Source organism: Pinus tabuliformis, chromosome 4_2, assembly GCF_031772625.1.
Source record: "Pinus tabuliformis cultivar Carrire ecotype Pingquan chromosome 4_2, CPIR1, whole genome shotgun sequence".
NCBI lineage: Eukaryota > Viridiplantae > Streptophyta > Pinopsida > Pinales > Pinaceae > Pinus > Pinus tabuliformis.
In genome coordinates this window covers 560994226-561066314 of record NC_142304.1, presented here as the reverse complement: position 1 = coordinate 561066314, position 72089 = coordinate 560994226, and the positions used below count along the sequence as shown (strand labels likewise).

At 38.6% G+C, this 72089-nt stretch overlaps 1 protein-coding gene and 1 long non-coding RNA gene across 3 annotated transcripts in view; one reads left to right on the top strand and one right to left on the bottom strand.

Moving 5' to 3' along the window:
- Window positions 1-422, top strand: part of LOC149170502 (uncharacterized) — a 1081-nt gene extending 659 nt beyond the window's left edge. Inside the window, exon 2 of one of the 2 annotated variants that reach the window (XM_089427308.1) lies at window positions 45-422. In XM_089427308.1, coding sequence (XP_089283434.1) covers window positions 45-89 — 45 coding nt within the window. In that variant the 3' untranslated portion in view covers window positions 90-422. The other variant, XM_089427307.1, reaches the window with a different exon arrangement.
- A 27379-nt stretch (window positions 423-27801) lies between these two features.
- On the bottom strand, window positions 27802-28493 carry LOC149170501 (uncharacterized). The gene is made up of 3 exons (XR_016259488.1): window positions 28378-28493; window positions 28218-28284; window positions 27802-28076 (listed from the first exon to the last, which is right to left on the bottom strand). It is a non-coding gene; the product is annotated as an uncharacterized LOC149170501 (long non-coding RNA).
- Window positions 28494-72089: the final 43596 nt, after the last annotated feature.

Below are 72089 nucleotides of genomic sequence, written 5' to 3'. Positions count from 1 at the left end.
TGAGAAGACAGATTCCAACAATTTGAAATTTTCAAATCTTTCAGGAATCAGGGCCAGTTTGTCAGAATTGGCTGGCAAATTGGCCTTAGAGAAATAGGCACCACAAACAACAGCTTTGGCGTGGAAATTCAGAAGGAAATTGGAATCTGATTATTGACTTTGCTTGGAGCTAGGCTATCCAGATGCTTGAGTGGATTGAACTTGCTCAGTTCTTGTGCAGCATTTGTATCATGTTAGATTGCTGCTTCCCTCATCACTTCACTGCAAGCTGTTCCTACAGGGTTTTGGGCAAAGTTCCAAGACACATCAAGGTGGGATACAGATACACAGGGAGGTACAAAAGGCGAATGGATACAGAACAAAGAACAAGGGCAAATCCATGGAGAGTCTGTGTGATGATAGATTCTATCGGAGAAGATACATAGAAAGATATGATGAAACGTCTTGGACACTCAAGAATGGTGTCTTGGATTCACATCAAGTAAAATGAGTATGGAGCCTCCATTCAAGCAAGCATTCTAATTCAGGGGAAATTCTTTAAATTGATTTTTTTTTTTTTTTTTCTTCTTCACTAGAAAATACCCATCTAAACTTGAGTTTTGATCATTATGTGCACAGGTTCATATATAACACGGGTTTAATGATGTATTTTTCAGTCCCCCAGTCAGTACATGCTGTAGAATTGTTAGATACTCGCACACACATAGAGTTATCAATAATTTTTACAATAACGGTTCGAAGTTCAGCTCGGTTCTAGATCTGAGACGAGATCAAAACTGTTGTTACACAGTTTGATGCATCCTAATCAAAATCTGCAACCACCGCCCATGTAGTTCAATACAAACTGTCCACGTTGCATTTTTTTTTTTCGGAACAGTTAGTCAACACGATCTCATCGCGTGGTTTCCGGAACACTTTAAAGCGATTTCGTGCTTTGATTTATTCTTGCATTGAAGGTTGTTCGACAGCTCAGCTTCCATTGTAATAATTAAGATTTGGCTTGGGTACTTCACCGCCATGGGAGAACGTTGAGGGCCAAGTGTTTAATGCTCAAACAGAACTAAAAGTCTTAGTTTTCATTAGGTGGCGCCGAATTATCCAGGTCAGAGAAATCCATTGAAACCATAACACAGAAGTCCAATTGTATGCCAACCTCAGGAATGGCACAAATGGCAAGGTATGAGTTCAAGTGTTTGATGCCATAAGTGTCAGAGCGTCGATTTCCAAACAAACACGCAGATCACCTTCAGCGAATATCAAAGCGGGGTTTTAAACAAAGAACAAATGTTATCGGTTTCGTATCCAAATTTCATAGTAAGTGGTTCAAGATTCATGTTAATATATGGACTGCGAAAGATATTTTTCAAGACATATGTGCCCAGGTGCCAGTTTACAAGCAATATCGAACGTCAGTTGTGCATTTGAAAGCCAAATGACATGTACGCATTTTTCTAAAGAGGTGTAGATTTACTACAATGCCCAGTGTTTGTAAATAATTATCAAATGCCTAATTATTGTGACCTTTGCAGCGATATCTACAGAGATCTTCCCACAAATGTTCTCTCATATGAGATGGTTCTACATCGGGAAGAAATTGTGACAGAAACGCACAAGATGTCAATTACGTTAAAGGGCATTTATGACAGATAAAGAGATGAAGGAAAACGCATAGTTTGCCAATCCCAACATCTCGACGCAGTGGATCCTGTCGTTATAGGAAAAACTAGGGCAGAGTCGTATTATTCTACCGACAAGGATCAGATAAAGAAATGGGGATTTTGATTCATGGAGACGGAATTTTTTCCGGACAAGGGTTGGTTTACGAGATTGGCTTGGAGCCTTTCGGTCAGGCTTCAAGTCGCCAGATCAAATATCTAGACTTCGTAATACAGGAGTCAAACTAGAGATATTAAAGCGTGTTGGAAAAAACCATAACCACTCTTTCAGAGACATTTAAGAGCTTTCAGGGCTTTAAGAAGCGGAATTTGGTTCCCGATAGTGTGACCTATGCAATACTTATCGATGGTTATTGCAAGGTGGGTGATATGGAAAATGCTTTGAGAGTAAAAGATGATATGGTGGGTACTGGCTTGAAACTGAATGTTGTTACTTGCAATACTTTGATTAATGGATTATGCAAGTCTGGAAGGGTGAAAGAGGCAAACAGGCTTTTCTTGGACATGGCAGATCGAGGGCTTGCGCCGGATAAAGTGACTTACAGTATTTTTGTAGATGCATATTGCAGGGAACGGAACATGGATGAAGCTTACCAGTTTTGTAATATGATGTTGCAGAATGACATTCAACCTGGTGTTGTTACCTATAACTCCCTAATAAATGGGCTTTGCAGACTAGAAAACATGGAAGAGGCGGAGAAGCTCTTGCATGAAATGAAGGAATTCGGTGTTACTCCCAATGTGGTAACGTATGGCACACTGATGGATGGATACTTCAAGACAGGGAAGATTGAGGAAGCCTTTAAGTTGTGGAATGATATGTCGGCAGGTGATTTAATGCCCAATCGAGTTTGTTACAATTCAGTAATCAACGGTTTGTGTAAACTGGGTAAGATGGAAGAGGCAGATAGGATTTTGACTGAGATGGCAGAGAAGGGTTGCATTCCTGATGATATCTCTTACGGGACTCTTATTGACGGATATTGCAGAAAAGGAAATATTGAACAAGCTTTTAGATTGAAAAAAGAAATGGTCAGAAAAGGTTTTTCACTGAGGGTCGAAACTTACAACACACTGATGAAAGGGTTGTGCAAGTCGGGAAAGAGTGCTGCAGAAAAAAAAAACTTTTGGTTGACATGGTTGAGAGGGCTTTAATCCCAGATGATGTTACATACAACACTCTAATTGATGGTTACTGCTAACATAATCTCAGGTTATGGTAGCCTTGAAAGGTTACCATACACAATTTCAAGGTAGAGTGTAGTAGATATTTAACAACTAGCCATGCATGCATGGGCCCATATGTCTCAAGGGTTCAACTTGGCTCTAATACCAAGTGTAAGGACCTAGATTGAGACTATATACATTTTTTTATTTATTTTTAACAACAAATACAACCAGAAAAGAGACGCATTGACATTTCAAATTTATTTAGCACACACATTCCTGCCACTCATTTCAGGAAAACATATCATAACATATACATACTGTTAACTAAGATCAATAGTAATGAAATACATATGTACCATTCAGCAGAAGGCAAGACTCCGCTTGCTCTGCTATTACTGGTATTCCCTTGTAGCTGGTCACCTCTGCGAGTGAATGATGACACACTTGATACAAATGCGAAGACCCACCGGTTAACCTCCCAGCCTACTCCTTGGATACTCTTCTTCCCCGCGGACACCCGAGCTGCAATGGGGTTGTACAATGGAGGAAAGAACTAGCTGGTAGAGGAGAGCACACCTTTTCTCCAGAGTCCCCTCTCTAAAATCCTCTACCTCACCAAACTCACTATAGCTTCGTAATCACTGCTCTGACATCATCTCATCCATCCAACCATAGGGTTCCCACAAAAAGTCCCTTCTCCCATGGCTTGCCCCTTCTTTTATAGGAGTCCTCATAGGTGACACTTGTCATGTCATGCATAATTAATTATTTTCTTTATAATTCAATAGCTTTATTATTCACCCACCCATGTGTCATTCTCACATCAAGGGTCTTCCAAATTATTTACTTAAATTTTTATTTAAAACCAATATTTTCCTCACCTCAACAAGATTCCTATTTCTTCTCCTAGTTGTCTCTTTATTCCCCCTTTTTATTCCTTAATTTGTGTTCATTACTTAAAGTCAATTAATGAGTCAAGATTTGATCCCCTATTTACTCCCTAATTTAACTCAGGTTATCTCTTAGATGGATATTCTTATGTTGTTTGTTGCCACATGGAGGTTCTTTACATTTCTCTAAATTTAATTTATTATTCTTATTTTAATTCACCTTCCTCTTTTCTTAATTAGGTTTAATTAGTTTAGGATTAATCTTTATCCTTACAATTATGTCCCTCTTTCCCCTTTTTACCTAATTAAACCACATAATCTTCTTAGTATTTTCCAACATGGAAAGGGTAGAGTTTTTAAGGTACTCTATTTTATTTCTTCCTATGATCCTCCTTATTCCAAGTTTTATTTTTGATTTAATTACCTTGGTTTCTAATCATCATTTACCCTTGATGTAACTTTACCTAGTTTTCATTCCTTACTTATATTTATTTATTATTATTTATTTTTACTGATTCCAAGGGTGCCAAGCTTGGTTGTGCCCTTCAAGAACTTCCCTAGAAGTTCCAAGGGTGCCACACCTAATAGTTTAATTGTGATGCCAAGGGTGCCAAGTTTGGTTGTGCCCTTCAAGAACTTCCCTAGAAGTTCCAAGGGTGCCACACCTAATAGTTTAATTGTGATGCCAAGGGTGCCAAGTTGGTCGTGCCCTTCAAGAATTTCCCCTGAAGTTCCAAGGGTGCCACACCACTTGCCCTTCAAGCATCCAGTGACTACGAGGGGAAAGTATAGTGCAACGTCATAGACCACTATCATCTCTTATGTTGCCTACTATAGTGAGACTAATGGTGCTGGGGATCAAGGAATCCGCCTTGATGCGCGCCCCCCAGTAATATCCTCATGAGCGACGCAACTTTGGGACCTGCCCTCATGGCATCGTGATCTTCAAGGTGAAGGTGTTCCAACCCTTCCAGCCCAAGTCATGGCGGGAGTGCTAGTGGGTGAGATCAGGGACTCTGTCCCACCCCTCCCATGTAGTTCCATCCACCTATACAACCCCATCACCCATATGTGGGTCATTCGGCCAAGCAACTAATCTGTGCCTGCAACCATTAACATATCCTCAAAGTATAGTTAAACATATATGGTAGATTTCAAGATCTACTTAGACTTTAAAAGATAAAATAATATGAATTTTCATCAAACTAGGTGTCATGGACATGTCATATGCGAGTGCCTCTGATGGTTTCCTACCATACTCAATAATCATCAGTAACAAGGTTTCTCAATGTTAGTCATTATCATAGTAGCATCATTAACAATTCCTGGTCATTCACATCATTGTCCATTGTAAGTCTGAACTAAAGGAAGTAGGTAACATAGGGGACACATCCCTCATGGCTATCGTCAATAATCATCAATGGAAACATACATATTCATTAAGCTATCGACATCGTAGCATCGTAGAAATATACCTATCCATCAAATTTATCATCATTATGCTTTTAGTAGAGTGCATACTTATTCTTTACTACCCTCATCATAAATTCAAATAGAGACCAACTTAAATATTTAATGTTGCAATCATCAGAATACTAATAGATAAGATACATAACCATTCTTGCTATCATAATATCAATGGAAAGAATTCATAAACATCACAACCATGAATATCTCCATCGCTAATAATAGTGTCATGTGTCCAGATCCTCAATCTGAGGTCCTCAAAGAATAACGTGCCTAAGATAATGTCATATTAAGGTTAGGAAACTAGAGTGGGCACTACAATGAGTCTAAGGAGTCACAATATAACCCAGCCGACTTAACAATAATAATATAAAGGCACAAAAATAACAATAGAGGGATTCTACGGGGCACACTAATAACAATATGGGGACAATAGGGGCACAACAATATTAATAAGGGCTACAACTACAATAGTAATGGGGTAATCACTAGTATTATAGGGACCTAACATGCCCCTCTCCTTCAAAAAAGTGTTGTCCTCAATGCTTGAGTAGTTCTGGATGCTTTAGTATAAAATTCTCATCCTCCAATGTCAAATCTTCTGTAGATAAGTTCTTCCACTTGATGAGATACGCTGAAATTGATCGATTTCGTAGCTGTTGAGTTCTTGTTTCTGGGACTGCTTCCGTTTCCAATATAATTTTTCCTTCCTCATCAAGTTAGGGCAATATTGTTTGAACTGGGAGCTTGTCGCCTATAACCTTCTTTAAACATGAAACATGGAGAACTGGGTTCACTCGAGAAGCTGCACGAAGCTCCAATTTGTATTCCGTAGTACCAATATTTTGCAACACCTTGTATGGACCATAATACTTTGGTGATAATTTATTATCCTTTTTATCTTGCTTGAGGGACATTTGTTTAAATGGTTGTAGCTGTAGGAATACCCAATCACCTACATCAAAACTTCTTTCACTGCGATGTTGATATGCATGTTGTTTCATTCTATTCAGTGCCAACACGAGGTTATCCTTTAAGAGTTGGAGGACTTGTTGTTGATGCTTGATGTGATGTTCCAGTACTTGAACCTTGGAATTTTCTCTTAAATATGATGTGATGGATGGTGGCTGATATCCATAAAGTGCCATAAATGGGGTCATTTTTGTTGTTGTATGGAAGGAAGTGTTATACCACCATTCAACCAGAGGAAACCATTTGACCCATTTTGTCTATTTATCAGATACAAGGAAACAAAGATATCCTTCCAAACATTTGTTTACTATCTCAGTTTGTCCATCAGATTGAGGATGATAAGATGAGCTATGAGATAATTGAGTACCGAGACAAGAAAATAATTCTTTCCAAAAATTTCCTGTGAAAATGGGATCTCTGTCACCTAGAATAATCTTTGGGTTTCCATGTAGCTTTTGAATTGTTTCCATAAATGCAGTAGAAACTGTACTAGATTTAAATGGATGTGATAATGCACAAAAGTGTGCATACTTTGTAAGTTTGTCAACTACCACCATGATGACACTCCTTCCCTTAGACTTGGGTAAACTTGTCATAAAATCCATTGAAACCTCCTCCCAACGTTGGCTTGGAATGGATAAAGGTTGTAATAGACCCGAGGTCTTAATTGTTTCAACTTTATTTTGTTGGAAAACCAAACATTCCGCCACAAACTTTTGAATATTTGATTTAAGGCCATCAAAAAAAAATTCCTTCTGAACCCTGTGGTAAGTTTTTAAAAATCTTGAGTGCCCTCCTAAGGGAGAAGTGTGTAATTCCATAAGAATCTTTTGTTTGAGTTGGGAATTCTTACAGACGTATAAGCGATCTTTGTACCATAACGTATCATTTTTCCAGCTAAATTTATCAGATGTACTGGAATCTTGTTGTAACTTTTGAATAAGTGCCCACACTTCTTCATCATTCTTCCATTCCTCCCTTGCTTCATTTATCAAATCTGGTTGGATAATAGAAATGGCGCACAACAATGCTTCCACATCTTCATCCTTTCTTGAGAGTGCATCTGCCACCACATCTTTCTTCCCTCTTTTGTAGATGATTTCAAAGTCATAACCCAACATCTTTGTGGCCCACTTTTGTTGCTCTTCAGAGGATAATCTTTGTTCTAAAAAGTATTTAAGGCTATCATGATCCATTTTTATCTTGAAGTGTCTTCACATTAGGTAGGGTCGCCATTTCTTAAGTGCGTTTAGTATTGCCAACATTTCCTTCTAATAAATAGCTTTGTGTAGAAAAATTCCCTTGATTGGACGACTTTCAAAAGCAATGGGTGTTTCATCTTGCATAAAAATAGCACCAATTCCATTTCATGAAGCATCACATTCCACAATAAAGGTTTCTGTAAATTCCGGTGTAGCTAAGACCGGTGCTTGGCACATTGCCTCTTTAAGATGTTCAAAGGCCTTTGTTGCTTCTGGAGTCCATGAAAATGAATCTTTCTTCAATAATGTTGTTAGAGGTGCTGCTATTCTCCCATAATTCTTAACAAACTTGTGATAATACCCTGTCAACCCGAGAAATCCTTGCACATGCTTTATGGATGTGGGGATTTTCCATTTCTTATTGGCTTTAATTTTGCTAGGATCTATGTTAACTCCTTCATGAGATACAATATGACCTGGATATTCGACCTCTAGTACTCCAAGGAAACATCTGGATCATTTTGCATATAATTGTTTCTCCTCCAATAGTTGTAGCACCCTGTCAACATGTTCAACATGATGCTTCCAAGACTTCCTGTAGATTAGTATATCATAAAAAAATACTAACACAAATTTTCTAAGGAAGGGTTTGAAAATGGAATTCATCAAACCTTGAATTGTAGAAGGTGCATTGGTAAGGCCAAAAGGCATGACCAAAAATTCATAATGACCCTCATGAGTTGTAAATGGTAATTTCCGAATGTCTTCAGTCTTCATTCTGAATTGATGATATCCTAAATGAAGATCCAACTTGGTGAAGTAAATTGACCCATGCAATTCATCCAGTAATTCATCAATGACAGGAATGGGAAAGTTATCTTTAATAGTGAGCTTGTTGAGCTCCCTATAATCTGGACACATGCACCATGATCCATCCTTCTTGTGCACCAATACTACTAGAGCAGAGAAAGAACTTTGACTAGGTTGAATTATACCAGCCTCTAACATTTTTGCAACCATACATTCAATTTCACTCTTTTGGGAATAGGGATATCTGTACAGCCTGATGTTTGGAGGAACACTTCTTGGAAACAGATGAATAGCATGATCATGATCACGAATAGGTTGGAGACCTTTGGGAGTCTCAAATACCTTGGAATGATTGTCCAATACTTTTTGGAGATCTTGAGAAATAGATGATTTCGATGTGGAAACATTTAGCAAACATAATTGTGCAATTACTCCTCTTTTTTCCTTTTCTAGAAGATTTGTCATACCGTTAGAGCTGATTATCTTTCCCAGTTTCCCTACAATACCCCTTAATTAAACTTTCTTTCCTTCTGTAGAAATTTTCATGAAAAGTTCTTGAAAATTAAGGGGTATTGCAGGGAAACCGGGAAAGATGATTTGGATGTGGAAACATCTAGCAAACATAATTGTGCAATTACACCTCTTTTTTCCTTTCTTAGAAGCTTTGTCATACCATTAGCGCTAATTACCTTTCCCGGTTTCCCTGCAATACCCCTTAATTCAACTTTCTTTCCTTCCGTAGAAAATTTCATGAAAAGTTCTTGAAAATTAAAATCTATTGTAGCCATTGGACTCTTAGTACAACATCATCACCTCACATTTGAATGAAAAGCATTGGGATAGTTAATACATATTCTCCCATGGATATCTTGATATTATGGCACTTTCTAGAGCAATTTATTGTTCCTCCATTTGCAACCATCACTTGACACTATGGTGCTCGATATAGGAAGCAATTCAATTCTTTTGCTACCTTACAATGAATAAAATTGTGGGTACTTCCTGAATCAATCAACACTATTACCTTTTTCTTCTTGATTTGTCCTTCTATCTTGATTTTTTGAGAAGTGGTAATCCCATCCAATGCATTACAAGATATGGTCAGATTCATTTCTTCTTTATCTAGGTTTTTTTCCTGGAGTATATCCTCTTCTTTTGACCTTTCTTGCTCCTTTTGTTCTTCCTTTTCACAATCTATGTAGAATAATTTCTTCTCATCACACTTATGACCTTTAGTGTATTTGCTATCACAACTGTAACAAAGCCCTTTTTCTATTTTTTATTCCAATTGTTTTGGTGTCAACCTTATAGGTTGTGGAAGACTAGGGGCAACAACACTTCCATCTTTATAGTTGTGAGTGGTATGCTTCCTCGTTGCCATAATTTTTCTATCCATTTTTCTTGCTAACCTAAATTCCTTCTCTAATGAATCAAGTTCCCAAAGGTGAACATCATGTTGGATATTATCCTTTAAATTCCCTATGAACACATCAATCCTATGCTCCTCTCGAATATTTTTTACCCTTGTGTTCAATTTTTGGAACTCCTCAATGTGCTCCATTATTGAACCCTTTTGTTTGAGACTTATCAATTGGCTAAAAAAAGTGTTGCTTTTTGTATCCTCATAATGTGTTGTCAATTCTTCTGTAAAAACTGCCCAAGTGATAATTTGTTTACAAGAGCAAAGCCATTGATACCATACAAACTGATTTGGTTCCAAATATAAAGTTTCAAGATGTACCTTTTGTGTATTTTTCACATTATTGAGATTGGAAAATTGCTCAATTTGTAATGTCCATGTTGCGGGATCATTGCCATCAAAATTCCTCATATCGATTTTTGGAATATGGTGGGTCCTCGATCCAACATTAGAGTCTATGAAATCATGATTAACATTTCTTTTGTTCACATCATGAGTTTTCTTTACTATCCTTTCACCATTAGTAAGTATTTCTTGTAGAAAATTTGTCAAATCTGTCTTCAAATCTGCCATGTCTGTCTTCAAATTTGTCTTCAAATCTATCTTCAAATCATCCACCTTAGCTTCCAAACCATTCAACTTAGCTTCCGTGCCCTTTATCTTAGATTCCATGCCATTTATGCTAGCTTCTGTTAGCTTTTGTGAGAGTAAAATTTGTTGCACTTGGTCTTGTAATTTTGATATATCATGTAGCATTTCTTCCTCTTCTTCATGAGTCATGCTAGAGCTTTCAGGTTGCTTACTAGGTGTTTGCATTTTCTTTCCTCGGGGCATCAGTTACCGATAATAATGTTCTACTATGCCCTTTGAATTCCTTCAAAATAATTTTTCAAACCAAACTTAAGCAAAAATTTAAAAAAATATGCACGCCTTTTTTCACTTTGTAGGAGCTCGATATTTCCTTTGATCTATGTATCTAATTTTGAAACATCCAGTCCTGAAATTGTGGCCTATAGTATCCCTATGTGTCCTCTTTCCAATGCCACCAGTCTGATCCAAATTGGATTCTCCAAGGAAGAGTTATGCCAAATCTCCCACAATGACCTGATTATAGACTAGTTCAGTAGAGAAAAATTGTACGACATGCCACGTGTTCCTGTTTCGACCTTTGGCTCTAAAAAATATATACAAGAAACTATATTCTATCCTCTTTCGGTACCTTCTTACGAAATTTCAATCTGATGCTCAGAGAGAAATTTATGACAATTTTCCCCAGGTCACCTATTTGGAATGTAATTCACGGGTCTACAAAAAGACCAAATTCCTCAGATCATATCTCTGCAAATATAGCGTGAAAAGCTCTGAAATTCTAACCCAAGGTTTAGTGTGATTTCGTCTCAAATGGGTTTTCTTTTTGCTTCTAAAACATCACAGAAAAAAGTTATAGCGAAAATGCCACGATGACCTATTTGGAGTAGCGAAACCCTAGAATCAAAAGATCTGATACCAAATGTTATGGAACCAGCTCACAAAAATATGGAAAAGATAGTTGAACGCCTTAGAATTTAGCATCTTCGAGAGGGAAACCTCCTTTACATTACACAAATGAACAATTCTTTGATGATTCAAATGACAAAACCTCTTTTCTATATATAGGAGTCTAAGGAGGCACAATATAACCCAACCGACCTAACAATCATAATATAAGGGAACAAAAATAACAATAGAGGGATTCTATGGGGAACAGTAATAATAATATGGGGACAATAGGGACACAAAAATATTAATAAGGTGTACAACTAGAATAGTAATGGGGAATCACTAGTATTATAGGGACTTAACAGTCACAACTATATAAGAATGATGTAATCCAATTTAAGATCTGACAGTTTAGCCTGTTCACTAGTAACCTAGGAGCACAGCCCATTCTAGTTCCCTTAGCCCTGTTTCCAATCCATTACCAGAGCAAGAAACAGTTCTAAAGCTAGTTATATATCTAGTAGAAAATCTAGTCCCCAAGCCCGCGCAATAGGCGGTTGATCCCATTAACCTAGATTCAACTCCATATCCATATGAAATTACACTTGCTGATTATTCCTATTAGTTATCAGAGCCATCAAGAAACTTTACAAATCTCACACGGAACGTGCACAGATCTAGACGACGACACATTCCCAGCTCTATTCGGTCACTTGACTGACCTAGTTTTTTCTGGTTCATAGTTATTTTCTACAAGCATAGGTAGATTTTCAACACCCAATCGCATAAAAATGAGCTGAACAACTGCCCGTCCGGACTTTACCACCCAACGAACTGAATAAAACCTACAAACCCCAAGCAAGCGAACAACCCAAAGCTAGCGAATAGATCACGGACATTAGATGCAATCTACATTCCGATCTCGATGCTGATTCATTAACTTCCTACCCCAACCTCGTCAGTAAATTGCACCTCTCGCATCAACAATGGAGAAACAAATCCGATCGAAATGAAGAAGAAAATCCAGAATGTTATGCCGATACCGATCCCATCCACAAATCTTGGTACCACTCTCCCAAACTTACCTAGCTTCATAAATGTCAATTAGTGCCATCAAGCCAGTTGGAAGGGTAAGGGAAAAGGGAACAAAGGTAGAACCAATTGACCCAATTGATAAAGCAGTCGACTCAGTAGATCCTATAGACCCACCCATAGCCATAAAGAAATCCAAGCGAGAAAGCTCACCATCTAAGTAACCAACTAGCTTAAGCTAGGAGCCAATAACATTTCTTCTACTAATCCCAACATCATAGGTTAATTATTACTTGCCTGTAGGGGGTATAATTTATAATAACTAAGGTAGGTTACGGTCACTGAGAATTTGACGAAGAAAACCATTAGCAGTTGGGTATTTTTATAAATCCAACTAGATGCATATAAGGGCATTGAACCTGATAACCCAGACACATATTGGGTCATTTTATAAAGCCAACCAAAAGCACCTTGATAGGGCGTGGAGCATTTGACTAGAGAAACCAGACACAATAGTGGGTGTTTGAATTTAGTTTTGGATTGGGGAAGAAACGATTTCACCTTTGCTTCTTCTTAAACCATCTCTGCCTCTCCTAACTCTCCACTTGCTGGTGGTGTCCCCATCCCTGATGCTCCCTTCCCCCCTCCTTCTATTCTCTTCTACTATCTATGTGACACATGATAATAAATGGATGGTTAACAAGGAATTTAGCATGGGTATAAGGTATCTATGATCCCTTGTATCTATTATTTATAATGTCGAGTAGCAATCCCTTCCTCACTATTCGGTAATCTATTACTAGTTGTTACGTTTGCTCTCAATTGAGAAACTCTTTGCTCAATATCTCTTTCTTTCGTTGTCATTCTTCCTGCTATCTTCCATTACTAGCATTACTAGATGGTTGACTATTCCTATCCATCGAGCCCTAGGCAATATGGTTGAATGAGTGAAAGAAACACATAATATTATATATAATTAAGAGACACTATCTTCCCTTTGTACGGTTCCTGATCACGAGCTTGTTGTTTGAAAGCCAACACTAGTAGTAGGTCATCCAAAGTAGAAGCAAGGGTAGGCGAGCTTTCTCGATAGCTTGAGAAATGGTGGTAGGGTTAACCAGTATTGGTTAATGAGAGGTAGGTTTTATTTCTTGGAAGGTTAGTTAGCTCGTGATGGTTTAGGTTCAGTAACAACATCTCAGCCCTATTACGTTGGTTCACAACTTATCATCCCAACAACTAGCGATAGAAGGAGTCATCAGGTCCTTTCTTCTTTCCATCCTTCCTCTCCCTTAATTGAGAGCCCTGCCAGGGCATCCTCTCTCTTATGGTCATTAGGCCTTGCAACACCTAAAAAACATCAAAAATTTCTTTATTGTCCTTGATTCATAGAGAAAAGTACCTCCTTCCAAAAATCTCAATAAATGTGGCCATGAAATTTGCTCAGATGCAAGATGAATCCATCCTCACAACACAAACCTTTGAGTTTATTTATGCGCAATATAGGTATGGGACGAGTAATGAAATGGTTTGGGAAAGACTCCCTCCATCATCCTAGGGTGAGGGGTAAAGTGAAGAGTAAGGTAGTCTAATCCCATTCTGATACTTGCTTCTAAGAGAATGTTTAATAGATGCCCCACATACCTACTAAGATTCATAAAGTTGGGAAGCACTCCATCCCTCCCATTTCCTAGTCTTTCGGCATTAAACAAAGTCAAGGGTAAGGTTATTTGATCTATCTAGTGCTTATAAGCTAAGGGATCATATCATCCATCCCTCCTCCTTCCTCTCCTCCTTAGGTTGTATGGGAACCACTTTAGTAAAGGTAAAGCAAGGGTAAATAGATAATAGCAAGAGTGTCTTCCTTAGATATTTCCAAAGACAAGTAAGTGTGAATAATCTCCTGGAAATCGCTGAAGCTCGTCCGACTCTCTTATGGAAAATAATCACATCATGCAGTAGTTCAACAATATAAGCGGAAGTTCTGGATATCTGCCTAAGGGTTCTTTTTTGCTGTAATGAGTCCAATTCGGTCGACAGTTCAAGATATGTAACTAGGGAAATCCTCTCGACTAATGGACCATCCATCCCATTTGGTGCTTCTATGATAAGTGAGTAGCAGTAGTAAGTACCCACTGCATTCAATTAAATCCTCAAGTGGTCCAGGACTAACATGCCTAGCTCTATTCTCAAAGTGGTTTCTGTTTGTTGAGTGATCTACAAGATAAACTTACCACTAGGTTCCTTACCTATTGGACCTAACCTATTGACCTTATGTTGGTGGTCTGACTCATTCAAGAAATATGACTACTATATTATATAGCAACTACAAGTATTATATATGTTATAGCCATATGTATCTTCTGGAATAATAATATTTGGTGGTTTAGAAATTGCACAGGCTATAGTAAGTAGACACCATACTAAGCTATTTCTTTCATATTTATTAAGCTTTTTCATAGTCACCATCGAATCCACTCCAAGCAACTCTACAAAGTCTGTTCCGAAGGCTAAGAGATTTGTAGTTTTTGATAAACACCCCAAGTTGGACCTTCCACGGTTTGCGTTTGGCCCCTAACCAACCGATTTTGGTAGATAGCAGTCAGTCTAATATATAGATGAAATAGCTTACGAAGATATCATTGAAGCATGTTGGCCATCATCTATAGTTTAGCAATGAGATGGATCAAATCTACTATTCGTTCACCGCTTCAATTGTTTTGGCCATATATATACCCTATTCTAGATTTGAACCTATATATTTTCACTAATGTACATCCTTTTTTCTTTTGTTTTCATTAAATATTTATGGCCAAAGCACTACTTTATTAGTACTTTTATTTATTTGCTTTTGTCAATTTATATTTTATATTTTATTAACTATACAATTCTTAATATTAAAATCTAGTTGACTTACCCAAACAAAATGACATATTTCCAATTCATACTATAAAATCCAGTCTTTGTGCCCAAATATAATGAAATACATTCAATTAATAATACTAAAATTTAGTCAATTTAGCTAGGATGATATTAAAGAAAATAGCTAATAATACAAAATGAAATACATCCATTTCATAAATTGGATAAAGATGATATTGAAAAAAATGATGGTAATATAAAATAAAATACATCCATTTCATAATGGAATTAAAATATATTTCAACAATTAATTTTATTTTAAATCAAATTTTATAAGATTCTGAAATACTAAAATCCAATAAAATTAATTAAAAATAATCTTAAAATAAGTCCATTTCATAATGAAATTAAAATATAAATTAAATTTTATAATATCACTAAAATTAAAATATATTTCAAGAATTAATTTTATATTTTAAATTAAATATCATAATGTCACTAAAATTTAAAATTTTTAAGTACTAAAATCCAATAGAATTGATTGAGAATGATATTAAAATATACCCATTTCATAATGAAATTCAAATATATTTTAAGAATTAATTTTATTTTTTAAATCAAATTTTATAATGAAATTTAAGATTCTGAAATACTAAAATTCAAGAGAATTAATTAAGAAAGATGCTAAAAAATTTAAGATTCTGAAATACTAAAATCCAAAGAAAATTAATTAAGAAAGATGCTAAAATACATCCATTTCATAATGGAATTCAAATATATTTCAAAGAATTAATTTTATTTTTTTAAATCAAATTTTATAATATCCCTGAAATTTAAGATTCTGAAATACTAAAATCCGATAGGATTGATTAAGAATGATATTAAAAAAAATGAATCAATGAGGTGTGTTGTTATAGCCATGATTGTGTGGTGTGTTGTTTCAAATGTAAATTTCATTAATAATGGAATAAGAGTATGAACATGTGGTACGTTTTAATGTAAATTTTAATTATAATGAAATAAGAGTTGGGTTATTATGACTATATAATATGGCTCGTTGTAATAATTCATTATAGCCGAATAAGAGTCATAGTTATTTAGGTTAGTGTGATTAATATTTATATATTTTAAATTATAGTTATTAAATTCAATTTGATAAAAAAAATGTTTATTTAAAATTTAATACATAAAAAAATTTGATAATATATTTCTTAATATGATTAACATATTATTTATTTTTTCTTTTCAAAAAATTGAATTAAATAATTTTTATATTAAAGTTTGAAAAAGAAATTTTTAGATTTTTTTCTTACACTTATTTCCAATCTTCACTTTACATGTTTATATAAGATGATCTAAAAATAATGAAGGACAAAAAGCATCAAATTTATTGGTATTACAAAGTGAGAAAAATGTAAATACAATCTAATAACATAAATAACAAAACTTGAAATTTGAAGTTCAATATTAAAAGTAAGTTTAATGTGATATCCGTATTCCGAGAAATGTATACCTCAATCACTTTTTCTATGAGATGCAATATATTTAACAATGTGTGTGTCCAGATTATCCTTTGTAATAAACCCCTGATTGGATTCCACACCATTGATCATGTATTTTGCAGTGGATTTAATAGCTATAATAATTGCTATCATCAAAAGGAATTAGAAAAGTGAAATTATAAGTTTTCACTTTTTTATTTTTTAAAATATTAAGCTTATACTTCCGTACAATATTTTAATAAAAAAATTATATTTTTTAATAAGTAAGTTATTATTAGTTAGCTACAAACTTTTAATATAGAGTTTCTATAATCTAGGAGGATGAACATTGGCTCAAAAATTTGATGATCTGATTAATCAAGAATGCATTCTCAATAGAAACTATTACTTTTTATTCCTATATTTTAATAATAAACTTCTCCCAAATTTTAATATAATATTTTCTTAAAAAACCACTACTTTTCATTTTTCTTAATATAAAACTCATATTGAACCAATCATTCTACTTGTTTAATAAGGAAATTCTCCAAATTCTTAATATAAAATCTCTAAAAAAGCTATTGCTTTTCAATTTTTTTAATATAAAATTCATAATTAACCAAAGAAACCATATAGTATGACGATCAAAGTATTTTTCCAAGCATAAAATCTTAACAAATTTTCTAATTTTTTTTCCCAGTACCATCGAACTTAGTAACTATGTTTTAAAAACAAATCTAATCTATCTCATAAAATATGTGCTATGCCCGATATCTATTTCTTCTTCATAAATAAGCATACTAATGAGGTTATTACTTTTGTTGTCATCATATCAAAATAGCTCTCCTTACATATCTCTTACTATAGACAAACTTATAACTATTTTATAGTCATCATTATCTAACTTGTTCAGACTATCATCTAATAGATATTTGTGTATTTCAAATAGAAACCTAACCTATCTAATAAAACAATGTTGTCTTATTAGTCAACTTGTGTTATGCCCCCAATCTATCTCTTCATAAATAGACAAACTGATGAGGTTATCAAACTAGCTCTTGCGAAAACACTTACCTATCCTTTAATATTAGTTTTAGTAAATTTATTTTAAGCAAAGTAATCTTGAGTATGGTTATTTTTTGTTTTTGTTTGTTATTCACATAGGTCCTTGACATTGTAAAATTCTTCAAAATAACTCCCATCAAAGAGGTTATGTGTATTTAAATTTTTATTTTTAATAAATTTATTTCAAACAAAAATAATCTTGAATATGATTATCTTTTCATTTTGTTTTTTTAGGCTTTTTGAGATTCTTTTTTAATAATAAAAAAAAAAAACACTTTCTTTTCATTAATAAAAAAAATATATATTCATTTTAGATCCCATACATTCTATTGATCTTTCCTATCTGTATTTATCCTACCCTTTTATGTGCCAAAAGTATGAATATTGTTGCATACACTTTCTCTTGTTCAGTTGCAAAAACAAAAATTCTATCTATTCTCAGTATCAAAATGGAATTCTATTCCTGATCTTTATGTTCTTTCTTTTCAACATAGATTGAACCCTACATTTATGGCATATGACCATCAAATACCTAGTATCAAAATGGAATTCTATTCCCTATCTTTATGTTCTTTCCTTTCAACATAGAGTGAACCCTGCATTTACAACATATACCCATCAAAAAATTAATTGCTTTCCTTATATGGAATTGATGCACCCAACATTCATGTTTGTGCTACACATAAGCAAAAAATTGATATTTCCCCCTTTAGAGAGTCTGATCAGTCTGTCCTGCTCTGTCCTCCTCTTTGTCGGTTATTCCCATGAATCCTTGACATTGTAAAATTCTTCAAAATTAAAACTATTTACAATCTTACTGTCATATCCCCAGATTATTGTAAATACTTTTTATTTACTTCAGTTAAAAGAAGGACATTATGAAAGGATGATGGTTATTATATGTTGTCTGAATTAATTAATTTATATTATTTTATTTCATTGAGGAAAAGGAATTGCAGAATAATCTCTGAGCAATAGGGATGATATGTATTTCTGAGGAGTTCATATATATATATATATATATATATATATATATATATTTTAAAAGAAGAAAAGAAACAGTTGCAGAGACCCTAACCGTTTTTCCCTCCGTAACTGTGGAATGGGTTCCAGGAAGGGGGGGGGGGGGGGGGGGGAGAGACTGTGCGATGGAGGACAGACAAAAAAATGGAAAAGGGTAGCTTACCACGTTTCGTGAGGACAAGATGGTAAGAGCGCAGAGCGCTACAACTAGCAAAGAGAGTTGTCTTTGAGTAAGCTAGGGGGGAGACGGGTCTCGAAAGATAGTCTCATGGTCGGGTGGTGGACTAGCTATAGTGAAGTGGGTTGACCATATCAAGGGAGCAAGAGGCAGGCGTGTATCTTCGGAGGACAACACAGGTATGAAGTTCTGCCTTTATTCCAAGAGAGAGAGTATATTTAATTTCTATAGGAGAAGAGTGTTTGGATAGGGTATGAAAGTAACATAATAGAGTAATGAGAAATTCCCAGTTACTTAAAAGGAAATTAATATTGGTAAAAGAGGACTATTAGTAAAGCAAACTCATAACCTGCAGCATGACCCTCTTTATGAAACCAGATCAAACCTCAGACTCGAGATTTGTCAGCTCGGGAGGTTTGATTGTTGAATGACTTTGGTAGAGGTAATAAATTAGTTGTTGTAAAGAAATTTATCTTGATCGATAATCAGGAACTATAAAACCCAAATTCTAAACCAGTTATTCCCTGAGGCCAATAGACAACTGTGTAAAGAGATTCAAGAAACATTCTTGCAACCGAAATAAGGGTCACTTAAAGAAATGAAAACCTGGACAAACCTGAAATAGGTCATGGAGTCATGCTGGTTTATTCCAGTAGTATAACGGTATAGGGGAAAATCAAAATTGTTTTCATAGATATAAGTAACAAATGGGACAACTCCAAGTCATGTCACGAGGGTGTCTTATCTTTAAAAAAAAAAAAAAAAAAAAAAAAAAACGGAACACCTCTATTTAAAAAAGTCGAAGCTTGAAGCCCCTTCAGTTCCCGGGTATGTACCGGTAAACAATGTGTTTATGGGGAGTTGTTTGTAGCTATATTTAAAAATTGAATCCGCCCTTAGCCGAGACCAATAACGGAAGAGTCTAGGGAGCTAGCAAATGGAGCACGGAAAACTGCGAATAGGTGGGAGTACACGTTAATGTCTCCACGTTGCTCTGGCATACCTAGTTCAAACCTCGTGGCTTCAGAAGAGTGGAGGAAAGGCTGCAGAATCTGAGTGAAGGGTTTGGTTCGGGTCAGTGCAGGAGGAGAGAAAGACATATTCACACATAAACTGAATTACACCAAGAACATTAATCCTCATAAAACTATGCGTACATCCATTGCATAGAAAGAAAGAAAAACTTGAAACAAGCTGTGCAAAAAATGTAATTTCATTAATAATGAGAGTTAAAGCCCCTGCAGAGGGTAGCCATGGAGCGGAATTTCCCTATTAGGCTAAAACTTCGGGACTAGACTATAATAGAAAAATTGCCATAATTTTAAAAGCCTTGTAGAGCTAAGTATAACGTGTATGCGTAGAAAATAAAACTTATATACATAGGGACGGACAAAAGCTGTAGCCGGTCCCAATTTCAGAAATAAATGTACATAGTATTGTTACAAGACAATTGGAGCTTGGCAGGGCAAAACACCCTCCAACTCGCTTGTTCATTAGATAGAAATAACAGGTCTCAGAAATTTCCAGACATAGTAAATAACCCTAGAAGCAGCAAGTAAAGCTGTGAATGGAGAGTTTCCATACCTGGAAACATTCGTGCTGGTAAGAAGGGGGGGGCGGGGGGGGGGCTACTCCCTAGCCATGACATGGACACCGAATGATGGAAGGCGCCCATGCTTGCGAAATTTCAACATAAAAACATAAATTATTCCAGAGCCAAATAAGCTCTTGACAGCCACATACATTCAAAAGAACAAAAGAACATAAATCTAGTTTCTTCCTTGAGGCACTCACCGACTAGGGTCGCCATTATATGCATAGCTATGTCTCGAGGCTATCAGTTGTCCCTATAGTCTGCTCTCTGTGAATGCAAAACCAACTTTAAGTTAGTGAGGGTTTTGTTTGAGAAATGAAACCCACGATGCGCAAGAATTAATGGGGAAAAAGACCTTACCTCTATGCATTGATACCTGTGGGTGTAGCTGACCCATACACCAACATTTGGGCGAAATCTGTAAGCTGGAGAATGGAATTCGACCACACAACTGGAGCCGGATGAAACCTCCGAGTGACAGTATCAATGAAACCAAAGGACCCAAATCCGAAACTCTCGGCAGTATATCTAGGTAGCCTGCGATAAACACCTTGCTCCTTCACCATTGGATTGATTGAAGCAAATCTCCACCGTTGAGGCAGCGGGAAATACCATGTAAGTAGTAGAATAGACTAGTCTGCCAGCCATGTACAGCACGGCACCAGACATAAATTAATCCGCTGGAAATTGCGGATAAGGCAATCACGTGATCGGGACAAAAAATCATAGAAAGACTCGTTAACTTAATGCCGCATGTTAATTGGCATGGGTCTCCACGTGAACCAAGAAATATCAACACTTCAACTCTTGAGTCTAGGCCGTGTGGAATGCAACCGTAGTAGAAACTGAAATACATTTAGAGCAAAAATTACATATTGGTAAATGTGAAAAATAAAAATAAAAAATTATCCAGAGTGGAGGTCTGGGGACAATTGGAATCAATCAGACCATTAAAGAAATATAAATAAATAAATAAATAAACTAGTAACCAATTGCATTTACAACTGATTTCATTCTTAATAGGTGTATAAGCAACAAATAATGTGATAATCCTTGTACTATTACTATTTGTGGTAAGCACAGGAATAACGAAAGACTGACAACAGCATGAGAAGAATAGATAGTGTGTCTCGCAGGTTTGGGGTAGGTCAGGGGGCTGTAACGGGTTCTGGAGACAACCCAGAGTTACGGGTTTAGCTGGGTGAGGAAACTCACAATACCAATATAGTGATTCTAGAAACTATGCAAGATTAATGATGGAACAGGAGAGAATCCTCAAAAGATTATCTGACAAGCAGTACCAACAGCCACTGAATCCCAGTGTTGAGGAGTAGAGAATGTCAGGCGAACATAATTCTCATGCAGAGCCCGAAGAATTAGAGGGAAGGGAGGAAGAACGTTTGGATAATGCTTCAGAACAACAAACATCTGAAAGGCAGCGGATAGAGCTCCAAGGAGAATTTCGTAAAATCAAGTCGCCGCACTTTGATGGTGAACAGGAGGAAGCAGCGGAGGCCTGATTAATCAATATGAACAAATATTTCCAGCTTTATGACTATGACCACAACCTCAAGCCGCGGTTGGCCATCTTCGAACTACAGGGAAAGGCCACCCTGTGATGGGAGGAGGTAAAAATGGTAAAGGGTGTAAGCGAACATAACATCACCTGGGAGAAACTTCAAAGATATTTTAAAGAAAGGTACCTAGCTGAGGGCTTCTATAATGAGAAGGCAAGAGAATTCCATGATCTGCGGTTGGGGCAGCAGACTATGGATGAATTTATCACTCGCTTTACCTCCCTACTCCATTACATGCCCTATATATGGGAAGAAAAAGCTAAGGTACAGAGGTTTATTAGTAGCCTACCGATGAGCATGAGGGAAAGAATAGAATCTGACAACCCAAAGACGATGGACGAGGCCATCCGCAAGGCCCGAATTTGCTATTAGTAGAGCAAGAAGAAAGGAGATGTCCTGGGTAAGAGGTGGGTCGAGAAGAAAGGCAACAAATCGGCTAGAAGTATTAAAGGTAATCGTGGTGGAGGCAGCAAAGGACTCATTAAGGGGCAGATTAATAGAAATTCACGGAAAAATTTGCTCCGATTACAGACCCCCAGTGAGCCCAAAACCAACGACCGAACCGGGAAATTGGACAATGAAGATATAGCAAGGCCTCCTGTGCAATGTTGGGGCTATGGTGGGCCACATTATGTGAAAAACTACCCCCAACAAAAAGGAGCTGAACAGGTCTCTCACGTTTATGAAGCCTCTATAGTTGGGGATGTAGGGCGAGCTCTGCCAAAGATTAATGCTGCTTTGGAAGATCGCCAAGTGGAGTACAAGCCGACCATGGTAGAATTCAAAGGTAAACTTTTTGACCTTGTGTAACTATTTTGATTGATCCTGGTGCTATGTTAAGCTATATTAGTCCTAGAATTGTGGAAAATTATAAGTTACAGCCCATTAAGTTTAAAACCCCCTGGCTAGTTCAGTTGGCAACAGGGCCAAAAAGGCGGGTAATGTCTAAGGTTAAAAGCTGCCCAATAGAAATAGCAGGAAAACCCATGACAACAGATGTAAATGTGCTCCCTCTTGGCTCGTACGATATACTGATTGGTATGGACTGGCAAGAGAAACACTGGTCCATAATTAATTGTAATACCAATACTATCATTTATAAGGATGAGCTGGGAATATAGGAAGTACAGGGAATTAAGCGGCCAGTACAGATTCAGCCCATAATTGCCTCACAACTAGCAAAATGCATCAGGAAGGGGTGCCAAATTTATGCCATCCAAGTTAGGTACACCAACTCGAAAGACAAAACAGCTACATTAGAGAATATTCCTATGATACAGGAATTTTCCGATGTATTTCTGGAAGAGATACCTGGATTGCCACCCAAAAGGGACATATATTTTACCATAGAATTGGTACCAGGGGTAGCCCCAGTTTCTCGAGCACCTTACATAATGAGTGTACCAGAATTAACAGAGCTGAAGATGCAATTGCAGGAGCTGCTGGACAAAAAATACATTCACCCAGTGTGTCCCCTTGGGGAGCCCCAGTATTTTTTGTGAATAAAAAGGACGGGACTCTCCGTATGTGTATGGATTATCACCAATTAAACAAATTGACAATCAAGAAAAAGTACCCTCTGCCCCGAATCGATGAGCTGTTTGACCAGGTGAAGGGAACATCAGTTTTCTCAAAGATTGATTTGCGATCCGGGCATCACCAAATCCAAATTAGAAGAAGACATATCTAAGACAACGTTTAGAACACAGTATGGTCATTATGAGTTTGTGGTGTTACCCTTCGGGTTGACCAACGCTCCTGCCACCTTTATATGTTTGATGAATAGTGTGTTTCATCGGTATTTAGACAAGTTTGTGCTGATCTTTATTGACGATATATTGATTTACTCTCAGACTAAAGAGGAGCATCAAAAGCACCTCAGGATAGTATTGCAAACCCTCCGAGAACACCAATTATAAGCCAAGTTTAATAAATGTGAATTCTTTAAGGAACAGATACAATATCTGGGCCACATCATTACTAACGACGGGATTGTCGTGGATCCTGAAAAGTTTAGGACCATCATGGAGTGACCAGTACCCAAAGATGTGGCGGATATCCGATCTTTCATGGGGCTAGCAGGTTATTATCGATAGTTTGTAGTGGGCTTTTCAAGAGTAGCTTATCCAATCACATCCCTGCAGAAAAAAAGGGAAAACTTTCAGGTGGAATCCTGAATGTCAAAGAAGTTTTGAGCAACTTAAATACCTACTCACCACGGCGCCTGTTCTAAGTATAGCCGACCTCAGTAAGGAGTATGTGGTGTGTACGGACACAAGTAAGGAAGGTGTAGGAGGTGTGCTGATGCAGGAAGGAAAGGTGATAGCATATGAATCAAGGAAGTTAAAAGAGCATGAGCATAAATATTCTGCTTATGATCTAGAGTTGGCTGCGGTGATTCATGCCCTGAAGATGTGGCGCCATTATCTCATGGGAAAAAAATTTCCTGTTATTAACAGACCACCACAGCTTGACCAACTATTTCAATCAGCCCATGCTAAATGCAAGACAAGCACGGTGGGTGGACTTTCTAAATAGTTTCGATTTTGAGATCAAACATTTAAAGGGGAAGAAGAATCGGGTGGATGACGCATTGAGTCGGAAGCTGCAATGCTTATATGAGATTTCTTACAGTGAGGCGAAAAGCCCCTTCGAGGAGATGATTCAAAGGGCAGCCGAACAAGATGTTGTTTATCAGCAAATAAAACAGTAAGTACAGCTACCGAACAGCAAAGAAAAACAACTGGACTATGCCTTAGATGCTGTTGGCAAGTTGTACTATAAAGGTAGGCTATACGTACCCAATCAAAACAGCATTAGGATCCTGATATTGGATGAGTATCATAAAAGTCATTATGCCAGACACCCAGGATATCAAAATATGGTCACCGCACTCCGGAAGGGATATTATTTGCTGGGAATGAAGAAAGATGTGGCTGGATACTTAGCCCGATGTTTAGAATGTCAACAAATTAAAGCAGAACAGCAACATCTTGTGGGGTTGCTTCAACTAATACCCTTTCCAGAATGGAAATGGGAAACCATCACTATGGATTTTATAATAGGTTTTCCAAAAACAAAGAAGAACAATGACTCCATCATAGTTGTGGTGGACACTTTATACCAATACAATCTACGTATAGAGCTGTGCAGATCACTCATGTGTTCATGCAAAATATATTTAAGCTGCATGGGTTACCCAAGACCATAATTTCAGATTGTGATGTAAAATTTACATCGGTCTTTTGGAGGACACTGTTTGAAGAATTGGGAACTCAGCTAAACTTCAGCACGGCTTACCACCCTCAAACCGACGGGAAAACTGAACGGGTAAATCAAGTGGTGGAAGATATGTTGAGGGCCTTTGTGATGCAACAACCAAACAAGTGGGAAGATTATCTTCATTTGGCTGAGTTCGCATACAATAATGGCAATCACACATCATTGCTGATGAGCCCTTTCGAAGCATTGTATGGGCGAAACTGTCGTGCCCCCTCAAGCTGGAGTGGACCGAAAGACAGATTAATATTAGGCCCCGAAATGCTTGAGAAAATGGAGGGACTGGTGAAAAAGGTGCGCTCTAGTTTGAAGGTAGGTTAGGATAGGCAAAATAGCTTCGCTGACCGGAAAATGAGGTTTAAGGAGTATCAGGTCAGCAATCACATTTATGTGAGAATTCGAGCAAGGAAAACCACACTACAGTGGAACGGGTTCTCTAAGTTAGCACCTAGATACTATGGACCCTTTCAAATCTTAGCAAAAATTGGACCCTGGCGTATCAGCTTGCCCTGCCTAGTCACATACGAGTCCACAATGTCTTTCATATCTCTGTATTGAAAAGATATGTTTATGATCCTAAACATGTTATTAATTGGCAGGAGGTACAGGTGAGAGTTGTCTCCTAAATATCCATCTAAATGCTTTCGCTTAAAAGGAAAACTAACTTAGGGTGTTTCATGTTGCAGGTAGAACTAGAACGAGAAATTTCGGTCGAACCACTGAGAATCCTCGACCGGAGAGAAGTCACGCTATGGAAGAGAGATAGTACCGAAGTTAAGGTACAATGGCGGCACTTTAGGCCTGATGAGGCCACTTGGGAGGATGAAGAATTCATGAAACAGACTTATCGAGGGTTGTTTGTAACTGAAGGACATTGGGACGATGTCTAATCTCAGGGGGGCAGATGTCATATCCCGAAATTATTGTAAATACTTTTTATTTACTTCAGTTAAAAGAAGGACATTATGAAAGGATGATGGTTATTATATGTTGTCTGAATTAATTTATTAATATTATTTTATTTTATTGCGGAAATGGAATTGCGGAATAATCTCCCAGCAATAGGGATGATATGTATTACTGAGGAGTTCATATATATTTAAAAAAAAAAAAAAAAATTTGCAGAGACCCTAATCATTTTTCCCTCCCTAACTGTGGAATGGGTTCTAAGAGGGGAGGGGGCAAAAAAGAAAAAGAGACTGTGCTGTAGAGGACAGACAGAAAAACGGAAAAGGGTAGCTTACCACGTTTGGTGAGGACCAGATGGTAAGAGCGTAGAGCGCTGCAACTAGCAAAGATAGCTGTCTTTGAGTAAGCTAGGGGGGAGACAGGTCTCGAAAGACAGTCTCATGGTCGGGTGGTGGACTAGCTACAGTGAAGCAGGTTGACCATATCAAGGGAGCAAGAGGTGGGCATGTATCTTCGGAGGACAATACAGGTATGAAGTTCTGCCTTTATTCCAAGAGAGAGAGAGTATTTAATTTCTATAGGAGAAGAGTGTTTGGATAGGGTATGAAAGTAACATAGTAGAGTAATGAGAAATTCCAAGTTACTTAAAAGAAAATTAACATTGGTAACAAAGGACTATTAGTAAAGCAAACTCATAACCTGCAGCGTGACCCTTTTTATGAAACTAGATCAAACCTCAGACTCAAGATTTTTCAGTCCGGGAGGTTTGACTATTGAACGACTGTGGTAGAGGTAAAAAATTAGTTGTTGTAAATAAATTTATCTTGATCGATAATCAGGAACTATAAAACCCAAATTTTAGAACAGTTATTCCCTTAGGCCAACAAACAACTGTGTAAAGAGATTCAAGAAAACATTCTTGCAACCGAAATAAGGGTCACTTAAAGAAATGAAAACCTGGACAAACGTGAAACAGGGCACGGAGCCGTGCTGGTTTATTCTGGCAGTATCAGGGTATAGGGGCAAAATCAAAATTTGTTGTCATAGATATAAGTAACAAATGGTACAACCCTAAGTCAAGTCACGAGGGTGTCTTATCTCTAAAAAAACAAAAAAAAAAAACGTAACAACTCTGTTTAAAGAAGTCAAAACTTGAAGCCCTTGCGGTTCCCGGGATTTTACCGGTAAATACTGTGTTTATGGGGAGCTGTTTGTAGTTGTATTTAAAAACTGAGTCTGCCCTTAGCCGAGACTAGTAAAGGAAGACTCTAGGGAGCTACCAAATGGAGCACGGAAAGTTGTGGATAGGTGGGAGTACACGTTAATGTCTCCACCTTGCTCTGGCATACCGAGTTCAAACCTCGTGGCTTCATAAGAGTGGAGGAAAGGCTTCGGAATCTGAGTGAAGGGTTTGGTTCGGGTCAGTGCAGGAGGAGAGAAAGACAGATTCACACATAAACTGAATTACACCAAGAACATTAATCCTCATAAAACTGTGCATACATACATTGCATAGAAAGAAAGCAAAACTTGAAACAAGCTGTGCGAAAACTATAATTTCATTAATAATGAGAATTAAAGACCCTGCATAGGGTAGCCGTGGACCAGAATTTCCCTGTCAGGCTAAAACTTCGGGACGAGACTATAATAGAAAAATTGCCATAATTTTAAAAGCCCTGTAGAGCTAAGTATAACGCGTATGCGTAGAAAATAAACCTTATATACATAGGGATGGACAGAAGCTATAGCCGGTCCCAATTTCAGAAAATAAATGTACATAGTATTGTTACAAGACAACTGGAGCTTAGCAAGGCAGAACACCCTCCAACTCCCTTGTTCATTAGATAGAAAGAACAGGTCTTAGAAATTTCTAGATAGAGTAAATAACCCCGGAAGCAGCAAGTAAAGCTGTGACTGGAGAGTTTCCATACCTAGAAACATTCGCGCTGGCAAGAAGGGGGGGGGCTACTCCGTAGCCACGACTTGGATGCTGAATGATGGAAGGCACCCATGCGTGCGAAATTGCAACATAAAAACATAAATTATTCCAGAGCCAGATAAGCTCTCAATAGCCGCATACATTCAAAAGAACAAAAGAACATAAATCTAGTTTCTTCCTTGAGGCACTCACCGGCTAGGGTCGCCATTATATGCATAGCTCCGTCTCGAGGCTATTAGCTGTCCCTATAGTCTGCTCCCTGTGAATGCAAAACCAACCTTAAGTTAGTGAGGGTTTTGTTTGAGAAATTAAACCCGGGATGTGCAAGAATTAATGGGGAAAAAGACCTTACCTCTGTGCATTGTTACCTGGGGGTGTAGCTGACCCATACACCAACATGTGGGTGAAATCTGTAAGTTGGAGAATGGAATTCGAGCGCACAGGTGGAGCCTGGATGAAACCTCCGAGTGATAGTATCAATGAAACCAAAGGACCCAAATCCGAAACCCTTGGCAGTATAGCTGGGCAGCCCGCAATAAACACTTTGCTCCTTCACTGTTGTATTGATTAAAGCAAATATCCACCGTTGAGGTAGTGGGAAATACCATGCAAGCGGTAGAATAGACCAGTCCGACGGTACAACATAGCACCAGACAGAAATTAATCCACTGGAAATTGTGGATAAGGCAATCACGTGATTAGGACATAAATTCATAGAAAGACTCATTAACTTAATGCCGCGTGTTAATTGGCATGGGTCTCCACGTGAACCAAGAAATATCAACACTTCAACTCTTGAGTCTAGGCCGCGTGGAATGCAACCGTAGTAGAAACCCAAATACATTTAGAGGAAAAATTACATATTGGTAAATGTGAGAAATAAAAAAAAAAAAATTCCAGTGTGAAGGTCTGACACCTACTCAAAGTATGAGGCTTAAGTATCATGTGATGTACCATCAGTGGGTTGGCCGAGTGTAGTTGTAACATTCCCCATTATCTATAAATGGGTTTTCTGTTGGGTACCTTATGAAATGGCTATGCACCGTAGAATACTATGGTAACAGTTTATAAATAATAAATACCAAGATGAAGAAATGAGTATTACACCAATCATATCTTTTTCGTCAAATGATAGTTTAATCTCTCGGCTAATTGGACTTGTGATTTCAATTCTCTTGTGTGGATTGCTATTGACAGACGTCAACGTATTGATGATTACACATTCAAGTGACATATTTCATTTGACATAACGACACTTTTTAACATCTCGGAATCAATCATCTTCAAACCACCTTTCTACATTGATTTTGAAGTGAAATTTCAAAGATGCATATAATTCTGTCGCACAGTATCAATCATCTTCAAACCACCTTCCTCCCTCAATTTTTAAGTGATATTTCAAAGATGCATGGTATCAATTTATGCTAACCTAAGTCATCGTTTGGTAGAGTTCCACATTCCTTTTTCCAGCTGTAGAGTGGATGATGGATTTTTCAATTATTAAAATAAAAAATTAAATATTTAGATTAGGTTCTTTGCCCATGTGGATAATTGTATTATATATTAGGTCATTATATATAAATATAATTGTAATATTGAGCAATGAATTTTAGATATTTATTTATTAATTTCTTATTTTAAATTATTTTTTTTTAAATAAAATCCATAAAAATAACTTATAATCTTAATTTATTGTCTAAGAGAATAGACAAAGTTAATTACACATTTAAATGAGATATTTGATTTTGTATAACGACACTTTTTAACATCTTCGAATCAATCATCTTCAAACAATTTCCTCCCTTGATTTAAAAGTGAAATTTCAAGGATGCATATAATTCTATAGCACGGTAGCAATCATCTCCAAACCACCTTCCTCCGTCGATTTTGAAGTGAAATTTCAAGGATGCATATAATTCTATCGAATGGTATCAATTTAGGCTAACCTTAGTCATAGTTTGGTGGAGTTTCACATTTTTTTCTGCCAATGTAAGTGGATGGTGGATTTTTCAATATTTTTTACTTTCTTTTTTCAAATATTTGGATGGTTTTTTTTTGTATATTAATGTGGATAATTGCATTACATATTTTATGTCATAATTTATAGTTATGATTGAAATATTTATTAATTATTTTTAGATATTTGTTTATTGATTTTTTATTCTTAAAGTAAACCATCCAAAAAATAAAAATCCTTGAAAATAGCTCATAATCAAGCAAATAACATATTCGCCATTAGTTGGTTCTAAACTTGGACTAAATCCTATCAATGTGATTAATCCGAAAGACTTATATCAACATATTCACCATTAGTTGTTTCCCACCATAATTTAAAAAGTAAAAATGGATCAAGTAAGTAAAAAATGGATAGGAATAAGGTGTGAATAAATATATATTTTACCTAGCACTGATGCAAGAGTAAAAATGTATAGACTTACTATTGGTTACTACTGCTTACTATTGGTTACTACCCATAAAAATTTATACAAGTCCTTATGTGAGAGAATATAATTAATTATCCACTTAACTTCTCTATTTATTAGTTCCTGCAATAGTATATGAAAGCACATCACTTTGGAATGTTGTATTAATAAGCCATGTTATTGGACCATGATATTGTAACAAATACCATTTACAAGTTAAGAATTTTCTTTGTAATGTAGTGGTAAATCTCAATAATTAGTAATGTTACACATTTTTAGAATGTATATATGTTTAACTCATTAATAATATTAAATTTAAATTTAAATTTAGTTATTTTTCATATCTATATCTATATATATATATATATATATATTGGAAATATGAAATGTAATATAAGACAAGTGTTTTCATATTTATGATGGATTGGATCCTACCAACATTTACCAACAATTTAATTGATTTAGTTGTGCTAGGTATTTTGAAATCACTAGGTATAACAAACACATCTTTTCTAATTAATCTGAAATGGTCACTTGCACATAGGTATTGTTAGGGCCCCGAGTTGTCGCACCAAGGCCAATGTGCACCCATGATGAGCACGCCCACATGGAGGAGGGGTGCCAAGGTCCACATAGGGGTAGTGTGCAAGAATTGAGGGGTGCATGCCCTGGGACCTCCTCCACAAGCCAGAGCACTAGGAACTGCACTAAGCGAGAAATAGTGGGCACGTCACGATGGGCATGCTTCCCCAACAACATGACATAGTGGAGGGAACGTGAGGGAGAGAACGTACTTAGCATAACAACTGTCTAACTCAGTGGACCCATGCCCACTGGGATGCGTACACCAAGGAGGGACACCCGGGCATGATGGGAAAGGCAAGGAAGTACGACCGCCATAGCTGAGACATAACAAATGGGGGCATCATGGGCGAGTGAGCTATGAGTGCGATATAAAGTGTGTGTCATGGTAATGATGAATGGTGGTAGTGTGAGATGAACGACAGAAGAAGCACCCACGCAAGGGCACACCCACCTAGTTAATGGGTGCCCACATGCCCATAGGTAGGTCGGTTAAGGGGTGCACTTGCACAAGGAGTGAAGTTAGCTCAAATGTGAAAGTTCATTGGTCCACTTAAACTAAAAGGATAGAGTGACTATAAGTAGAGGAGATCGACACTTGGAGAAGGAAGCAAGCAAGTTCACACAAGAAAAAAGATATCATAGATAAGATTGCAAAAAGGCTAAAGTCTGTGATATTATAGAAATGCAAGTTGTCCGATATCACAGAGTTGTAAGGCACACATTACAAAATATGGAAGCACAACGAAGGCACGTTGCAGAAGGAGGAGAGATCGCCAAGCCAGATGGTTTCTGGGAAGGACCAAGGGTTGGTTTTTTGGACTTTTTTGGGGTGTAAACCTTTGGGTTTTTGCTAGAGAAGGTGGCAATCTTGGGTTGGGCATGGCCTAGTTGCGAAACTTGGCACTTTTGGCTAGTGCGCTGGGTTGGCCCAACGACTGCCACTTCTTTGTAAATCTTGGGCAATGCATGGGTTTGGCCATGGATAATACTTTGTACTTATTTTGTAAATTATTTGAAGTTAATAAAAAGAAGAAAAGGGGAAATGTGTTTTTGGAGCTACCCCCTCCCATCACATACTCTTGTACATTGTTGGTTTTACGATATCATAGATTGTTAATGAAGTTTTATTCTGCTTCTTGTATTGAAGTTACAACATCACATAATTTTATAACCGTTTAATGAAGTAATTAAATAAAGAAGATTGGAATTAGAAAATTGACGAAGTGTTTAATTATGCATAGTCTAGGTTAGAGTAGTTGTATAACTACAACAAAATATCACTGTTGCCGCAACTCGCCCATGATGATCTTAAGGCATCACAACAGTGGGCTGTGAGATATGGTATGGGATCCTACTTTATGAAAGTGACACTTGATAGAAGTTGAAGGAAATAATGGTGTGGTAACAACTATTGGAATGGCTAATGAATCAACCTTGTTGGATGAATTGCAAGATGCTCCACAAGGGTGTGAATAAAGATTGATAGAGTTGCAAGAAGAGTTTTGTGTGAAAGATAAGGCCCTTCATGCATTGGTTAGAGAAGGGATATTTGACCTGAACATAAGTGAATTCTTGTGACTTGTGGAAAAAGTGGATTATTTCTACGAAGGAATGAAGGAGTTGAAAAAAGAACATGGCATGTTTTGTAAGAAGATAGCCAAGGGTGAAGTGTTGGAAACCGTGAAATGAAATCTTGGTTAAAATTTTGAGGAAGAGTTTTTGATCGAACAAGTCCTAGTTATTAACCATGTTGTGGAAGAAGTTGTGATGCATGAAGAAGAAAGTGTTGCAGACGTGCTGACGAAAGAGGAGGAACGTGGCGCGATGGAGCTTGCCTAGAGTGGACCAGATATGTGCACAATGCAGCCATTGAAGGAAGGAGGCACTCACTTGGAGAGATCTCATAAAGAAGTAAGTATTCTAGTAACTTATGTTTCATTGAAAACTTTGGAAGATGGGTGATATGCATAGATGGGCGAAGGAAACATGCATTTACCAACACAATGTTAAACCTTTCTTTCGAAGGATGGGATGAGTCCTTATGTAGTTACGTAACAAGGGACGTTGTTTGTTACAGGACTTGTCTAGGCAGTATTCGACCTTAGGGTAGAAGGTGTGAATGATAAAGACAAGTGGAACATGATGAAATTATGCAATGAGTGAGTCATGTTAAGCCGAACGGAGATTTGACTAAGTGTTCGACATGGCTCATGGAAAGATGAAAGAAAGGGCACACCAAATTGGAAGGTGATATAAAACATTTCTGGGTGGAATTCATCATTGGAGTCTCGTTGGGCTAAGGAGAAGTCTTTGGGGAACCTTTAGTGGCGGAAAAAACAACGATGGAAGGAACTTGCGATATCGATACGAGGGTAGGGGGAACGAGGGTGCCAACTTGACTGAAGGCAAAGATGCAATGGCTAACACCGCGTTGGTTTTGTTGAAGTGGATGAGTTGGAGGCTAAAGTCACGTGAATTCACTAGAAGAGAAGGGCATGAAAGACTTCATGTAGGGGCATCAAACAAGGTGATAACAGGGGATTTCACATACGGACATCAAAGAAAGGTGCCAAGAAAGGATGTTGTGCATAATGGACTTGTCGATGCCACATGAAGATGTTTTTTAGATGCACTGATGGGAATGTTGGGGAAATTCGAATAATAATGCCACGGTCGTTCTGAATACACGAGAGACCTATGAGATCATTCATGTGATGAAGGAGGTAGAAAAAACTTGCGATGGGACTTGTAACCAAGGTAAGTGTATCTATCGAAGTGTTGGATGGAAATGGTTCAAAGAAGCCTATGATGACTTGGGAGAAGTTACAGCTAATGAAGACTTCATATGCTGGTGGTATTGGAGTATTTAGTTAATTGAGGCGCCAAGGTTATTATGGAACTTGAAATTATGTGGTATGGGATACACACCTTCGGCACAATATGGGATGTGCTCATGATGAGTGACTCAATGGATAGAAGAAATATGCCTTGGATTTGGATGGTGGTTGTAGTGATGAAGGTGCCTTAGTGGGAGAACTTGGGCATGGGTTGAGTCTAATGAGACTTAGCCATTTTGATGGACATGGAGGCTGTTGGTCTATGACCATTAGCAAAAAATGGACCAAACGATCAAGAAAGTACAAAGTTTCACCTTTGAAAATGTTGATGAGCAACATATCGCATATGAGATTAAGTTTTCTTCATGGACCTATATATGGCATAATGAGAATTGGTTGGGGTTCTGATGTGGAAAGAAGGGAAGAGTTCCTGATGAAAGAAAAAGATGTGACAAAGTGCTTAAGAATTGATTGACGAAGAGATGAGGAAGTGCATTCTCATGGATTTGAACGTGATGGTTGGACTGATCACCAAACTAGTTCGAGACATGGGGGACATCAATGTGCTGAGATGTGTTTGAGTTGCATTATAGTATGGTAGCAATAGTTCACATGGTGATGATATGTGGTGGATTGGCATGATATGAGTTGTGACCAAACCATGCAGTCCAGTTTGAGGTAGTAGCCTTCTGTGAGTTGGAGTAGCGTGGAGGATTGCAATAAGTTATGGCTGATGACCATGAGATTGAGTAGTCTTACCGACATAAAATAATGGGCCTTGATGAAAGTTCATGTGATGAAGGAAATGAGTTCATGCAGCAGGGATGATTGACATTGGAACCAGTGGCACTTTGTGACAAATGGAATTGGCAATGTAATTTCTAAGTGGAGTTGTTGTCGAGGTCGAAAACCATTGTGAAGTGGGGTAGGATATCAGGGCCCCTAGTTGGCACCAAGGTTAATAAAAGTGCATGACAGGCCATGCTCATTTGGTGGTGAAAAACCCACTCGGAGGTGTGACAATCACGCCTATGTGATGAGCACGCCCACATGGACAAGGGTAGCCAATGTCTACATATGAGTAGTGTGCATGGATTGAGGGTTGCATGCCATGGGAATGTCTGCATGAGATGGGGTATTATGTGAGACATAGGGGGAACATCACGATGGGCATGCATGCCCAATCATATGACATAGCACAAGGTGCATGAGGGAGAGCAGATACTTAGCAAGAAAAATACCTAACTCTATGGACCAGTGCCCACAGACATGCCTGCACCAGGGAGGGGTACCCAGGTGCCATGATGGGCAAGGCGTAGCAAGAAATGAAAGGAAGTTCAATCACGATAGGTGAGACATACCGAGCGGGAAACACAATGTGGAGTGTATGACACAAAATCGAGCAACAATGGTAGTGTGGGTAGCACGATAGGCAAAGCACCCAAGGAATGGGTGCCCGCATGCCCATAGGTATGTTAGCCTAGGGGCACATCCTCCCATGAAGGGGCACCCAAACAAGTAGTGAGGTTAGCTCAAAATGTGAAGGGGAATCAATCTACTTAAACCAAAAGGCTAGAGTGACTATAAGTAGAGGAGATTGACACTTAGAGGAGGTAACAAGCAAGTTCACATAAGAAAAAGAAATCACAAAGTAGATCATAGAAAGGGCGAACTCTGTGACATCATAGAAAAGTAAGTTGTGTGATATTGCATAGATGTAGGGAGCACATTGCAAAATTTGGAAACGTAGCTAAGGCATGTCGCATAAGGAGGAGAGCTTGCTTAAGTGAGCTGATATCTGGGCAGGGACGAGAGTTGATTTTCTGGACTATTTTGGGGTGTAGGTCTTGGGGTTTTGTACTAGGCAAGGTGTGAACCTTAGGTTGGGCACCTCCTAGTTGCAAAACTTGGCACTTTAGGCTAGTGCATTAGGTTTGGGCAAATGACAACCACTTCTTTATAAAGCTTGGGAAGCACATGATTTTGTCCATGGTTGACCCATTGTAATTCTATTGTAAATTATTTGAAGTTAATAGAAAGGAGAAAAAGGTAAAAGTGTTTTGGGATATGTCCCGTCCCATCACATACTCTTGTAAATTATTGGTTTTATGACATCGTAGACTATTAATGAGGTTTTATTCCACTTCTTGTATTGAATTTATTCTATCACATAATTGTATAAGTTTTGAATGGAGTAACTGAATAAATAAGATTGGAATTGGAAAGTTGACTAAGTTTTGAAGTAGCCACATTTCAGGTTAGAGTAGTTGTATAACTACGATGAAATATCATTGCTATCACATGTCGTCCACAGTTATCTTTAGGCATCACAATTTGGAGTCGTGATAGGTATCGACATGTAATTTCTCATAAACTTGAATTGGTCACTTTAAAACTTGACAAAGAAAGAAGTCTTTTGTATAAATATTTTTAATGGTTTCCCGAACAAAACGAAATACATCTATTTCATAATATAAATTCCAATCTAGTTGGATAATAATGATATTAAATTAAATGCTTACCAATACAAAATTAAATACATCCATTTCATAATATAATTGAAATATATTTTAACAAATAATTTTATCTTTTAAATGAAATTTTGAAATATTTCTACAACTTAGAATTCCATTACATTTAACAATACGAAAATATTCAAATCCAATATAGTTGATTGAATGAGAATGATATTAAATAACTTATTTTTTTTTTAAATTCCCATACAATATGCAATACATCTACTTCATAATACTAAAATAGCATCCCTTTGGATAAGGATGAGATTAAAGAAATGAGATTAAATGAGAGAATGTAAGGTAATTTTGAAAATGTTGTGTTTCATGGGTGTGAAGGGATGGATGGAAAATGAAGCTTTTCATGTTTTTTTATGTGAGTGACAAAGAATGACAAGACACCATCACCATCCTTGATATCAATGAAGTTATCTTATCCACACAACCATGATGTCATGGAGGCTATCCTACCCATACAAAGAAGAATGGAAAGAAACCATCATCATCCTTGATATCAATGAATTTATCTTGTCCACACAACGATGATGTCATGGAGTCTATCCTACCCATACAAACATGCCTCACCATAGATATAAAGTTGGAGAATTTATTTATTTATTCTTCACAAGCATGTCCAAAACGAGTTATAAAGCTGGGGTGTTTATTTATTTATGTTTCATATTGTTGATATTGTTTTTCTTGTTATTAACATATTTTTAAATATATATCTTCATTAGACTCAAAATTGTCTTCACTTTTTCATATGTATTTGATATTGTTATTCCTCTTTCAATGTCGCTAGTTGATATTAATATTTTTACTGAGAGAGCTTCTCTAAAACTCAGTTTGGGGGACATGTTTAGTGGTGTAAATGTTTGTAAATGTTTAACGTAATATTAAAAAAATATTTATTAATATAATGTTTTCGCTAACAAAACATAATTATGCATAAATATAAAAAACAATGGTATAAATTGTTAGAAATATTAAGAGTCAGGGTGAAACAATATTCAGTTCAATTATTAATTAGCCACTTAATATCCTTGTTTAATTTGAACCACAAGATAACACATAGATACAAAATAATTTTATGTAAATTAGGCACTATCGGTCACCAACTGAAAAATGGTCATTTATATGCTAATATTAGTAATTTTTTTAGTAACTATTTAGCCATTTTGTACTAGTGTGGTAATTTGCCAACATATTCTCCCTGTATAAAGACAACCTATCCAAATTCAACGAGGGTCAAAGCGAAACTAAGATACTATTTTGGCCTTCATGCAACTTGGATTTGAAATTTTTAGCCTCCTCCAATTTGGATGTGCAATCTTCAGCCTACAGAAACCATATCCCTTGCAAGTGTGAGACAATATACGCTAATTTTTTTTTCTTGTTCTTCTAGACTTTCTCTTGCTTCCTTGATCTTGACTCTATCTTCCTTGATCTTCCCTACTCTAGATAAAACTTATTTTCTTGAGAGATATAATTGGTGATGAGAGAGGTCAAATTTTCTTCTATTTGCAGGCCTTCCATGACATCGAATAACTTTCTTTGGGATGAATTCCAGCTAGGAGGGCCAACTTTTTCTATGAGGCTAAGTATTTTATGGACCCATAATTAATATATTTTATATGTTACAACATGCACAATAGAATGACAAGGACTACCTCTTTAATAGTGATTAGGAGGAGACTTCACTATCCACTAGAACTACACAATGTGTAATGGAGAGAGGAAAAGGTTAGCTTTGGGCTTAACGAACAAGAGTCGGAAATAATTACTTGATAGACTATTCTTTAGGATTGCACAATGTGTTTGTGAAAATGGTTGTCCCCAGCATGGTGCAGCACACAACTTTAAGAGGTAAAGGATGCATCCTTGCTAGATAATAATGCAAAATGCACTCATCTAGTAACTGAGAGTTTAGTTATGCAAAGTGTGAAGAAAATGGAAAGCCCAAAAATAGCTAAGTGTTGGATTGATGGAACAAGAAAGAACATATGATAAAAGAAAGTTCCAAAATAGATTCACACACGTGTATACCATCAAACACATGTTAAGATAATGCAAAATAGTGAATATCCACATGCATACCTTAAATCAACAACAAAGTGAAACTTATTTCTAAGTGTGATAGTTGAAAGGTAGCTTTGCAACACTTAGAATGCAAGTTATGACACAATTGTTGACTGCAACCAGAAAGTGTGCTAAGTCATGAGAGAGTCTCTAACACATATTCCTATGATATATAAGATCATTTAATGCAGAATAGTGTGCTAAAACTACCTATAGTGGTGCACCAAAGTGCAACATGTGAAAGAGTTCAAACAATCAAAAGGGACACCTACGACAATAAGAATGAGTGAAAACAACACTTGCAAAAGCTAAATAAAGTGAAAGAAACACATGTGAATGCTAAATAAATAACAAGCGATGCTTGTGAAAGAAAAAGCAAGGAAAAAATAGTTTCGAAAGTGACAATGATACTTATGAAGGAAAAAGCACACAAAAGCGACAGTTGAGAAAACTAAATGGAATGATGGTACATTTGCATTTAAGAGTGAGGCATATTGTCATTGTCCTTGTCAATCATGCAAGTATTATCGTCAAGGATTGTGCAATGTTTAGGAGCTGCAAAATGCCTACCTTTAAGGATAGATTAAAATTATTTCTATAGACTGCACAAGAATTTCTCTCAAGGACTACACAATGCTTATCATCTCGGACATACAATGACTACTTAGATTTCTAGGAAGAGGTGCACTTGTGAATGCATAAAAATGATAAGAATGTGTAAGCAAGTGGCTTCAATGATGAAAATATTTCAAGAAAACTCAAGGGCTTAGCGAAGTAGCAGTCAATCATGAAAGTGACCATAAACAACTTGACATGAAAGATCTTAAGATCATAAGGAAGCTCCAAAATTGAGGATGTAGGAAAAATTTGGGAGGGTGGTTGTCTTAGTGGGAATTTTGGGTTAACTAACTAAAATGTCTTTTTATTTTAATTACTCTACAATTTCTCGATTGTTTCCTTCTGTATAATTCTTGTATGCATTAATGTCTACTATGGGAGAATCTTCTATATTCCTTCTATTTTCATTGGATTATTAAGTATTTAGATTGAATGTCCTTAAATTATCTAACTTCTCATGTATTATTCTATCAAGTACTTTAAAAGTTTGTATGTTGTTAATAGGAATCAACACTTTAATTTATATTCAAAAGACTAAGGCTTATTTACTTAAAAAAGAGTTTTATCATTAAACTCATGACCTTAAAAGAATTTCCTCTATATAGATGCTTTGTGTTAGCAAAATAATTACCTAGGTGGATGCAATAGTCATTAAAATCAATCTGAAGGGAACAACACGTACACCATTGAGCAGAGTAGTCCACATGGATGTGATGGTCGTTATAACCAAAGAAAAAAGATGGTTTGTCGAGTATCCCACGGTGTAGTCCACAAGGATGTGAAAACAGTGATATGAAATACACAAAGGTGGTCTATCTAGTATCTTGAGGAGTAGTGCATAGGGATGAGACAACGGTGATAAGTAATACAACACATCTTCAACAATGTAAGTTATAAAACAACCAAAGTAGTTCAACTATATTATTACAGGTTAAGTAGACATTCATTACAAATGTTTAAAGAGTAGTCTCACAAGAATCTATAAACACGCATGAAAAAGTGGTGGCCTTAAGAGGCTTATAAATTAAGCAAAAGTCCCAAGACACATCTGTACACCATACATCACTAGTGGGACATTGGAGCCACTCCTTCCTCCTCAAAGAGATGACTGAAAACTCTCTATGCTATGTGGGAGGAACCAAGGTGTAAATTCCTTGCTCATACAATGGGAGGGGTATATATATAGCCAAGGCTGATGCTTGACCCTTGTGACTCTTGGACTTCCCTCATGACCATTTAACTTCCCATGAATTTGCAACTGACATGAATCTTCAACTTCTAGTGTACATCCATTGGACTTCGCTTTAACTTATATTAAGTTACAATGGATATGGCCCATAAAGTGTTGTAGCCAAGAAAACTCATGACACAACTCGACCTGATACTACTAACGTATACTGGCTGAATCTGGTGTCCATTTCAAGTTGCTGCATTTCTGAGTGATGTTTGTACTCTTAGTTTGATTTATATTTTCCTTCATGTTATGGGGTCTTAGATGGTCTTATTATTGCATGATGGTTCAATGCATATGTTGATTTTTCTTGTTTCTTGATGTGCTTGGTACGTTTGTCCATCTACAAGGAAGTCTTCTAGCATGTGAGCTCCTTCTTCATCTCATCCATCGTCTTGCCATGATCTATTAGTGTACTTATTCTTGAAATTAGCTCATGATGGGATGACCTTAAATCAAAAATGTCCTAGTATAACATGATGCATTATTTTTGTGTTCTGGGCCCAGGACAAATGAGAGGCTCGGAAGAGGGCAAACAACTACACAATGTGCAATTTTCAGGTGATAAGGAGGGAGGACATGTCACTAAGATAACGTAGAGTGCAAATCAGGTTAGGATGAGGAACTTTGGGAGCATAACTTTCACTATCCAGGAAAACTACATAGTGACCATTGGGAGGAAAAATGACACAATGAAGGACACAAGTGGCAGCTACAGTGTGGGACCTTGAGGGGAATTCTACGTAGTTCCTAGAGGGAAGACAAGTTAGGGCTGCAAGGGACCTACTGGACAATTCTGTGCAATTTTCAAGAGCAGTGTAGGATAGGCAACATGGGACCAATTGGGCATGTCTGCGCACTTTCTAAGTGTAGTGCAGTACAAGGTAGTAGAGGAACATCTATGAAGTTTTTGAGGGCAGTACAGGACAAGGCAACAGAGGACCATCTACATAGTTTTTGAGGGCAATGCGGGGCAAGGCAACAGAGGACTAGTTGGGCGATAGTTTCGGAGAGTAGTGCAAGACAAGGTAGCAGAGGACCATCTAGGAATGTCTGCATAGTTTATGAGAGAAGTGCAAGAAAATGTAGCCTAGGAACAGATGGGCATGTCTAGGTAGTTTTGGAGAATATTGTAGACCGAGGTCTTATTGCCTTTCATGTTTCATCTAGATAAGAAGGAGGCTTGAGGATTGTGCTTGAGAAATGCGCAGTTCAGTTTGAACATGGAGGCAGTGTTCTGCACAGTTCTTGGAGGTAGATAGGCTTCTCACTTCCAGGATTACACAATGCAAGCGAATTGGAGGATAGTCTCAAGCACTGCGTAGTATCGGGTAGTAGAGTAGGGTCACTAGGGGCTGAGACTTCACAATGCAACTTAGTCAGGGTGCAGTAGAAGAGGGTTATCTGGTCAGATAATTTTTTTGGAAAATGACTCAGTGTGGGAGGCAGGTGAACTTGTGCATACTTGACATTCTAGTAACACACTTAGCATACTCCTACAACATGTTGACACTAACCATTGGGACAACATAGCAAAGCATGACCCTTTATGAGGATGTCTAGAGGTGAAAGCGACAAGTACGACACTTAGGATAGATCATTGGATGACTGTGACGATAGTTGCATGACATTGTTTACAACTTTGTGTGTGAGTACAACGAATCTTCTCATAGCGGAGATAACCCAAACACACAAAGAAAAACTTTCAAGATCACTAGAGCAAGATTGAAAAAATGACAAAGCAATCAATATACCAAAATACGACCCCTAGTCAAACAAGTAAAAGGGTGAAAAGACTTCACAAGAGCTCATGGGGTGAGCTCGAGTATTTTCAACCATCAAAGGAGAAAACCAAGGAAGGCTCTAAAATTTAGATGCAGACCGAAATTTTGGAGGGTGTTACACTTACTACAATAGATCCTAAAGGAAATATTAGTCAGTAACATCTATGTTTTCCAAGGTAACAACTCATGATATCTGTGAATGCTCAAGTTGGAACAAACATGTACTGTCAGGAAAAGCAAATTACACTCTTGGTAATGAAATTTTAAATGGAACATGATTGGACAATCCCTAACCTAAGGATAGAACCTTGAACTATGTCTGACAAATATCTTACATAACTATGTTTCCCACTTATACACAACTTTCACATAAGGCAAGTCGAAGCAAAACTTACAATGTTATACAAAATATGAAGTATAAATATTTAATCTCGAAGTAAATATATAACAATGTAAGTGTGTGTAAAATCATTAAATAAAAAATCTACAATTTGAATCAATCGTATTAGCCAAGAAATGAATCTTGGGCCTGCATTTTAGTGAAGTAAGGCAATTTTATCTTGCTTCACAAAAATGCATGCCAAACCTTCATTTCAAGGAAAAATTGAATGATTCAAATTGGAAAGGCTCTTTTACTTATAAGTAACATCAAATTCAATTAAATTTATCTAATATATTGACATGAAGGTCAAAGTAAATGTAAATGAAAGTGTTCCAACAATCGTAGTTCATGATGTCACCCCAAAAGTGTTAACAATTTGTGACCATCGGAAATTTCATGGAAACAAATTAGATTGTAAAATTAATAATTAAATACTATCAATTTAAATCAATGATATTGGCTAAGAAATGAAGCCTAGGTGTGCATTTTAGTGAACTAAGGCAATTTTGGCTTACACAAAAATGCATGCCCAACCTTGATTTCAAGGCCAAATTTAATGATTCAACTTGGAGAGTATTATTTTTCTCATAAGTAACATTCATACTATTATCACTCAGATTTTCCTAGAAGTTGTTGGGAAGAGGAAAGGGGTCTGAGGTAACCACAAACCAATCTTTTAGATACAGATTCTATCCAATCTATATCCAGAGAGGGATCTCTCTTTCAAATTTAGCTTTGTTTGTGAATGATATTAGGCTAGTTGTGAAGTTTAGGAGTTTTGTTTGAATTTGGGTGGTGAGATTCAATAGCAAAGGGGTAAGACTGAGTAGCTTAGTCCATTGGGCTGATGGAGTCAAAGAAAATGGCTTAACTGGACTTGGTTTCTTCATAAAGGATGGTTTAACAGAGCAAGGTAGTCAAACAAGGAACAACTAGAGACTGAAAGATGGAACAGGCTTAAAGGGTTAAAGGGCAATTAAGAATCCTTTAACATACTTTAAAAGAGCAGGACATGACTAACTATCAATAAAGAGAAATTAAGAATTCTTTATTAAATGATAAAAATGAACAAACTAGGAAACAAGAGGAATCAAGAATTCACTGTTTATATTAGTTCAGAAGAAAACATGGGGAATAATAATGATTGAAAACACAGTGCAATTAAGAATATTCTAAGTTATTCTTTTTCATCTATCATTCAGATGTGAAACATAGATCATATTTTAAACAAGGAAAACTGTAAAACACAAGGTATAGATGAACTTATTGATCCGATGTTTGATTCAAGAATTCTGAGAAAAGTTCTTAGCTCCAATTCTTCATCCAGCAAGCCACAATGTTGGTTCAAACAACACTTTATTCCAAAATAGTCAATGCTACAGCAATGTCTAAGAATCCACCCTCAATACTCCAATTGAGGGGGTATTTATACAAAAAATATTTACAAAAATATCTCATAACAAAGTGAGATATATTGTAGTGTGTTGGGTCCCTATAATACTAGTGATTAGCCCATTACTATTGTAGTTATAGCCCTTATTTATATTGTTGTGCCCCTATTACCCCCATATTGTTATTTCTGTGCCCCATAGAATCCCTCTATTGTTATTTTTGTGGCTTTATATTATTATTGTTAGGTCGGCTGGATTATAACTCCTTAGACTCCTATATATAGAAAGGAGGTCTTGTCATTTGTATCATCCAAGAATTGTTTATTTATGTAATGTAAAGGTTGTTGCCCCCTCGAAGAGGCTGAATTCTAAGGCATTGATCTATCTTTTCTATTTTTTCTTGAGTTGGTTTCATAACATTTGGTATCAAAGCTTTGGATTCTAGGGTTTCGCTGCTCCAAACAGGTCATCGTGGCATTTTCGTTATAACATTTTTCTGTGACGTTCAGAAGTCGAAAAAAAAACCCATTTGAGAAAAAATCGTGCTGAACCTTGGGTCCGAATTTCAGAGTGTTTTGCACGACATTTGTGGAGATATGATCTGAGGAATTTGGTCTTTTTGCAGACTCCTGAATTACATTCAAAACAGGTGACCTGGGAAAAATCGTCATAACTTTCTCTCTAGGGATCGGATTGAAATTTCGTAAGAAGTTACAGAAAGAGGACGGACTATAGTTTCTTTTGTGTGTGTTTTAGATTCAAAGGTTGAAACAATGACTCGTGGCACGTCGTACAAGTTCACTCTACTGAACCATTCTAAAAGCAAGTCACTGTGGGAGATTTCACATAACTCTTCCTTGGAGAATCCAATTTGGCTCAGACTTGCGGCATTGGAAAGAGGACACAGAAGGCCACTACAAGTAGCAATTTCAGAACTAGATGATCCAAAATTACAGAGATACATTAGATTCAATATCAGGCTTCTATGAAGTGAAAAAAAAGGTTTGTAGTTTTTTTTTAAATTTTTGTGTAAGCTTGGTTTAACGGAATTCAAAGGGCATAGTAAAGCATTATTATCGGTAATTGATGCCCCGAGGAAAGAAAATGCAAACACCTAGTGAGGAAGCTGAAAGCTCTAGCATGACTCATGAAGAAGAGGAAGAAATGCTACATGATATATCAAAATTACAAGAATAAGTGCAACAAATGTCACGCTCACAAAATCTAACAGAAGCTAAGATAAGTGGCATGGAATCTAAGATAAATGGCATAGAATCTAAGATAAAGGGCATGGAAGCTAAGACGGATGATTCAAAGACAGATTTGAAGAGAGACATGGCAGATTTGAAGATAGATTTGAAGACAGACATGGAAGAATTGAAGAAGTTGCTACAAGAAAGGGTCACTAATGGTGAAAAGGTAGTAAAGGAAACTCATGATGAGAACAAAAGAAATGTTAATCATGATTCCATAGATGCTAATGTTGGATCAAAGAATCACCATATTCCAAAAATTGATATGAGGAAGTTTGATGGCAAGGATCCTGCCACATGGAAGTTTGATGGCAAAATGCACAAAAGGTACGTATGGCAACTGTATATTTGGAACCAAATCAGTTTGTATGGTATCAATGGCTTTGCTCTCATAAAAAATTTATCACTTGGGCAATTTTTACGGAAGAATTGATAGCACATTATGAATATACAAAAAGCAACACTTTTTTTAGCCAATTGATAAGTCTCAAACAAAAGGGTTCAGTAATGGAGCACATTGAGGAGTTCCAAAAATTGAACATAAGGGTAAAAGATATTCTAGAGGAGCATAGGATTGATGTGTTCATAGGGTCTTTAAAGGATAATATCCAACATGATGTTCGCCTTTGGGAACCTAATTCATTAGAGAAGGCATTCAGGTTAGCAAGAAAAATGGAAAGAAAAATTATGGAAACCAGGAAGCATACCACTCACAACTATAAAGACGGAAGTGTTGTTGCCCCTAGTCTTCCACAACCTATAAGGTTGACACCACAACAATTGGAAGAAAAAAGAGCAAAAGGGCTTTGTTACAGTTGTGATAGCAAATACACTAAAGGTCATAAGTGTGCTGAGAAGAAATTATTCTACATAGATTGTGAAGAGGAAGAAGAAAAGGAGCAAGAAAGGTCAAAAGAAGAAGATATACTCCAGGAACAAAGCCTAGATGAAGAACAAATAAATCTAACCATATCTTGTAATGCATTGGCGGGAATTACCACTCCCCAAACCATCAAGATAGAAGGACAAATCAAGAAGAAAATGGTAATAGTGTTGATTGATTCAGGAAGCACCCACAATTTTATTCATTGTAGGGTAGCAAAAGAATTGAATTGCTTCCTATATCCAACACCAGAGTGTCAAGTGATGATTGCAAATGGAAGAACAATAAATTGCTCTGGAAAGTGCCATAATATCAAGCTATCCATGGGAGAATATGTATTGACTAGACCAATGCTTTCCATTCCAATGGGAGGTGTTGATGTTGTACTAGGAGTCCAATGGCTACAATCCTTGGGTACAATAGCTTTTAATTTTCAAGAACTTTTCATCAAATTTTCTACGGAAGGAAAGGAGGTTGAATTAAGGGGTATTGCAGGGAAACCAGGAAATATAATCAGCTCTAATGGCATGACAAAGCTTCTAAAAAAGGAGCAAAGAGGTGTAATTGCACAATTATGTTCGCTAGATGTTTCCACATTGGAATCATCTATTTCTCCAGATCTCCAAAAAGTCTTGGACAATCATTCCAAGGTATTTGAGACTCCAAAAGGTCTTCCACCTATGTGTGATCATGATCATGCTATTCATCTGATTCCAGGAAGTGTTCCTCCAAACATCAGGCCGTACAGATATCCCTATGTCCAAAAAAGTGAAATTGAACATATGGTTGCAGAAATGCTAGAGGCTGGTATAATTCAACCGAGTCAAAGTTCTTTCTCAACTCTAGTAGTATTGGTGCACAAGAAGGATGGATCATGGCGCATGTGTCTGGATTATAGGGAGCTCAACAAGCTCACTCTATAAGATAAGTTCCCCATTCCTGTTATTGATGAATTACTGGATGAATTTCATGGATCAATTTACTTCACCAAGTTGGATCTTCGTTCGGGATATCATCAAATCAGAATGAAGATTGAAGACATTCCGAAAACGTCATTTAGAACTCATGAGGGTCATTATGAATTTTTGGTCATGCCTTTTGGCCTTACCAATGCACCTTCAACATTTCAAGGTTTGATGAATTCAATTTTCAAACCATTCCTTAGAAAATTTGTGTTAGTATTTTTTGATGATATACTAATCTACAGCAAGTCTTGGAAGGATCATGTTGAACATGTTGACAGGGTGCTACAACTATTGGAGGAGAAACAATTATATGCAAAAAGATCCAAATGTTTCTTTGGAGTCCAGGAGGTGGAATATTTGGGTCATATTGTATCTCATGAAGGAGTTAAGGTAGACCCTAGCAAAATTAAAGCCATTAAGGAATGGAAAATCCCCACATCCATAAAGCATCTGCGAAGATTTCTTGGGTTGATAGGGTATTATCACAAGTTTGTTAAGAATTATGGGAGAATAGCAGCACCTCTAACAACATTATTGAAGAAAGATTCATTTTCATGGACTCTGGAAGCAACAAAGGCCTTTGAACATCTTAAAGAGGCAATGTGCCAAGCACCGGTCTTAGCTACACCGGACTTCACAAAAACCTTTATTGTGGAATGTGATGCTTCAGGAAATGGAATTGGTGTTGTTCTAATGAAAGATGAAAAGCCCATTGCTTTTGAAAATCTTCCAATCAAGGGAAAGTTTTTAAGCAAAGCTATTTATGAGAAGGAAATGTTGGCAATACTCCACGCACTTAAGAAATGGCGACCCTACCTAATGGGAAGACACTTCAAGGTAAAAAAGGATCATGATAGCCTTAAATACTTTTTAGAACAAAGATTATCCTCTGAAGAGCAACAAAAGTGGGTCACAAAGATGTTGGGTTATGACTTTGAAATCATCTACAAAAAAGGGAAGCAAAATGTGGTGGCAGATGCACTCTCAAGAAAGGATGAGGATGTGGAAGCATTGTTGTGTGCCATTTCTATTATCCAACCAGATTGGATAAACGAAGCAAGGGAGGAATGGAATAATGACGAATAAGTGTTGGCACTTATTCGAAAGCTACAACAAGATTCCAGTACTTTTGATACATTTAGCTGGCAAAATGATTCGTTATGGTACAAATATCGCTTATACCTTTGTAAGAATTCCCACCTAAAACAAGAGATTATTATGGAATTGCACACTTCTCCCTTAGGAGGGCACTCAGGATTTTTAAAAACGTACCACAGGGTTAAGAAGGAATTTTTTTGGGATGGCCTTAAACCAGATATTCAAAAGTTTGTGGCAGAATGTTTGGTTTGCCAGCAAAATAAAGTTGAAACAATTAAGACACCGGGTCTATTACAACCTTTATCCATTCCAAGCCAACATTGGGAGGAGGTTTCAATGGATTTTATCACAGGTTTACCCAAGTCTGAGGGAAAGAGTGTCATCATGGTGGTAGTTGACAGACTTACCAAGTATGCACACTTTTGTGCATTATCACATCCATTTAAAGCCAGTACAGTTTCTACTGCATTTATGGAAACAGTTCAAAAGCTACATGGAAACCCAAAGATTATTGTAAGTGATAGAGATCCCATTTTCACTAGAAATTTTTGGACAGAATTATTTTCTTGTCTTGGTACTCAGTTAGCTCATAGCTCATCTTATCATCCTCAATCTGATGGGCAAACTGAGATATTAAACACATGTTTTGAAGGATATCTTCATTGCTTTGTATCTGATAAATAGACACAATGGATCAAATGGTTGCCTCTGGCTGAATGGTGGTATAACACTTCCTTCCATCAAGCAACAAAAATGACCCCATTTATGGCACTTTATGGGTATCAACCACCATCCATCACATCATATTTAAGAGAAAATTCTAAGGTTCAGGAAGTGGAACATCACATCGAACATCAACAACAAGTCCTCCAACTCTTAAAGGATAACCTCGTGTTGGCACAAAATAGAATGAAACAATAGGCAGATCAACATCGCAGTGAAAGAAGTTTTGATGTAGGTGATTGGGTATTCCTACGGCTACAACCATATAAGCAAATGTCCCTAAAGCAAGCTAAGAAGGATAATAAATTATCACCAAAGTATTATGGTCCGTACAAGGTGTTGCAAAAGCTTGGTACCATGGCATACAAATTGGAGCTTCCTGCAGCTTCTCGATTGCACCAAGTTTTCCATGTTTCATGTTTAAAGAAGGTTATAGGTGACAAGCTCCCAATTCAAACAATATTGCCAGAACTTGACGAGGAAGGAAAAATTATATTGGAACTGGAAGCAGTCACAGAAACAAGAACTCGACAGCTACGAAATCCATCAATTTCAGAGTATCTTATCAAGTGGAAGAACTTATCCGCTGAAGATTCCACATGGGAGGATGAGAACTTTATGCAGAAGTATCCATAACTACTCAAGCATTGAGGACAACACTTTTTTTAAGCAGAGGGGCATGTTGGGTCCCTATAATACTAGTGATTACCCCATTACTATTGTAGTTATACCCCTTATTTATATTGTTTTGCCCCTATTACCCCCATATTGTTATTTCTGTGCCCCATAGAATCCCTCTATTGTTTTTTTTTTTTTTTTTTTTCAATGTGGTTCACGGGCACCGGAGGTGGGCCGCTACGTCCACGTAGACAGGCACGGCCATCAGGCCTACCCCCGAGGGCATCAAGGAGATTTGACCCCGTGACCTCTCAAACGGGAGAGTACTATCAACGGGAACTCGACCATTTGAGCTATCCCTCGGGGGCAGAATCCCTCTATTGTTATTTTTGTGGCTTCATATTATTATTGTTAGGTCATCTGTATTATATTGTGACTCCTTAGACTCCTATATATAGAAAGGAGGTTTTGTCATTTGTATCATCCAAGAATTGTTCATTTATGTAATGTAAAGGAGGTTGCCCCCTCGAAGAGGCTGAATTCTAAGGCATTGATCTATCTTTTCTATCTTTTCTTGAGCTGGTTTCATAACATAGTGATGGCTAATTATTTTTATAGAAAAATAGAGACACTTAGTCTCGAAGATAGGAGAAAGGTGAACTGATGATGTGCTGTTCCTATTCTCGCTGAATGTGCTGGAGACAGGCCCTTTAATTTGGCTTGCCATTGTCCTATTTAACAACTCTGTGCTCGCTGCCTTGTTTTGACCAATACTTCTCACCTGTTCTGATACACTTTGTTATAGCTCCAAATCTCACTCTTATGGTTTGTGATGCTGCACTTATGGCCTAGGGCAACCCCTCCTTCCAGACCTGGTCCAAAAATTTAAAAAACAGTGTTTTATTCCCTGTACGCGACTTTGCCCTGTGTTAAACGCGTGTACACGCGGGTCTGTCATACCCAACCCGCGTGTATCTATTAAAACACTTAAAAAAATATAATTTCCTCTTTTTCGGGCGGTGATCGCGGGTTTACCTGCTGGATCACCTGTTAGTGCCCGTGGCCCAACTGTTCCCAACCAACTCCTAACTAAAAAACTACTTTGGAGAGGGTATAAAAAGACATCAAAGGGAAGGCCAAAGGGAGAGAGAAAGGAGAGCAAGATTATTATGCTGAGATTTTTCCCTTAGACCAGGTCTGAAGTCCTTGGTGCATTCTGCACTTCCCCCATTTTGCATAGGAAACCCTTGTTTCCATGTGTATTGGTGATTATTCATCCTTGACATCATCATTGAGTAGGACTTGGAAGGAGCTCTTGCTGGAGGCTGGAGGCTGGAACGAATCCGGGAGGAAGCTTGCTTGGAGCCTGCTGAAGGTGTTCAGGTGATATCTTTCCGATATATGTACTTTATTTGCCTTTATATATAAAGAAACACGTCTTTGTTCCCGAATAATCTTTCTTTATGCTTATGAGATTCTTGTGTTGAATTCTTATGAAAGTAGTTACTTAAAGATTATTTATAACTAACTTTATAGCATAAAGATGATTTATACATAAACTTCTATACATGTACTGTTGATTTCTTTGATTTGTTTGTCTTGCAGGTCAGAGAAAGAAGAAGGGAACTCCAAGAAGGGTTTGCACCCTAACGGTCTTCTCGGACGTAGGACCTTAGGTATGTACCCTAAAACATTAGAATTTGCTTAAAAGTTAAAAAGATGGCTGTGTGTGTGTGTTTCTTTGTATAAGCAATTTTCAGTCTGGTAGAGTCTCAGCCCAAAGGACTCTAGGGGTACTTTCCCTTCAACCAGAATTGGCGACTCCGCTGGGGACAACATTCTTGTTGTTCCTAGTTTGGGTAGTCCTCAAGCCAATCTAGGCTCAGTGCCTCTGTTTGTTGGTTCTGACTGTTTGATATTTTCTTGAACTCCAAGCTGTTCCAGTTTTTCAGTTTGTGTTTTTTATTTTTCTTGAAACACTTCATATACGCACTTTTTCTGGATTACAGAAGCGTATATACGCAAGTTGCACTAAGTAAACCCGCGTATACGCAGGTTTCCTTAGTTACAGTCGCGTGTACACGCATTCTGCAAATAATTGCAGGCGCGTATATCACATAATTTTCAAGATTTATAATTTTTCTTTTGGCTGAATGTCTGTCTGGTGGTTTGGGTCAGTTTAAAGCAGTCAATTCCCAGTGACAGTTCTCTGTTTAACAGGGGGCATCTTGTTTCGAACTCTCTCTAGGAGTGCTAGTCTTGTTTTTCGTTGATTGCAAGCGTCATTGATTTTTGACACACAAGGTTTCTGTTTAAGAATCTTGATTGCTCTGTTTCGGCAGAGTGGGAAGATTGTCTTAAAATCTTTGTGTCCATTTTGTTTTCATGACATTTGTGTTTGCTTAACGAAATCATTTTTATGACCATTTGCTCCTTCGTTTCGGGAAAGTTGTTTGTTACCATTTCCTTGAAACTTGTCTTTTGATTTCTTGGACTTTCATTGCTGCTTTTGATTGTCAAAAGCGACTTCGAACACATTTTATTTTTGTTGAGTTCTCATCATTTCATTGGTGTCAATTCACAAAAGTGTTTGGTTGCTTGTTTATCAATCATTGGTGTCAGTATTTTTGAGAGTTTTTCCTTTGAAAAAGACTTTTTGGTTTGATTGAAAGAAAATCTTTTGAAAGTTTTTGAGTTTCGCTTTCTTAAACTTGCTTCTCATCTGATTTCCTTTTTTGCGAAGTGAAAGTGCTTTGTTTTTTATCTTAAAGCTTGTTTTTATTGTTTGGACGAAATGATTAGTAACAAATCATCTTCTATCTAAGCATTTCAGTGGCAAGACAAAATTTGGTAAAGCAGCAACTTTCCTTCTTTGTTTTTAGAGTAGTCTTTGAATTGTGCATCCACATTTAGTTCTTGCATTAGGGAAAGATTTGCATCTCTTTTTAGGCATATTTAGTTTTGTTAGTTTTTGTGAGTGTGGAGTCTGAAAAGAAAAAGGAAATTTTTTGTTTATATTACAAGTGCCTTCTGAACCTCATAGAAATTGCTATTCATCGAAAACAAAAGTGCATGTGCATGTAGCTAGGTTTTATTAATTTCTTTTGCGTCCATAAAACACCACAAGTTTCACCTCCATTACCTTTGACTTAAAGAACAGCCTAATAAAATCAAGCGCTTAATTAAAATCCACTAGAACTTTTTGTTTTAGTTATTACACCAACAAGTTTAGGATTTTAGGGCCTTGGATTAGGCGAGTGGAGAGTTAACTCTCCAAGGCCACACAAAACGTCAAACATAAGAGTCTGATTAAAGAGAGTAAATCCAATAGCGTTAGGGAGACCAGGAAGACTCCGGATCTGGGAGTTAAGCACGAGGGTCTGTGAAGACAGGGAAGAGAGATACCCCCTCTCCTACTTGTCCGAACTTACCTCACGACTGTTCCGCCTGGCTTCTGCGACGAGTTGGTACCCATAGTTGCCTTTCCTAGGGATCTGCATAGGTGGCTGCGGAGGGGAATCCCGTGGCACCTGAGGTCGACGTTGTATCACTCTCGACAGTACTTCCGGAGGGCACCCTTGCGAAGCTTGGGGGCTTGCACCGGCGCAGACTGTTGTTAGGAGGTCAGCGTAACTTCCTCTGATACCTTCGCTGATAGGACTGGGCCCTCATCATCCCAGACTATCCTCGGAAGGCCCTTTGATTCACTTTCTCGTATTTTGGTGTCCGGTCTCAATCACCCGGAGCGGAAATACTTGAAAGTTGTTTGACTGGCTGTATCTTTAGGAACTTTTTAGTGTGTGCTCTGTGCTCCTAGTTGGCCTAGCTTTTAATTTTTTGAGTCTTTAGATAAGATCATAACAAAAAATTCAAAGTGGCTGACCGGTCTCCTAGACGGTCTCGAAGACTTCGTGGTCTCTCGCCACCTAGTTTAGAGCCTTCTCCTAGAAGGCGCAGAGGGAATACTACCGGTGGGGTCCGTCCCACGCCGGCTGACGCATCGGGGATTGATCCTCCTCTCGGGGATATTAGCGGCCAAGCAAGGCCTGGTACTTTTGAACAAGAGAGGGACGCTCCAGTCTTTTCTCAAGTTCGCTTTCAAGCGGAGGATAACGTAGAGGTAGAAGAACTTTCAGAATCATTAGTGATTCCAAATTCTCCACTACCATCTAGTTACCCAGACGTATTGCAATACGTTGGGCCTCCATTATATAGACCAGCGAGTCCAGGTTACGCTACGCGCTTACCATTTATGATCACTACTGGAAGCATGGCTTCCACAAGTGCTGCGACTATGCAAACCCCAACATCGGTGCAAGGGGGAGGAACCATTTCCATCCCCTCCGCTTCCTTGTTCGGATCGTTTGCTAGCACATCTTTGGTTGGGTCTACCTCCATTCCGTCCACGAGTGGAAATGCCCAAACCAATGCTTTTAGTACTGGTTCCTTCCTTTTTGGCACCCAATCACAGGGTATTCCGTCAGTTCCGTTCAATGCCGCTACGTCCATGATGGGCGGATCGGCTTCATTTCAGGGTTTTCCTTTTGGAAGTGGTCATATTCCACATTCCAACCCAACGGTAGGATCCATGCCTTTTTCTTCAATAGGACAAAGCAGCAATCCTTTCCAAGGTTGGAATAACCCTGGGGCTAGTAACGCAGGAACTGCGAATCCATTCATCGGTCAACAAGGAAGTAGGCCGTATTCCACAGTTAGCATGTTTCAAAGTATTCCTCCCCTCGCTTCGGCTTGGAACCCATATCAGGGGTTATCGACTCCTTACAATTCTATAGGAGGAAACTTTGCAAGCTATGGAGCTTATACGGCAGGAGTTGGTCAAACTCCGAATTTTGCTGGACCACAAGGCTTGCCCTTTGGTTCAGCTGGTTCTACTGGTCACTTGGGGCAGCCTGGTGCCTCTCAAATCCCAGGACAATCTTTTCAGAACTTGGGGAGTTCTGCCCAGTCTGGGTGGAATCCCCTAGGTCCTCCTAGGCTTCCATTTCTGGCAACGTTAAACTTGCCAGATCTCACTAAGCTAACGAATGACCCTATCAGATACAATCCAGCCTGGCCTCCGGTCCCAACCAAACTCCCTTCGGACATCCCAAAATTCGAAGGGAAGAGTGGTGAAGATCCGGGCGATCATGTAACCACATTCCATTTGTGGTGCTCATCTAACTCCCTCATCGAAGATTCGGTTAGGTTGAGACTTTTTCAGCGCACCTTGACTGGTAATGCGGCTAAATGGTACATAGAGTTGCCAGGGGGCAGCTTTACATCGTTCGCAGACTTAGCTAATATCTTCTTGAATCACTTTCAGTTGCCTGTCCGCTATGATGCCGGAACTGAACTTCTGGCTACCTTTCGTCAGGATAAGGCAACCCACATTTCTGATCACATACAGGAATGGAGACGGAGAAAAAGGCTCATTAAAGCCGAAATCCCTCCGGAGTACCGTCTAGAGTGGTTTTTGAAGTCTTTGCAACCTGAGATCTCCAAGGATGTCTCCATGTCTGGGGTCTATTCTGAGGAGCAAGCCATTTTCAGGGCCCAGCAGTTAGAACTGATCTACTCTCAGTCTGGGATCCTCCAAAAGTACTTGCCAGATGCTCCTGGATCTAAGGTTGATTTAGCTAAGCCAAAGCCAGGTCCGCATGCGGATGGTATCGTGGGGTCTGTAGACTCAACTACAGTGAACTTGCTAAATCAATTGCAGCAGTTGTCATTACAAACTGCTCCTAACAACCAAGTCACAATGTCTAGTCCTCCTGCTTCCCAAAATTCTTCCATTAACGCCGTCCAATCCAATAACCCCAAAGGAAATCAAAATTCCGATGGGAAAAAGAAAGGACGTGGTAAAAAGAAGAACTCGGATGGGAAGCCCGATGCAAATAAATCCGGCAACAACGCTGGTGGTGGTAAGGGTGAGTCGAGAAAGAAAGTCAAGTTTCCTTGCAAGTTATGCAGTGGAGACCATCTAACTCATCTTTGCCCTAAAATCGAAGACGCTCAGCGCTTGTTAGCACAGCAAGGGACTTCTAGTTCGCAAGCTGTGTTGACTAAACCGTTTCCCCAAGGGCAGCAACTTCTTGCTGGCGCGAATTCGAATCCTGGGACCTCCTCTGGGGGAAACCAGGAAGGGGAAAAAGCATCAAATGTTTTTATGATGGGTTCAAACGTTAACGTGACTACTCGGTCACGTGATTATGGTGAAGCCGAAACATCTAAGGATAAAACGGTTCCCGGAAGTAATGACCTTCATATTGAGCGACCTCCTGTTGAGACTGTACCTAGGATACCGAAAGGTTCCGCCAAACGCGCGACAATTAACCCCAATGCTAGAGCTGCTCAAAATTACTCCATTGTGGAGGATTTGGCTCAAAGCCCATGTGCTATGTCCGCTTTGGAAGTTCTCCAGTCGTGTCCGTCTCAGAGAAGTGCTTTACTTTCCGCCATTGGAGCAGTCGATTCAGCTAACTCTCTAGTGCTCTCTTTTGACATGTCAAATGTCAAAAAGAGACTCCCTCATCATATGGCTTTTCAAGTAAAGTCAACATACCGGAAAATCAATATTTTTCGCACCGTTATAGATGAAGGAGCTTCCACATGCGTCATGTCCATGTCTTGTTGGAAGGCTATCGGTTCACCTTCGGCTGTTCCTTCACCAACCGTCTTAACTGCATTTGATGGCCATTCTCACAAGCCGCATGGGATTATCCCGGCCTTTCCTATATGTGTTGGAGGGAAGGTCGTTAATATCGAAGTTGAAGTCGTAGATGCTAACCTAGACTATAATCTCCTATTAGGAAGGAACTGGGTGTACGAGATGGAAGCCGTTGTTTCGACTTTGTTTCGTGTCATTTGCTTTCCTCATGAGGGGAAAATCGTTAAGGTTGATCAATTGGACTATGCTCCAATCGATCCTCAAGCAACCTCCGACTCTACTGTTCCTTTGGTGGATAACCCTCGCCCGCCGACTGAGAATTTAGGAGTAGGGATGTATTCCTCATTGATGGGTACGTTTGATCTTCCCTCTCCTTTTGCAAGAATCAATGCTATTTCATCATCCAAGGAATCTTCTCGAGAGGGGTTCTTCCGAACTCATCATTTTTCCGACCCTTGGACCTTGCCTTCACCTACGACCACATTAGTTGAAGGGCAAGTTAATGGAATGGCGTTTCCTATATCTGCAGCTGAGCTTAGATATCAGGCTATCGTAGACTCTGCAGATAACCATTCTACTCCCTTTTCCGAAGAGGAGCTAGATGGTCATGTGGCCCCCGCTTGGAGCTTTGATTCTAACTCTGCCTTGGACTGCTTAGATTCGGTTCTACCTTCTGAAGAAGCAATCCTCGAAATTATGATGGGTATAGATCGACCTTGGGAAGACTTACACCATCGCTCATATTTTCTTCCTCCATTGCAGGAAGTAGAATCTAGATTCTCCGAGCTCGTTGGTAGTGATGTTTGTACGGTATCGAACCCTTTGGCTCCAACACACACACGTGCTGAAGGTAATATGTCGGTAATCTCAAAAACGATACCTATAAACATCTCTAAAAATCCTAACATCATCGAGAATATCTTCATCGGAAGTGAGTGTTCCCCTGAAGAAATTCAAATTTACACCGACCTATTCAAGGAATATCGTGATGTATTTGCTTGGTCTTATGAGGAAATGCCCGGCATTGATCCTTCTATCGTCCAACATGAGATCAAGACGTACGAAAACGCAAAACCGATTCGTCAAAGGCTTCGGCCGGTTAACCCTAGGAAAGCAGCGGCTATCAAAGCTGAGGTTGAGAAGCTGCTAAGGGCGAGTTTTATATACCCTGTTCCTCTTACGGATTGGGTTTCGAATCCAGTCCCTGTGGACAAAAAGCAAGGAACAATCCGCGTATGCATCGATTTTAGGGACTTAAACAAGGCTTGTCCAAAAGACAATTACCCCACGCCATTTATTGATCAAATTATTGACGAGTGTGCGGGTAATGCGATTTTCTCCTTTATGGATGGTTTCTCAGGTTATAATCAAATCTCTATCCGTCCTGAGGATCAGCATAAGACTGCCTTCATATGTCCCTGGGGTACCTTTGCATATCGAAAGATGCCCTTCGGTCTTAAAAATGCTGGAGCCACCTTCCAGCGGGCCATGTCTTACGCTTTCCACGACATCAAACATATCATCGAGGCATACTTAGATGATCTCGCTGCTCGTTCTCGAAAGAGAACTGATCATCCTAGTCATCTTCGATTAGTCTTTGAGCGATGTCGTTTTTACAAAATCCGGTTGAATCCTAATAAGTGCGTTTTCGCGGTTACATCAGGTCGGTTGTTAGGGTTTATAGTTTCCAATGAAGGGATACGGGTTGATCCCTTCAAGGTTGAGGCAATAGTTCAGTTGCCTCCCCCGTCTTCAATTCGTCAACTTCAAAGTCTTCAAGGGAAGGCCAATTTCTTAAGAAGGTTTATAGCAAACTATGCCGAGATCACTAAAGGGTTCATGCGTTTGCTACGGAAAGGAGTTCCATTCCTGTGGGACGACTTTGCGCAGCGGTCGTTCGATGCTTTGAAAAAGGCATTAGTCTCTGCCCCGCTTTTGAGTCCACCGGATTACGGTAGAGACTTCCTTTTATATCTCGCTGCCGCAGAATCTACCATTGGTATGGTTCTAGTTCAGGAAGACGATGCTCTTGTCGAGCACGTGGTTTATTATTTGAGCCGAGGCTTGATAGGCCCTGAACTCCGCTATTCTCCTGTTGAGAAGTTGGCCTTGGCAGCAGTCCATGCTGTCCAGAGGCTCCGTCATTACATTTTGCTACGCAAAACTTTTGTCTTAGCGGCGGTCAATCCATTCCAATTTGTCCTCAGTAGGCGAGTGATTGGGGGCAAATATAATAGATGGATAGTCATTTTACAAGAATTCGACCTCGAGTTCTTGTCCGCCAAGTCTAAGAAATCTATGGTCTTCGCGGAGCTAATTTCTGAGCTTCCTTGTGGAGAGGATGTTGTTTATGAGGAAAGTTTACCCGACGAACATATATTCCTCATCTCTTCACAAGACCCTTGGTATGGAGATATCATTGTTTATCTCCAGACTTCGAAGTTTCCCTCTACTTCCTCCAAGGATGAACGTCGCAAGTTACGTCACCTGGCTAAAAACTATGTTATCATTGGTGACACTTTATACCGTCGAGGGGTTGATTCAATTCTTCGACGTTGTTTAACCTTAGAGGAAGCAGAGTCTGTTCTTAATGATTGCCACAGTGGAGCTTGTGGTGGTCATCTATCCGGGCTTGCTACAGCCCAGCGCATCTTACGTGCCGGCTACTTTTGGCCTTCACTCTTTAAGGACTGTGTGGAAGCGGTAAAACGCTGTCACCCGTGTCAAATTTTTACTCGCAAGATGCGCGCGCATCCAGCTCCCCTTTTTCCCGTTGTCACCGTCGGTCCCTTTACGAAGTGGGGTATTGATTTTACGACTTGTAATCCGCCTTCAGCGGCAAATCACAAGTACATTATCGTGGCTGTAGACTACTTCACGAAGTGGGCTGAAGCCATGCCTACTTATAAGAACGACAGTGACACGGCAGCTTTGTTTCTTTTCAATCAAGTTATCTCAAGATTCGGTATCCCAAGAGAGATTGTCACTGACCATGGCAGTCATTTCCAAAATCAGCTAATGTCCGAATTGGCTTTTAAATTAGGTTTCCGTCAAGAGCATTCGTCTCCTTACTATCCTCAGGCCAATGGACAGGTCGAGGCGGTCAATAAAACTCTTAAGACGATACTCCAACGGACAATCGATAAAAATCGGTCCAATTGGCACATTATGTTGTATCCGGCTCTTTGGGCATACCGAACCTCCGTTAAAACGGCTACTGGTTTTACTCCTTTTCAGTTAGTTTACGGGGTGGAATCTATCTTTCCGGTCGAATGTGAAATTCCATCTCTGAAATTGGCTGTCGAGCTTCTTCCTGAGACTTCGAGTCTCGATGAGCGCCTAGTTCATCTGGAACATCTCGATGAGCAGCGTCGAGATGCTGCCACAACGAATGAGGCCCATAAGAAAAGGGTCAAAACTCAGTATGATAAGTCTGTCAGACCTCGTGTTTTTTCTGAAGGTGACCTTGTCTTGGTCTATGACCAAGATAAGGACGCCTTGGGGGCAGGCAAATTCAAGCCTATGTGGTACGGTCCTTTCATTATCAAACGAGTCTTAGAAAAAGGATCGTATGAGTTAATTGATTTCGAAGGAAACAAGCTGGCGGAGCCCCGAAATGGGCTCTATTTAAAGAAGTATTTTGCTTAGTTTTACCAGGCAATGGCTTCTTTGTATTTTATGTATATTTGTACATATCTTATCGAGCGTTTTTCTGATATCAGCACTTTTGGTCTGCTTTGGCAGGTGTTGATGGATGATTTGGTTTATTTTGGATTCGCCGATGGTGCTAGTCGGCACACTCGGAATCTTGCTTCCGCAGCTTGGGTACTTTATTACCCAACTGGTCAGTTGATGACATCGAGAGGCGTGTGTATCGGTCCTGCTTCAAACAATATGGCCGAGTATACAGCTGTTATTAATTTATTATCCGAGGCAATCTCTTACGGGATCGACTCGTTGGTAGTGTATCTTGATTCTCAATTGATAGTGTCTCAGTTAAATAACATTTATCGGGTTAGAGATCCATCATTATATCGCCAATATTTAAGGGTGAGGTTGTTGCAAAGATCATTTATTTACATTAATTATTTGCACATTCCAAGATCTCAAAATTGGTTAGCTGATTCTATCGCTAATCAAGCATTAGACTGGCATATCAATCATTCATCATCATAAAATCATGCATCAAAAAGTCAAACTGTACATATATATATATCACAAAGCGTCTCGAGTGTACATATGTGTGTCCAAAAATATACAAAATTGGGACTCAAATGCCCATAATCATGTCAGGCATATCTAATGCCTCGGCTCTGGATGAGCAGCTAAATAACTAACTATAGCATTGGCCACGCGCCGAAAAACGCGAACCCAGTCACGTGGCATCCCAACCACATGACGCTGCATATCTGGAGGAAGGTCCTCTATCTCGGCCATCGGTACTTGATGGCTCAATCTCGCCAAGTGTCGCTGGACGTTGGCGAGGGTCCTTTCCGCATCCGCAGCCGCCTCTTCGGCTCCTCGGCCACGCCGTCCGTGCCGTAGGAATCCATCTGGTCGCACAGGCCCAATGTCTGAAACATGATCATCATATCAGTCATTTGAATCTCATCAAAAAATATATCTTTCAAAGTTCATCATTATGCTTGAAAAATCCTAAAAATCATAAAATCATAAAAATCAAAAAATCTTACCGATCTCGCCCCATGCTGCATCTGGTGGCAGTACTAGGTCAGGATCTCCTCGGAAATCCAGTCCAGCATAGGGGTAGTCGTCTATGGCGATGATCTGTTGCTCCCACCAAGCAAAAAAGTCGTCGTCGAATGCATTCCTGGGCACTTCCCCACCCCCCAGACGTTTCATCAAGTCAGCCCACCGGCCCATACGTGGATCACGTGGACTGCTGATGGGAACTGCTACCCTGGGACGGAGTGCAGGAACCTTCTCGAAGAAAAATGTGCATAAAATGGTCCCATACCCAAAGTTCTTGGTCTGTCCCTTCCTGATAGAAGCAAGCTGCTCCTTCATGTTGGCAAGTAGGGGAGTACACCAGTCAAACACCGTGGTGAGACAGTCCACTGCTACGCTCATGTTTACTCGTGATGCCTGATGTAGCGAAGATGACCCGTTCACTCGAGCTATGGTGAACAGGATTATCCGCAGTGACAAACTCGCCACGTGTGGGATCGAGATCTGACTCCCGACCTTCCGATGACCTGGGCAGTAAAGTTGTACATAGTCGTCTACACTGAGACTATTCCGGGTCCTGCCCCGGGAGTGGACTACCTCTCCCCTTCGGGAAAGGCCCGTGATGAAATATATATCTTCCACTTCTATCCTGAGTGGCATTTGATCAATCATAAAAGCTTCTTCCTCGACATCCCAGTAATCAATAAGTCTCTCGAGCAGACGCACATTTGCTTTCATATTCGGCAACTTAAAGAATTTTAACAATCCGCATCCCCGTAAGGCATCTAATGCCTCATCATTCTCCATAACTTCATTATCTACAGCTGAGTGCTCTCTTTCACGCCATGTGAGAGTCATCCTGGAAGAAAAAATCAATTTCATCCATTAGTTTTTTATATAAAAATTTTTCGCTGCGCACACGCAGTTTACCCTATACACAGTCGCGTGTAGGGCCGTCGTATACGCGATTTATATACATCCAACCCGCGTGTACGCCGCAGAGAAATTTTTTGCAAAAATCTAACGGTGAAACATTAATTAAACTTCCTAAAAACTATCACAATTGATTGCAAGACAAGTTTAGTGCTTACCTGGAAGTTTTCGGCAAGTTTGAACGGTTGAATAAGTCACGGGGAAAGTTTGCTCCTTTTGCTCCACAATTTGCTCTCCAAGTCAAACGGTGAAAATGGTAAGTTCAAAATTGCTTTTTATAAGTTTTGAAAATGCAAAATTTTTTCAAAATTTTATTTTGTTTGGTTTCATGTCACTTTTAACTTGGGAGCTTGGAATGTCGAGATTGAGTTGTTTTTCAGGACATTTTGGACATTTTTTCGACGGTTCGAGACGGTTCCATGACTGCTGACCCGTCATGGCAGGTATCGTGTTCTCACTGGCATATAGGTTAGGGACACCATTTTTCCGTTGCATTATGCATACTAGCCTCCATTTGACCGATACATCTGCCGTAGGGTCGACCCCATCATGTTATGGTTCGCAAGCCATTTTCACTCGCCGATTCTTTAAATCATGACATGATGGTAGAGCCATCCTTTTACATGGGCATCCTAGTTAGCACCTCACTGACATTTGTTGCCCATGCTGCTTCGTTTTGAGTAGGCTCGGGAGTCCTCTGTAGTCCCGCCATGACTTATGCGTTGAAGACTCATTCTTCCTTGCTTCTTCGCTTCGTTCTGGCCTTATACCCTAGAGGCTCCTATGTGTGTTGAGTTGTACTTCTGCATTGCATGTTGACCATTTGCACCTTTTGGCCTATAGCCGGCTTCACTTGGACTCGTGTTTAAGCCCACTTTTGACCATGACGTCTGCAAAAATCAACCTTGCATACCCTTGACCTCTGCAGCTTGACATACCCAGATCCGTGGAAGGGACATACCTCTGAGTGTCACTGACCAGTTTTTCACCTCCCTGCATTGAGCATAGGAACGTTCCTTTCCCAGGAACTAGAGCATCTGTTTCACCGACACTCGTTCTTTCCACTGTACCATAGCATTCTTTTATTCTTTTCCCGGCTTATCAGAAAAAGACAAAAAAATTAAATATTCCAAAAAGAGCGGGAACAGGGACATTATTTCCATTTATTGTTGGCAGCTAGAGTCAGTCGTGTCGCCCTTGAACAAAGCACTCAAAACAAAGTCTCCTCCGCATGGGTGGGATCTAGTTTGACTTAGGTAAGCCATAACCTTGTTATCGAGTCAGTTCTCCCCCGATTGGTTATCTCTTCCAGTCATATGGAGGGTTCGTTCGTGCCTCCTGCATGACGAACTTATACAGATTCATTATATGCTGCCACATAGTCACATTGAGTCGTGCTTTTGTTCAAGGGAAGTTAGCCTGAGTCGGCCTTTCTGCGGTGTCTCTTGACTCATTTTTCAGTCGGCCATCCCTGGTTGTCAGTGTCATGTCTATCATCACATCAGTTATATTGGTCCTTCACTCGTGCCGGTTTGAGAAGGTCCCCATTGACTTCTTGCTGGCGGGTCTTGTCCTTATCGACGACGACACATTGCTCTGAGGGCAGACCTAGAGACCGCACCCTGGCCCTATTTTCATTATTGATAGGTCACCTTGTGCTCAGCATCGATCAGTATCATGGGTCTTTGACTGGGTGGTTTCCCTTGTGTTCGACATCAGCATACATTATCACACATTGGGATTCGTGCAGTACCTTGGTTTCCATTTGACCCTATTGGTGGATACCTCGCCTCTGTGTCAGCTTTCATTATTGGTTGGTTCAGAGGGTTTCTGCCGTGCGCTAGCCACATCTTGTGTACGCCGGAAACGTACTTTCGGTTGGGTTACTACATCTTTTTCGTCCGATTCCTTCCACATTATTGGCCTACGGGTTACACTCGCGCTAGATTGATGGAGGATGCCTTAATGCCTTCCTTCTAGCGGATCTTTCCCTATCGACTCCGACTCATTGCTCTGGGGCAAAGATCTAGAGTCCATTTGGCAGTACCTTGGGGTTTGCAGTCATTAGTGGCAGATTCCTCGCTATCGACAGTGGGAAACCATCATTGTCTCCTGATTGATAGATTCTTACAGGTGTTCGACTTCAGCTCATTTATTCACACTTGTTAGATTGTACTGGGTACCTTGACGCTCATTATCATTATCGGTGAGTAGTCTCGCGTTTGTTAACGGTATACATCAATGACCGGTAATCAAACGATTTCTCACATGGTCGACTTCAGATCATTTATTCCCATGGTGTAGAAATGTACCACGGCGGTCGGTGAAGACCTCAGGTTGTATCAGCATTCATTGGTTCACTTGACAGTTGCTCCTGTTGCTGCTAGTTGATACCATTCCACCTTATATGTTGCAGTCAGTCATGGCGACATTCTATATGCTGGCACCTGAGTTTGCAGTGTAGTACCATCCTATTCCATCATGTTCAGTTGGTACCTTATGGGATCAGTCTTTGATTTCAGTGATCCGTTGCATCTTTCAGCATCATTGACAGTTTTATATGTGATATTCAGACATGTACTTACTCATTATGATCAGATGATCCATTATGTATTTTTACAGTCATTTATACTTGTATACTTAGTGGATCCGCTTGTACTTGATATGCGGACATGCTTTACTTTTCCTGAGCATGGGTATGCCCGCCTCAGACAGTGTTTCTTTCTGATCTCCTTTCGGTGGCTTGGCAGGCTGAATTCCGGTGAAGTCCTCCTCGGTTTTTTGGCGGAGTTCCTTTCCTTGTACTTACTTAATGTATTTCGGCCATCATGTTCCCCTTCTGACCTCATACATTAGGGGGCATCTGTTATAGCTCCAAATCTCACTCTTATGGTTTGTGATGCTGCACTTATGGCCTAGGGCAACCCCTCCTTCCAGACCTGGTCCAAAAATTTAAAAAACAGTGTTTTATTCCCTGTACGCGACTTTGCCCTGTGTTAAACGCGTGTACACGCGGGTCTGTCATACCCAACCCGCGTGTATCTATTAAAACACTTAAAAAAATATAATTTCCTCTTTTTCGGGCGGTGATCGCGGGTTTACCTGCTGGATCACCTGTTACTGCCCGTGGCCCAACTGTTCCCAACCAACTCCTAACTAAAAAACTACTTTGGAGAGGGTATAAAAAGACATCAAAGGGAAGGCCAAAGGGAGAGAGAAAGGAGAGCAAGATTATTATGCTGAGATTTTTCCCTTAGACCAGGTCTGAAGTCCTTGGTGCATTCTGCACTTCCCCCATTTTGCATAGGAAACCCTTGTTTCCATGTGTATTGGTGATTATTCATCCTTGACATCATCATTGAGTAGGACTTGGAAGGAGCTCTTGCTGGAGGCTGGAGGCTGGAACGAATCCGGGAGGAAGCTTGCTTGGAGCCTGCTGAAGGTGTTCAGGTGATATCTTTCCGATATATGTACTTTATTTGCCTTTATATATAAAGAAACACGTCTTTGTTCCCGAATAATCTTTCTTTATGCTTATGAGATTCTTGTGTTGAATTCTTATGAAAGTAGTTACTTAAAGATTATTTATAACTAACTTTATAGCATAAAGATGATTTATACATAAACTTCTATACATGTACTGTTGATTTCTTTGATTTGTTTGTCTTGCAGGTCAGAGAAAGAAGAAGGGAACTCCAAGAAGGGTTTGCACCCTAACGGTCTTCTCGGACGTAGGACCTTAGGTATGTACCCTAAAACATTAGAATTTGCTTAAAAGTTAAAAAGATGGCTGTGTGTGTGTGTTTCTTTGTATAAGCAATTTTCAGTCTGGTAGAGTCTCAGCCCAAAGGACTCTAGGGGTACTTTCCCTTCAACCACACTTCAACCTGTTTGACCCCTTTTCATCTTTATTCATCTTGCTATGGTAAAATCCCAAAATTTACATTTTTCCAAAAGTAAATTTTCAAAATTCTCAATATGTCTTCCCACCATTTTTGCTATGGAAAACTGTGTTTTTGAAGTTTCCTCAGAGTTATATCAGTCTTTGTATATCTAAAAAAATTAGGCTGCAGTTGAAACAAGTGTTTTATCTCATGTTCAATATAGAATAAGTTCTCCAAGCTATCATAGAGAGCTTGGCCTGTGGGAAGTGTTTTTATTCCTGATGCACTTGTTGATGAACTAGCTTGATCTCCAGCATACTTATTCAATTTATCTAAATAATCAATGTGCTTCATTAATCTGTCATTGATGGCCAAAGGACTTGGTAGCCCTTTATTCTGCAAAATTGTGAACTTCTCCATAAAAGAATTGATTTTCACCTGCATATCTTAACATCTTCTTTCTAGATTCTGCATCAAAGTTCTTTTAGTTAACACCCTTTTTATTTCCAAAATAATGTTAGTCCTATCTGGGATGCCAAGTGCTTCTAGTTGTTCCCTGTTTTTGTTATTTAAAAAATGTATAACCCTATTGGCTTGTTTAGACATTTGTCCTAACTGTGCTCTTGTCTATTGAATTTCTCCATCTGTTGCTTTCACTAAATCAATCTGTTCATAAATCACTTGGATAGATGCCCAAACATCATTTATAGATTGAATGATGTTGGCCCAAAGGATTTTCTTGATCTCTGTTAGGGGCTTGTCAAAAGTGAGCTCTTGTTCTAATGTTTTAACTTTCCTTTCTAAGGCTTTAATCTCCTTGGTTTTTTCTGCAACACTTATTTTTGAGGCATCATACTTCTTTTCTATATTGGCCAATTATTCTTTTGCTTGTTTTAATTTTGTGCCTTCTAATTTCAGTTCTTCCATGTTTAGTACTGCTACCTGATGTTGTTCCCACTGTTGATATACCTGTAATCACCTCTGTTGTGTCTGTTGAGATGTTTGGAGCTAATGTTGTTCCAAGTACAAAAGGGACTGTTGTTGATGTACCTATAGGAATTACTTCAGGAGGCTGGGAGGTCGACTCTCCCTGCTTTTCCTTTAGTGGTTTCTCTAATGCCTGTTATGTATCATTCAATCTTTCATTAAGTTTTAGGAGCAGGTCCATCATATCTTCTTATGATTTCTGTTGTACAACTTCTGCTCTCTAAGGATGCCTTGAAGGAGGTAGTTTCAGTTGTTTCCTCAGTGCATCAATGTCCTCTTCTTTCTTCTTGATCAGAGCTTGTATGCCTTTAGCATCTTTGGGATCATGTCCCAATCCAATGATGATCTCTTCTAATGATTTGATTCTATTATCCTTGGCCAGAGAAGAGGATTTTTCCAAGTGAAGTTGAGCAGCTATGTTGTCCAAGGAATTTTGTAGCTTGTGGGCCATCATTGCTTTATCAGCCAATGTGGAATAGACCATTTCCCCAGTTTGCTTGTGAAGTTCAATCTGGTCCATAGGATGAATATCTTTTGCTAAGACCTCCAAATTTGTCTTGATTTAATCTGGCGCTGACTGAGGTTGTTGCACCTTTGGCTTAAAATAACTCATTAACATTTTGCCTTCTTTAATACCACAAGCTGACATCAATCTCTGTTGGTTTGAGGGGGCCATCTTCAGATACTGATTTTAAATTTGAAGCCTTACTGGATCATTCCTGGCTTTTATCTCTGTAAATGTCTTCTTAATGTCTAAGGCCTATTTTATTTGTGGCCTAGTAGATGATACTTCTACACTGTGTTGTCTTTCTAGCTCCTACCTTTGTGAGCTAAGAGATGCTTCTCCCAATGGAGAAGTTTGCTAGCTCACTGCCATTTCTTCTCTATGGTTGTCTATAGTCTCTTTCATCATCTCCTCTTCTGATAGAGGATTCAATATTTGTCTTTTAGTCCCAAGTTGTTCCATGGATCCACTGGCAGGAGTAGTGGTTTCCCTGTCCCTCTTTTTGGCTCTTTCCTCATTTAGAGGAGTTTGAAAAACTAGAGTTTCTACTGTTTTAGTTTGAGGTGCAGGAGTTGGTTCTTGACCCTATTCTTTGGACTTTTCAGGCTGATCTGTCATTGTGGGCTATTATGTGGTTTCTACTTCCTTCCCTTTAGGTGTTCCTGTGGCTGGTATGTTGACTTTCGGTGGAGGTTGTTGAGAAGTTCCAGCAATGGATGCCCCCCTTTATGGCCCTTGAGATAGCTTGAAAAATACATGCCCAAAAGAATCGAGGTCAAGGGTTTTCTCAAGATATCTCATAGCCTTTTCCATCTTTTCCTGTTCACTAATCTCTTCTACTAGGGTCCCTTCTACCCATTCATCCCGATTTGCAAACTGTTCAATTTCTGGGATCCTATGATGTATATAAACTGATAGCCTATTTTTTGTCCTTTTGTCACATATGAAACTATTTGGGTCATATGGCACCCACCAAAAACTTTTCTTCAATCTAAGGTGGTCTTCTAAAATCTTTTCAACTTCTTGCCATGCATATCTAGAATTGATGACAAAAGGGCCTAACTGGTTCTTGATTCTTAGCTGATCCTTTTTCTTTGTGCTACAAAAATGGACTAAGTCTGCATTTATAAGCTGTCTAAAATATTCTAGTGCAAATAATCTCATGGGCACATACTTAGGTAACTTGAAAGGTCAAAGTTCACACCAATGCATTCTGATTTCTGTGTGATTTTCATATGAGTATCAGTCACCTATCTTGTACTGTTTAGAGAGTTGTAGAATCTTCTTCATGTTACCAGTGATCCTAGGAGGGGAAACTCCTATCAATAAAGTGGTCGTTGGATGTACAAACCAGTCAATGAACTCATTATAAGTATATAAAATATGTATATTTGAAGACTCCTTCCCTATCCAAACTTATGAATTGATCATGGATTTTGTTGGCAATGAAAGTTGCATAGTCATATCTGACAGCGGGGGCCTATCCTGGAGTAAAGATTAACATTAAAACTAAGGTGATGTCATCAAAATATTCACTGGAATTGAATCCCATGATCAATGATTCATTTCAACAATGAGTCTACCAATGTCAGTGAAAAAAGTCTACAGATAAGGTGGTGGACCTTTAGGTTGGTGCTTTGGTAGCATGAAGGTCTGAGCAATACGGCTTATCTCTGATGTGGGCAATTGAGATGCTTTTTCAAGTAGATACCCCATGGACAGAGGAGCAAGGGGCTAAGTGGAGTGGAATTGTATCATTTCATTAATGGACTTAGAAATTATAGGAAAAAGGACAGTTTAGGATGGGGACATAACTGCTCTATGGACAGGGTCATAGTTAGCACAACAATGATGAATTATTTCTAGGAAAACATGGACTGAGGGGAGGAAATACATGGGAATATTAGATTCCCATAGTCCAAAAATGTCAAACTTGTTTAAATAGCTATCTCTGACTTGGCAGAAAGCCTAAAGATGGTTCTTATCACCAGATAAATCTGAAAATCTAAAAATCTTGATTTGCAAGAGGCAGATAATCTAAGTCTTTGTGAGGAGCAATAATGGGTGCGGCATTCAGGGCTATATGTTTTTCCATCTTTGGTTCTTGTGGATTCAAAGATGAAAATAGGGGAAATTCTGTGAACAATAGGAAAGATAGTAGGTTAGGAGATTTGTATGGCAAATACAAACACGGAATAGACCTGAAATTGGCTGTTTCTTATAGAATTTTAAGCAAAAAACCAAAATCACAGGGTTTCGGTGCGACTTGGATAAATACCTATTTCAAGATGGTGAATAATGCCTAGATGGGAGGATGACAGGTTCTAGGTGGCATCGCAGCAAGGTTCTCAACCAGGTGGTGGTCTGCAAGCTCAAACAGTCGATTGGAATGTTGTTTTTCATGGGAACATAGTCTTCAGTGAATAATAGTGAAAATGACGTTTTTCCATTTTATTTAGCAAAAATAAGGCTGGCGGGACTTTTCGGCATTTATCAGGCGGATGACATCAGCGTGATGTGATGCTTTGTCATTATGCAGAAGGGTTGTAAGCGGTAAGCGTCACACCGCTTTTGGGGTTAGGCGGTTTTGAGTGGAGGGTGTAGGAGCATATGGAGCGGGCGACGCGTGGCAGGGGTACAACAGAAAAATGCTAGATGATCGCGAGTTAAAACGAGGTGGGAATGGTGGTCGCGATATCGTCATCAACCGTCAGATGGGAATGCACTGATCGGACAACTGACGGGCTTTGGAGATGGCGAGGAGTTACGCAACGGAGCCCGACAAAATAAAACATGGTTTAATCGTATCGGGGCCAATTTTATTGGTTGATAGGTTAGTTATTAATTAACCCAAATGGTTAATTAATCCTGTATAGCGTGGCGGGGAAGGTTATTAACAAACTTCGGATAAGTTTGTTAATCCCTGCTTTAACAGTGTTTATGGTTTATTTAACCGGGGCGGGAATTATATAACATTTCGGGGTTTTACATATAATTACATAATACGGGAAATGGGTAAATGATTTCGTCGGGAGTTAGATAATAATTGTTAATAAGTTAATATGAAAAATGTAATGGAAAGTGCTAAGCAAAACATTGAAGTATATAGTCAAACTTAGGCTAAAGTGAAAAGGGGTCTTTCAAGTGATATTATGCATTTCCTAAGTAAAATAGGTTTTTTACTTAGAAAAACTTTATGAAACGAAACGAATGATTGATGGATGATTTAAGAGTACTTAGGCTTTTAGATCATTGTGCCGAGGGTTCGGTCCCTCCAGAAGTCAAAGAAATGCCCTGAGCCCCTTCGATTTTCAAAGTCCTTGATACTTTTAGGAGGAATTAGTGAAATCTTTAGGGAAAAATGTGAATGGAAATTAGTTATTTAACCTTGTTTTGCTTGAAATCCATCAAGTGTAATGTATGCCTTGCACTAGTGAGAAAAATAAAGATCAACACATTTAGAAGCATTTTTCATCACAAGTATCATTCTGCAACATCATTTACCTACCCTACCTACTTTAGCCTGACATTTTTTCTTCTTTATTAGGGTGCACTTAGACTAGCAAACCCTTATCACACTTTTTCTTTTACATATGGAAGTCTATCTAAATCTAACCCTATTACATCCAAGGGCTCAGATTAAACTGTTGAGCTCCTTTTTATTTACTCTACCTATCTACTTATCTGCCAAGATTAAACAGTTTGGTTAGATTTTATTCTTTATCTCTACAACATGAAATTGAAAGATGAAAGAGCCAAGTTTGAACGGTTTGACCCTTCATCAATTGTGGCATAATATTAATAAGTTGCACACAATTACTTATTACAGAAAATGAAATAGTAGTGGCATTTAGACTTGCACACTTTCCTAGTCTATTTTTGTTTGGGGTTCATTTCTTCTCACTTTTTGACCATTTTATTCTTTTTACCCTTTGGATTTTCTTTTGGGGTATACCCTCTTTACATTTTTTAAATTTTTTGATTTTTTGACAATATGGAAAACCTGTACAACAAGAAAAGTTATGAACATATTATAGAGCTCATCAAGTCAATCATGAAATATGACACCTATTAGTATAGGAGCATAACACTGGCTCCACTTGGGGATGGCTTTTCCTGGTGGAAAGTTAAGAACAGTAGGTCAGACGACCTTTTGAATGACTTTGACTGTGCTTTGAAATCTCCTTCTATTGGTTGCTTTATTGTATGTATGACAATAATCCTTCTGAAGCTTAAGGCCTTCTCTATAGGCTTCAACTCGAGCAAGTTACTACCAATCCAAACTATGACATTACCAAGGATATAGTATTTACATGTTAAAATCAGAATACATCAAAAAGTGGGATCATAGTAATGCTTCAACATCTGACCATTAACTGGCCCTTCTTCTATTTCTGTGTCATCCAAGTTTTTGATATAGTAGGTATTGTTCCCTTGTAAAGCATGGATAATAAAAGGTCCTTTCCATAGGAAGTCAAGCTTCCCATGTTTTCCCTTGTCCTCTCTCCTCGAATCCCATCTTAAAAATTTATCTCCAATGTAGAATTCCTCTACCTTGGTTCTTTTATCAAATATTTTCTTAAGTTTTTGTTGTACCACTTGAGATCTTTGATACACTTCCTCTCTGGTCTGCTGCAAATGGATGGTCTGATTTATTCTCCTTTGAATGTCCTTCGGTTCCACTTGAGCTTTTTGAAGTAGTTTCATTACTGGAACTCCTAAGGATGAAGGAAATATAGCCTCCATGCCATAGACAAATTCATAAGGACTAGTCCCAATTGATTTCTTTGTAGTGAGTCTGTCTGCCCATAGTGCATTGGTAAGTTTTCTGTGCTAGTTTTTCTTGTTCTCTTCCAATAATTTCTTAATGATATTAATTAGGCTTTTATTGGAAGACTCAGCTAGACCATTACCTTGAGGGTAATAGGCTATGGAGTGGCCTAGAGTGATATGGCATTTATTACATAAACTTATCATTTTCTTGGATTTAAAGGCACCAACATTATCTGTTATGAT